The 72,089-nt window shown below is 37.3% G+C and overlaps 1 protein-coding gene and 1 long non-coding RNA gene across 2 annotated transcripts in view; one reads left to right on the top strand and one right to left on the bottom strand.

Annotated features, from left to right (window-relative positions):
- Positions 1–22,783: 22,783 nt before the first annotated feature.
- Positions 22,784–35,843, top strand: LOC121244550 (histone acetyltransferase HAC1-like). The gene is made up of 17 exons (XM_041142676.1): positions 22,784–23,089; positions 23,377–23,662; positions 24,721–24,838; positions 24,933–25,239; positions 25,312–25,830; positions 25,950–27,757; positions 29,754–30,050; positions 30,128–30,406; positions 31,094–31,222; positions 31,334–31,534; positions 31,654–31,796; positions 31,903–32,215; positions 32,413–32,552; positions 33,599–33,677; positions 33,762–34,154; positions 34,826–35,043; positions 35,145–35,843. The coding sequence occupies exons 2-17, from the start codon at positions 23,475–23,477 to the stop codon at positions 35,257–35,259; spliced, it is 5,247 nt and encodes a 1,748-aa protein (XP_040998610.1). The 5' UTR covers positions 22,784–23,089; positions 23,377–23,474; the 3' UTR covers positions 35,260–35,843.
- Positions 35,844–63,402: 27,559 nt separating this feature from the next.
- The window catches only part of LOC121247044, a 15,977-nt gene continuing 7,290 nt past the window's right edge, over positions 63,403–72,089 (bottom strand). The window contains exons 3-4 of the long non-coding RNA XR_005937209.1: positions 67,523–67,530; positions 63,403–63,413 (exon numbers count right to left, since the gene is read on the bottom strand). This is a non-coding gene — a long non-coding RNA (uncharacterized LOC121247044). The remainder of the gene's footprint in view (positions 63,414–67,522; positions 67,531–72,089) is intronic.

Raw genomic sequence — 72,089 nt, 5'->3', positions numbered from 1 at the left:
TTCTGTTGAACCCAGCCCCTCATTTTGTTGAACGGCGCCGTTTTGGGAGAGAACCCCTTAGGGTTCCATCTCTTCCCTTCTTGCGCCGCACAGCTTCTCCTGCATTCTTCTTCCTCCTCCTTTTCTTCTTCATTCTTCTACCAGTTTCCAACTTCTTCATGAACCAGCTACTGCCATTGCCACCTCCTCCTCCCATACTTCAGCTCGGTTTCGTTTGGCTAGTGATTTCCAAAAGCTCGCTGTCAAGCCGTCCTTCTTCGCGGCCACCTCCACCCATCGTGAGCAGCTCCGTGTAAACCAGTTGTGAATTTCGGGTGGTGCTGTCTTTGCCGCCGCATCACGTGTCCGCTCGAAATGCTTCTTCTTCTCCACGGCTTGTGCTGCCGATTTTCTCTTCCCTACCCATGCGACACACAGCTCCTCAAACCGCCATAGTTGGTCTATTTATAGTCCATGGGTTCCTCAGATTAATTTTTCGGAGATCCTCATCCTCTTTCTCTCTTTCAAGCCATTTTCATCTCTCGGTATTTTGAGTGTTGATCTGTAAATTTTTGTGTTGAATTCGTGAGCTTGAGGTTTTGTTGTGCTCTGTTTTGATCTAAAATTGTGAAATTTCAATCGATTTTGAGTGAATTGTTGGTTATTGCCGTGTGTTGAGTTTCTCAAGTTTTATTTTGTAGATTAATTTCTTTTGAGAGAGAACCCACTAGAAAAACCACTGTTTGATTCTTGAAAATTCATTGTTGCCGCCGTTGAGCTGTCACCTTGAGCAACACTTCCTTTCGCTTGATCTTTCAGAATTTCTTAACTTCGTGTGTATGTAATTTTTCATCGTAAATCAAGTGATTTAAATTGACATTATAACTGTTGTTCATTTGTAAATTATTAATTTGTTGGTTTTGTTGGAAATTGGACCTTGAGCCGTTGAAGTGTTGGGTTTATTAATTGGAGTTGTTGGATTTGGGCCTTGGGCCGGATTGGAGGACGGGATTACGCGTGTAGTTGGTTGTAAGCAGTATACTTGTAATTATTGTGAATTTGTAAATGAGATATTTAATATGCATTCTAATAAACTGTTGTAATGCATATTTATCGTCTTTAATAAATTATGTTGTGATGTCACGCTGTCTGTTTGGATATATGACTGAATGTGTGGGTGCGTGTGTATCCCGACCCCAAGCCGAGATGGGGTATTATCTCGGTGGAGCTCCTCTGGTCACTAGGGAGCGTAACAGACAAACGTGACGTCCCCTGAGTTGTTGCAGGGTGACGACGAGAACGGATGAGAAGGTAACGCTCTCGTACCGATTCCGTGACCTTTTGGCTGGCGAGGTTAGAGGATGCTTGGCCATGTATGCGCTGGGCGCAGAACTGGGCATCGCTCATTACAAAGTCTCATGCACGGACATTACCCGTGATGTGACGAAGAGAGCCAGGGTGTGTGGACGGTCCATAGGGGAGATCGTGGTGCATGCGTAATTCTGTAATAATTATGATTGGGACCAAAAATTGGATTTTCTGTGTGAGTATAAAAAGGGTATTTTTGGGAAAAAGAATGCGATTTCGTTTTTCTGCAATATTTGTCCGTATGGGGACGTGTGAAATTATAAATGTGTTTTAAATCTCTTGGATGTTGTTTTGGTTAATTACTTGCTGAGATGTCATAATCTCATTGTGGTGTTTTACCCTATGATTCCGTCTTATGGTGTCGTAAAGTTTGATGCAGAGCCCGAGTATGAACCTGAAGGACCGGCTCTACCAGAAGCTTAAGTTGCTGATATGTTGTTCAGCATTTTGGGATTTGTTTCCCTTATGTTATTTGTTTTCATTACATTATCTGTTGGAAGACTGTAAAATTCTTGTAAAGTTATTTTACTGCTTTTTGAACAATTCTAGTACTTAATAAAGAAAGACCTTTTATTTTCTCCGCTAGGAATATTATTTTGTACATTTTTTTGCATGTTGTACACACTTTGAGCACTGGTCGTTGGGGTGCGTGATCTGTGTGGTCATCATCCCGGTGTCACGAACTCCACAAAAATATCACGTGGGGGTCGAGGGCGCCACATCATTTAGGATTTGGGGTAACCAACTTGAGGTTTGGAGAAACCGTTTAGGATTTCAGTTTTCACCAAGGTTTTGGGGTTTCAATTGGATCTCAAGTATCTGGGGTTTCACTAAGGTTGAAACCCTCTTTGGTTTGGCTTGGAAATGAATGGTTGGATGAAATAGTGTTTGGCTTAAGTGGCGTAATCACAATGCTTGATTTTCCTTTCTTTCATTCACATTTCCATCTCATAGTTCCTCTTGGTGCTAAGTGTCATATACTATTCACCAAATGTGATTAAGATCTTGCCAAGTATCCAAATAAAATTTTTTTAGACTGATTTGGGCATTCCACACTGTGATCTGAAAACAACTAGATTGCACATGGCACTTACACAAGTCACTATTTACTCTAAAAATGGTGAAAATAACATCGCACCATAAAATCCTAAATCTTATGAAATTAAGAGTGTACTTAATTTTGCAAAATTCAACTCCTATATGTTTCTTGAAAAAATCAAAATACGTTTTCAAATAGTTGTTGTCTGGAAAACGAAAATCCTTTTATTGTGCCATAAAATTCTAAATATTTATTTTAGACTAATGGTGCAAATCGCTTCTCATTCTGACACTCCTAAGTACTTCAAATAAATAAAATTATTTTTCTTGCATCATAGTGAGTAGTACGACTGACTCTACTTACAGACTAAAACATACGCGATTGCTCAATTCGTGAGACATTTCTTGGGTTTTCACGATGTTCCTAAAATTTAAAGAAATTCATCCACTGAATCTATTACACTTTGCCTATGGGAGTGGATTCCTTCTCTCATATAAGCGCGACCCTCACATGTGGCGCCCACGACCCTCATGTAAGGAGACATGGGAATCAAGACACCGGGATGATGATAACAGGGTCACACATCTCAACGTTAGTACCAAGTGTGTGAACATGCAACAGTGTACAAACACAACGCAGCGGATAATTAATACAACTAAGTACCAGAATTGTTAATACAATTTAAACAATCAGTTAAAAGGTTTAAAAAAATATACAGTCATCCATAATAAATGTTTACAAGTCCCAACCAAAATACGAGTGATCCAATCACTCCTCGGGCGGAGCCGACTCCTCAGGCTCACCCTCGTCCTCATCTGCATCAAAATCTGCATTACCACAAAATGGTACCGCATGTAAGTATAACCTAAATAACCACGAGATAAAAATACATTAATGCTACTAACATGCATGCATATGATGAGATATGCATTAAATCCAAAAAATACTATTTTTCCAGAAAATAGATATTTTCCAACACACGTCAAAATCTCATTTTGGCCCAAAAACAATACTCTGTCATTTTCCCAGAAAATAACCCAATATTCCATTACCAATGCACCATGATCTCCCCTAGGGATCATCCGCACGTCCTGGCTTTGTAGCGATGCTCAGTTCCGCGCCCAGCGCATTCGTGGCCAAGCACCCACTACGCAACGAGCGATACCCAGTTCCGCGCCCAGCGCGTACGTGGCCAAGCATCCTCTAGCCCCCACCAGCAAAGGGGCCACGGAGTCGGCACGAGACCATCTCGTCTGATCCCATCGTCACCCAGCGACAATCCAGGGGACGTCACTCAGTATATTCCGCTCCCGAGTAACCAGAGAAGCTCCACCGAGATAATACCCCATCTCAGCTTGGGGTCGTGATACACACGCACCCAAAATCCTTTAACACATGAAAACCAAATTTTCATGAAACACATGAACATGATGCATGTACACGAAAACCCAATTTCCTTTACAAACATGATCATGCGTGCAATATGCTATGTACATGAACACCAAAACCAACAACCAACAATTCACAATACCAATCAATCACACAACTCCGTCCATAGTCCATCCGACCCCCGAACTCCTCGGACTCAGTCCGGCATGTCCAACCAGTTCACAATAATAAGTGTTAGTGTAAAAATACATTTAAATCACGAAAGTTCTTTGGAAAAATACATACAGCGCTATAATATGATCTTCGAAGGATCACGGAGGTGCAAGAAGTGGTGACTCAGCAACGTAACAGTGTAAAATACACTGTGGCCGTGGGTCTCAAAAATCCACTTTTGAGTGGGGACAAACTAAGACCCAAAATTGATAGGGTAGGGCCTAGAGAGGTCTGTGAAGCCAATGGTGGTGGTGGTTTGCCGTCGGTGGCGGCGCAAAGGGTAGTTTTAAGGCTAAAAAGTCGAAATCGGAGATGGGCTTGGTTGTGCTTCACCGGTGACGGATCGGAGCCGGGGTTGGGTCCATTGGGTTGCTAAGAGGTCCGAGATGAAGTGGTGAAGAGATGGTGGCCGGAGGTGGCGCGACAGCGGCGCGCGAAGGAAGAGAAGGCCGCGGTGTCAAGCCGTGCATGGAGGAGAACGCCGGCGATGGAGGAGCTGAGATTTACGGGGAAGGGTCGCCGGCCGGTGGGGAGGTGGACGGAGGGGGCGGTGTCGGTCACCGGCGGCTCACGGCGGTGGGCTGGGTGGAAGACGAAATCGGACACAGAGATAGAGAGAGAGAGAGTGTCGCGCGGGAGGGGAAAGTCTGGGGAGAAAAGAAAAAGAAAGAAAAGAAAAAGGAGAAAAAGAAAAATGATCCAACGAAAATGATTTTAAAACAGCAAATCGATTAAATTAAATTAAACATAATGATACAATGAAAATAAAATAATTAAATCTCACAATCAATTAATTTAAAAGAAGAACAATTTAAATGTACAACAGTAAATAAATATTAAGAAAACATAACAATTTAATTTTCACAATTTAAAGATCATAAAATAACCCATTTAAAATATCCGATAATTATAAAATAAGAGAATAATTTTTTGAATTATTAAAAATAATCTTTCAGTGAAAATACACTAAAATACGGGGTGTTACATCACAAGCTAAGCTTGAGTCCAAGCTCCTTAACTTACTAAACAAGCATGCTTGGACAGTTTAAGCTCCTCGCTCGGTTCGAATACAACATTAGTTAGATCAAAAAATAAAGGTGCTATTCATCTTTAAAATAATAATTGTTTATTCTAAATAGAAATTTTTTATCAAACACTCTCTTAGTTTCTATCCTAGTTTGGGTACGGATAATATTTCAAGATTTTCATAATACTTCATTATTATTCATTATTTCATTATTATTTTTAAGCTATTATTCACTACTGTTCAATATTCTATCATTATTTTTTCATTACTTTTTTACTATTATTCACAGAATACCTGAGAATACCTCACTACACAAACACAATCTAGTCCTGATTTGGTTTCACAAATCTTTCAACACATCCCATCATATCTCATCTCATCTCAACATCCAAACACCATTCAAATACAAATATTTTTCAATTTCAAATTTTCAAATTTTTAACTTTTTCATCTAATCATTACATAATTAGTACAAATTTCCCAAACTTCCAAACAAAATACAAAAAATAATTCAATTTTTTCAAATCTCAAAATAAAATAATATTAAAAAAACTATATTCTAACCCTCTTTTAACTTTATAATTTTTTTATTTAACTTTTTCTCTTTTATTTTTCAAAATCCCATAAGACATCTTAACTCAAATCACTTCACTACTATTCACAAATTATTTCACTACTATTTACAAATTTTTTATCTCATCTTATCTGTATAACCAAACGAGTTATTAGGTTTAGCAGTGTATGAAATTTTGTTTTAGAATTCTTCCTTGTAGTTGAGTTATGTCAATATTATAAGTCTTTTTGTTATACGCGTGCTGTGATTGATGAAAGGGATAACTCACTTCGAGGGTGAGAGCCTCCAAGAAAAGGAAAAAGAAATATTCTTTATATTGATTTTCGATGAAACGAAATACCTCACTCACGGGAAGCTATATGCTCCCAGACTTGTAACAAATTGTAACTGACTATAATAGTAAAGCTAAAGCTACCATGACTATCAGAAAGTAAAGTAACAGACCTCCAATCACAGGCTACGTCCCTTTAAAAGGGCTCACAAGAGACTATGGGCCAAGCCCTTACATACACTCAAATCATACTGGCCCACCCTTCTTATTATTCTAACCAATACTGCCCAAGGTCCACGAGCCCAAGGCCCATGAGCCCAGAGGAACCCTAAATTCTCTTTAGGATCCTTCTCGACATTTCATCTTCACTGCTGCCGCCTTCTCTGTCGCCCCCCCCCCCCCCCCTCACGCTGTCGTTGGTTCCCTGGCCACCGCCTCCAGCCGTCACTTGTTACAGTGCCCTCCCCTTAGAACACCTTGCCCGTAAGGTGGGGAAATGCCGCTTTCAGTTTGTAGAAGCTCTCAGGTAGCGTCTTCATCTCTTTGCCCCTACCATTTCACTAATAGTTCCACGATAGGTCGGTTGTTTACTAGTCGCATCTTTTGAGCTAACACCTCAACTGGTTCCAGTTGCAGGATCCCTTGTTGATTCACTGGTGGCAGTATGGTTGCGGTTGCGACTTGCTCTCCCACGCGTTTCTTCAATTGTGAGATATGAAATACTCGGTGTATTTGGGATGTCTCTGGTAGCTTCAATTTGTATGCGACTTCTCCAACTCTGGCTTCTACCTGAAAAGGGCCATAAAAATGAGGTGATAATTTCAAATCCTTGCGTTGAGACACAGAGACTTGTCGGTAAGGTTGTAATCATAAATAAACCCAATCTCCAATGGTAAAGCTCTGTTCTTTCCTCTTCAAATTAGCATATTTCACCATTCTTTCTTGGGCCTTGTTGATGTTGTGTCAGAGCAGTTGCATGATGAGTGACAGCAATGCCTTAGGGTCTCCTTTATACCCCTCCTTAATATGTCCACCAGCCACTCTAAGCTCAGTACTGACAGCAATGCTATAGAGACTTCTTCCTCTTCCATCTGTCTAGAAAGGGCATGTGCTACCATGTTCTCAGCCCCCTTTTTAAACTCCACCACAAAGTCATACCCCATCATCTTACTCATCCACTTCTGCTGCATTGGAGTGCCAATCTTCTAATCTAAAAGGTATTTCAAACTGTGGTGATCAGTTTTTGCCACAAAAGACCTGCCTAAAAGGTAGGGCCTCCACTTTTAAATAGCTGTGACCAGAGCATATAGCTCCTTCTCATAAGTGGACAATAAAAGAGCCCTGCCCTTTAATGCTTGACTGTAAAATGAGATTGGTTGACCCTACTACATGAGAATAGCCCCTATCCCCTTTCCCGAAGCATCACACTCGATTACAAAGGTCTTGGCAAAATCAAGAAGGGCCAACACTGGTGGGCTACTTACTGCCTGTTTAAGCTTTGAAAAAGCTTCATCTGCTGTCTCCCCCCATTTGAAATTATCTTTTTTCAATAGCGCTGTAAGTGGAGAAGCTAGGACCCCATAATCCTTATGAACCTTCGATAATACCCTGTCAACTCGAGAAAGCCCCTCAAAGACTTTATAGACTTGGGTTGAGGCCATTCCACCATGGCCTTTAATTTTTCAGGATCTGTCCTTACCCCTTTACCCAAAATTAGGTGACCCAAATATGCCACTTCAGAACATGCAAAACAACATTTCGACTCTTTAGCAAATAACTTATGTTTCTTTAGTGTTTCTAGGGTCACTTGTAGGTGTTGCAAATGCTCCTCCTCATCCTTACTATAGATTAGGATGTCATCGAAAAATACCAGCACAAACCTTTTTAGAAAGGGTCTAAAGACTTCATTCATCAGATTTTGAAAAGTAGATGGGGTATTAGTCAGCCCAAATGGCATTACTAAAAATTCCTAATGACCCTCATGGGTCTTAAATGCTGTTTTGTGCGCGTCATCAGGTTTAACTCTAATTTGATGATAACCGGACCTCAAATCCAAGTTAGAGAATACTTTATGTAAGAGCCCACAAGAAATTCACTAGTGGAATTTCTATTGATTTTAGGAACCTCGTGAAAACCCAATAAGTTTTTACAAATCGACCAATTGCTCAGGTTTTAATCTGTCAACATAATTAGTGTTATCACTCACTATGGTGCTAAAAATATGAGTTTAATTATTTGAGGTAGTTAGAAGTGTCGGAATGCGTTATGGTCTACGCCATTAGACTCAGTTGATTATTTAGGATTTTATGGCGCAATAACCAATTTTCATAATTTAGGACGAAACAGCTGTTCGAAATTGTGAAATTATTTTTAGGGGCATTTTGGGGTTGAATTTCAGTAAACGATCTTCACTATAGGTTAATATGAATATTTAGAATTTTTCAGTACTAAATTTTTATGCATTCTTTTTGAGTGAATAGTTACCTCGATAAGCACACCCAGTACAATATTTTTAAAATCACAGTGTGAAATGTCCAAATTAGATTAGAGAAGTTTTATTTAGACACTTGGCAAGATCTTAGCCACACATAGTGAATGGTATTAGACACTTGGCAAGACGAACCATTAGATAGATTTGTGAAGGAAATCAAGGTGTGAGATTATGCCACTTAAGCAAAACTTTATTTTATCTGTTCAACCAAATTGTGCTAGACCAAAGAAGGTTTCAATCCTAGAGAAACCCTAAATGGTTGGAATCCAATTGAAACCCCAAAAACTTGGTTGAAACCGAAACCCTAAACAGTTTCCAAACCCTAAAGTTGGCCTCCAAACCCTTTCTAACCTGATTTTTAGCATTGTGTTTAATCACTTGATTAAATCACTTTCACATGCTATTAATTAATCAAATCCTTATTATGACATCATTATACAACCTTTTAAACCTTAGAAATTTGATTGGGTCAAGAAAAATTGGTTTTAGGCTTGATAGCATCTCAAACCCTAACCAAACCCCCTTTAAACCCCAAATTGAAGCCAACTTGGTTGGGGCCCACCAAGGCCCACGAAATTGGCCACCTTCGTAAAGTTTCTTGAAGAAGTTTCCTCCCCCACATGGCAGACCATCCACTGCCATTTGCTTACACCCATTAGTGCCTTGATGTGAAGGAGAAATCCACTCCATCAACCTCCATCTCTCACAGCTGCTGCAGGCAATCTTTTGCCCTCATTACTCTCCACTTTATGTCACATAGCCAACTCCAATCAAGGGTCTCTCAAGCCCTTAACTTCCCCCTCCAGGAGTCTAAAGTCGTGAAAGACACACTTCTCTCCATTTTATCACTTCTTTCCCCCGTTCTTAGAGAGAAATCCAAAAGAGCTCTCTAGGGCAGATTTTTGGGTCTTTTTACATGGCCATTTTTGACCCATTGTAAGTATTTTATCATGATGACTCATTATAAAATTTTTCCTCTTTGAGTCTGGTTTCAGTGGATATCTTATTAGTCTCATTCCATGCTCATTTGATTGGTCAAAAGTACTTTTAACCGTAGAAAGGTCATTCTGGGCGAGAAACTGGAGAGTATGATATGTTTTGGAATTTTTGACCAAGCTAATGGACATATCTTGGTTCGAAAATTTTATGGAGTGTTGTTAGCATGTGTTTATGAATTTTCATTGAGGTTTTGTTGCATGAATAAAGCTTTTGATGATAGATTTCCTTAGCTTTAAAAACTTGAAAAGTGGAAGTGGAAAAGCAGTTTTTGTTTTGTGAAAGTTTGAATATTTCGTGATTTAATCTTATTCCAAAGGCTTTGATATTTTTATATGATGACCCTAAGCCTCTTATATACATGTTAGGATGTTATTTCAAAGATATTTAGTATTAGTTTTAAATATAAGATTTTCTATGCAAGAGGATTTCGGTTTGGCCTAAGATTTGATGTTTTTGGGTTAGATCTAGGTTTTGTTGAATTTTAGCCATGTGATTTTAAGTTTGATAGTTGGATCTTCTTTAGGATACATTTTTAAACTATGAGATGTTTTAATTTGAAGATCACATGTCTTTAAGCCATGGATCAAGAGATTAATCAAAGTTAGTAGAGAGAAAAGTTTCTGTTTTGGACTAAGTTTAAAACCAAAAACTACAAGTGTTGTTTTGTGATTTTTGATGACTTTTGTTTGATAATTTAAAACATGGTTGATCTTAGGATGATGTTATGAATGCGCTAGAACTAAGATTTTATTTTTTAGAATTCTTGGAGATATTTTTATTAATGTCAAAACTTGTGATTCAAAGGTTTACTTTTTGTTAAAAAGTTTGGGTCTTTTTACAAAAAAAAAAGTTTAGTGTTGATAATTAGCTCTTTCTTAATGGATATTTTAAGTGTATTTTTAAACTTAGGATATGAAGATCTTTGTTACAAAATTTTGGTTTAATCATGGGTTTTGAAAATGGAAGAAATTGCAACGAAAAATAAGGAAAAAAAAAATCCTATGGATGTTTCGGCCATAGTGAGTTTTTCATAGTTGTGAATGGTTTTAAATTCTTCTGATTTGATATTTGAGTTTAGGACAAAATTTACATGAGAAATATAAATTTTAGTAATTTTTAGAGTTAGGATGTGAAATCCTTAAGTTAGGGGAAAAATGGTCATTTTTCCCTACGTAGAGGGTAAAATGGTAATTTTACTCTAAGTTGTCTCTTTCACATTTCTAATTATTAGTAAATTAATTTCTAACTTTTAGAATACCCTCTTACTGTTCCTCGTGTTTCGCGCTTTATTCTCATAGAACGCGACTATCGAGGTAAGTTAACTCTTAACTTATTATCAGTTTACGGTGTATATGTGATGGGCAAGGGAACTACAGTTTATGTTCGTATGTTGTTATATATGCCATGTCATGCCATGTCGTCATATATTTATCTATTACATGAATTATTCTGTTACAAAAATCTTATCTGTTACACGATATATTCTGTCATATGTTACTATCTGTTGTAAGTATGTCACATTATGTACACTATCTGTTACATGTATATTATGTCACATAATATTCACTGTCACATGCTATACCATGTTACAAATATTGTCTGCTACATATTATGTCATGCTACGAAATATTGTATGTTACATGTATGCCATGTTATGAAATATTTTCTATTACATTTATGTCTCAAAGTATGTCATGTCTATCATCTTACATTCAAGTCACGTTATACTACGTTAAGACTTCTATCTTTTCGTATTCATGTCCTCTCATCTCAAATACAGTTTGTGTATCTCGAGAACGGTCTTGTTAAGTTATTCATGTTAATCACGACCCTAAGCGCTAGGATGGGGTAGTACCCTAATGGAACTTCTTTGTTTACGCTGGAGTGTCTAAATAGGTGTGAAATTCCCTAGGTTGACGAAGTATAGTCAACAAGTTACGAATGGGGCCTAACTAGCTGGTCACCGGAGCGCACCAGGCACTAACGCCCATGGAGCCACACTTTATTTTACGTGTGTTCACAGCAAGTGTGGTACAAACAATTCATGGGGTCGCAACAACTGTGAAGCATGAAGTATGGGGCCACAACAACTGTGGTACAAACAATTCATGGGGTCGCAACAACTGTGAAGCATGAAGTATGGGGCCACAACAACTGTGGAGCATACACTATGTGAAACACAACAATTATGACACGTAGAATATGTGGAGCCACAACAACTGTGGAGTACGTATTAATGCACTCACAGCTGGTATAGACACTTGTGTTGTGATGCAGTAATCGATAGGGACACACGGCTCAAGGGGACCCGTGTTGCACCCGTATGGTCACTTTATGATTAAGTCTACTGAATAAGATTCCAAGTTCATTTATTTCACATTCAAGTCATATTTCACGTTATGTTATGTTCAAGTTTACATTCATGTCAAGTTTCAAGTTTATGTCGCGTCAAGCTAAGTTTCAGTTTCAGTTCAAGTTATGTCAGCTCATGCCATGTTATGTTAAGTCACAATATGCATATTATTTCATGCCATGTTATGTCAAGTCACGTTATGCTTATTATTTAATGTCATGTTATGTCAGATTATGTTATATTTACTATTGACTTTGATTGTGTATTCATGCATTTATTGCCATGCATACATCATTAACCTGTGTGAAGGTTTTTTTGTTAACTTGCTGAGATTTGTAATCAAATCTCACTGTAGTAGTCCCAACTACCATTCCCCTTAATGGTAGATCTTGTTACAGGATCTGAAGGAGAACTGAGAATTGACTAACTGGAAACGGTCGACTAAGCGACGGTACGACGTAGATATAGTTGTCTTAGATTACTACTAGTATTTTGTGGAGTTCAATCTCCAGCACTCTTTTGTTCACAACCATTTTGGACTAGTGTTATGATCTCAGTTGTTTAGTATATTTTTATGTATGAAGTATGTTTTAAGTATTTGGAATATTATAAGTTTGGTGTATAGTATTGCTAAAAAAGAAAAAAATTATCTGTTGCGAATATTGCATAATGCTAGATGCATGTTAGGATTATTGCATCTTATATGTCATGAACGAGGGCAGGTAACCTTGTATTGCATGTCTCGATACTTTAGACGTTCGTCTGATCCCAAGCGGAATCTGTGGGCATCACACTTTAGACCCAATTAATTCATCCAATAGCTCCTCTACCACGGGTATAGGAAACTTATCTTTCACCATAACTTGGTTCAAGGCCCTATAGTCCACGCACATTCTCCATGTGCCATCAGCCTTTCTCACCAATAAAACAAGGCAAGAATAAGGACTTTGACTAGGGCGTATTACCCCAGAATTTAAAAGTTCCTTAATAATTCTTTTAATTTCATCTTTCTGAAAAAAGGTACCTGTATGGTCTCACTAACACAGGCTGAGTTCCCAACAGTAAATTGATGGAGTGATCCTGCTCTCTACACGGTGGCAACCCCTTGGGTTCCTTGAAAATATCCTCAAACTGGTTCAGTATTTGTTGCACACTTTTAGGCCACCTTTGCCCCTTTTTACACTCTTCTGGCTCATTAATTAACTGCAGTATGACCCATTTCTTCTCTAAGTAGCTAATCTCATTGCAGGAACTTTCTTCTAACAGCTGTGTGGATATCATTCCCTGCAACACAACATCTTTTTCACGGTGGCTAAACTGCATGGTAAGTTTCCTGAAATTCCAAGAGATAGTAGTGCCTAGAGTTTGTAGCCATTGTACCTCTAGCACCACATCACATCCTGCAAGTTCCAGCACGAAAAAATCCATAGAAAATGTATGTTCTTGAATTTTTACTTGGACTCCCTTACTTTTCCCTTCACTTACCAATTGCTCACCATTAGCCACATTCACCTTCACTGCCTCTTCCTTAAAGATCAGCACACAAACCTTTTTTGCTGTTGTAATATCTATGAAGTTGTGTGTGCTACCTGAGTCAATTAGAATAATTACCCACTGGCCAACTAACTTCCCTTTCACCCTCATAGTTTTTGGGTTGTTGGACCCAATTAGAGCGTGTAATAATATTTCAGGTTTTGTTTTTACTTCAGTAAATTCTATCAGTTCCTTCCCTTCTTCCACCAGATCTACTACATCACTCTTATCTTCATTTTTTTCCTCATTATCCTCCACTTCTTCTATAAGAAATAGTTTAGGATTTCTGCACTTGTGCCCCAAGTTCCACTTGGAGTCACAATAATAACATAACCTCGTTCTCTCATCTCCTTCATTTGGCCTGCATTGATCTTTTGTACAAGCACTATGGCCTTACTAAAATTCTGCCCCATTTGGTTTCCACCCCCTTATACTGTCCTGGTTCCGACACACCAGCAGAAGGGTTTCTGAATATTTTTCTACCAACTCTAACGAGTTCTTCCTGAATTTTTGCTAGACTAAAAGTTGATAATAGATCAAGTGGGTTAAACATCTTAACTGCCAACCTAATTTCATCTTTTAATCCACTTAAAAATCAGCTTAGTTTGTGTGGATCCGACAATCTATGCAGCCTATTTGACAAATTCTCAAACTCCACCTTGTATTCCTCCATTGTATCTGTTTGTCTCAACTTAGTTAGTGCTTCCATAGGGTCATCATACGTACTAGGGCCAAACTGCACAAGAAAATCCCTAACAAACCCTTCCCAATCACCTATGGTTCCTGACATTTCAATATCCTGAAACCAAATCATGGCCTTCCCTTCCATGTGAAAGGAGGCCAACCTGAGTTTCTGACTTGGTAATGTGTTGTAGAATGAGAAAAACTGATTGGTTTTATACAACCAACCTAGGGGATCATCCCCATGAAAGGATGGAAACTCTAACCTTACTGACCTTGGAATTAGTTCCCCATTGTTCTCCTGTCTGTTTTGCCCTCCAGGTAACGAACCTTCAGACTGATTGTTAGCATTCTTTTTCTGCAGTTCCAAGGTTAACGCTGCATGCTGCTGGACCACTGCATCAGACTGCCATTTCAGTGCCAACACCTCTGTTTAGTGTTTTGAATTGCAATTCTGTGGATTTCTTCAATCCATTCAAGCCATCCTACAACTGGTTCATTCTAGTACCTTCTGCGATGGAAAATGAAGCAACCAAGGATAACTTGGCTCTGATACCAACTGTTATACGCCTGCTGGGATTAATGAAAGGGATAACTCACTTTGAGGGTGAGAGCCTCCAAGGAAAGGAAAAATAAATATTCTTTGTATTGATTTTCGATGAAACGGAATACCTCACTCACGGGAAGCTATATGCTCCCAAACTTGTAAGAAATTGTAACTGACTACAATAGTAAAGCTAAAGCTACCATGACTATCAGGAAGTAAAGTAATAGACCTCCAATCACAGGCTACATCCCTTTAAAAGGGCTCACAAGAGACTATGGGCCAAGCCCTTACATACACTCAAACCATACTGGCCCAACCTTCTTATTATTCTAACCAATATTGCTCAAGGTCTACGAGCCCAAGGCCCATGAGCCCAGAACACATACGGAAACCCTAAATTCTCTTTAGGATCCTTCTCGACATTTCATCTTCACTGCCGCCCCCCTCTCTATTCCCCCCCCCCCCCCCACGCTGCCGTTGGTTCCCTGGCCACTGCCTCCAGCCATCACTTGTTACATTTTTGTAAATTTTCTTGTCCATCAATATTAGTTGGAAAACATATGCATATCACTTGTTGTTCCATGTCAACGTTTTTTTAAAAAAAGTAAATTAAAATCTTATTTTTATTTAAAGAATTGTAAAATTTAAAAAAAAAAAAAACGATTATCTCGTGGTAGTGGTTGCAGCCTCTGGCCAAAATAGGGCCACTCACATGGTGACCTAAGCATAGCAATTCAGTCATGGCTAGGGTGGCAGCCACAACCATAAATGACCTTTGAGGCATTTTCTCTTTTTTTATTAAATAAAAATTAATTATTTAAAAAAAAAGTATTTTAGTTTTTATAAAAAAAACTTTAATCTACTTTTAAAAGAAAAATTAAATTTGAGATGTAGCAACCCGTAATTCAATTAACGGAGACTCCTATCTCTAAAAAATGAATTGCATAAACTGCTAAACCCTAAGTCTATAGCACACGGGGTACTGTTAATTTCTTTCAAATAATTTGTGTAGATTTTGTCGATTCAAAACACAACTTGGCCAGTTTGAATAGTGAGATGAGATGAGATAATTTTATATGAAAATTGAAACTTGAATAAAATATTATTAGAATATTATTTTTATTTTGAGATTTGAAAAAATTGAATTGTTTATTATATTTTATGTAGAGATTTAAAAAAATTTATAATGATGAGATGAGATAAAATGAGATGAAATGAAACAATTTTTATATCCAAATGGACCTTAAATACAAATCTAAAGGCCAATGTATCCCCATGACCTTCCCCAGTTTGCAGCGTCACCTACATCATCTACATATTTTCAACAACTTTGTAAGTGGAAACATAAGTCCACATATGAGCAAATGATTTACTTGACCATTCTAAATGATTGCAGACCCTTTTCTTAAGAGTTCTCTCTGTAATTTTGTAAATTTATGCATTATTTGAAAACAATATTCTATAAAGGATTATTAAAAAAATTAGAGAAAAACTTAAAACCGGTCAGGTGTCCATTCTACTTTTACACCTGCCAGTAAAATTATAACACGTGGTGGACTTATTGAATTTACGATGGGTGCACATACATTCTCCCCTCTCTCTTTTCTCTTTTCCTTCTCTCTTCCCTCGAATCTCGAAGTTCTCCCTGGAATCCAAGAGATGGCATAAAACAATATTCTTACAAGTTTGAGCTCTGTCTCTCTCTATATCTCTCCTCAAGCTTGAGTCGTCTGAGATCTTTCTTTCTCGCCCCTCAGACCTCAATCACTCTCTCTCTCTCTCTCTCATCTCAAGCTCGTCATAGACTGTCTCCCCCTCAAGAGTTTGGTCTTCCATTTCTATTGCTCTAATTCCAAAACCCACTTGCAAAAATCCAATATTAATCAAGCTAGGAACTAACAACCTTTACTTTCTCAGCAATTTGCTGACATTTTCTAGAAAACCTGAAATCCAAATCAAAACCAATATGGAGAAAACTCAAAACTTGGAGCTCAAGTTCTAGAATGCCAAAGTGAAAATTTTCCTTTATAACGCAAAGGGATTCCTAAATAACTAGAAATCTTAGTTTGATTTTGTTGTCTATAAATTTATGTTTGGATGCTAAGAAAATGTATTTCTGTTTGGATGGTGAGAAAATATGCAATCTATTTCTGTTTGGTTGTTGAGAAATGTGGGATCTTGAGTTTGATTTTTGTTTTCTTATTTCTACCAGCACTTTGATTCGATAACTGCCACTCTAATTTATCAAGTTTTAATCTGCACCTATGTGAGGGAGAGATTGTATTCTAGAGGGAGAGAAAGAGAGTGACGCAGGGTGGGGGAGGGGGGAGAGAAAAAGGGGAAAGAGCTATAAAAGTAAATGTTCACTTGTTCGCGAGTGTAAATTATACTTTGCTGTAACTCTTACGTGGCAACTTGTGATTTGCTGGTGAAAAGTGAAGAGAAACACCCGACCGGCCTGGAGGCTCTCTCAAAAAACAAACAATAAGTACTATATATTTTACTAATCCTTTGCTTGTAGTATGGCAGTTCAACACATTTAAAAATGACATTTTCATTTTACACATGGAAAACAAGTAATAAGCACAATTGTAGTCCTGAACAAGTCCTTGGAAAACTACAGCGTTTTGTTTGATGTGAAAACACTTTCCTAAAGCGTGTTGAGCCATATACTTGGGAGTGAATAATTAGTTCAAAGGTATTTTACCTGTACTCAAAACTTTTTTTCCAAACATTTCTATACTTCAAGGATTATAATTTCTGCAATTAGTTAGACTTATAGGTTTTAAGTTAATTCGACTCTATAAATCTTATGCTAGGTTTCTATTAGGTTTAGATAGTGAGTTGAGATTAGATAAGTTGAAATAAAAATTAAAAAATAAATAAAATATTATTTTTTAATATTATTATTATTTTGAAATTTGAAAAAATTAAATTATTTATTATATTTTATGTAAAAATTATAATGATGAGATGAGATGAGATTGATTAAGAATGTTTCTCAATCCAAACTGAGCCTAGTCATTTTCTTCTAAACGTAGTGTTTTTGTTCATTTTGGAGTTGACTCGTTTAGACCAAGCTTGATATCAATTTGATTTTCCACTAGATTCATCTAGACTGGCATGCCAGGCATTTGGAAAGTGTGACCTACTTATTTCAAAAATTTTCATAATTTTCTTTTTAAATATCATCACTCAAAAATAAAATATTTTTTAATTTTTAATTTTTAACTTTTTCATCTAATCATTATAATTTTACCAAATTTTAAAATACAATACAACTTTTTCAAAATTTAAAATAAAAATTATATTAAAATATTATATTCAAACAATTTTTTAACTTTATAAAATTTTTATTCAATTTTTTTTCTCTTATTTCACATAACCTAATCAAATATTTTAATTCAAACAATTTTATTATTATTTACAAATTATTTTATTATTATTCACATACTTCTTGTCTCATCTTATTATCAAACTTAACCTTAGAAATCAGCTAGGAATACAAAAGGATACAACAAGTTTTATTTTTTATTTTTTTCGAATTTCATTTTCAGCCCTATTATTTCTTTCCCTCGTTCATTTCCACTTCGTCGTCCTCGCCATATGGTATGTTCCACTTTCCTGCGCCAAACACCCTCGTTTCATTACCATTTAATTTATTTGTGATAATGAAATATAGATTAGGAGGTGATTAGGGAGGGAAGAGAAAAGAAAAATAAGAATATAATAAAAAAGTAAGGAAAACTAGGAAAATAAAGTACAGGCGTGGAAGGCTTTGGCTGTCTCTCTCTTCGACATGATATGGGTCTGGGAAGTGAAATTAAAAAAAAAAAAAAAAAAAACAAAACATATGGTCTTGTTACAATTTGAAAAAATTGTAAAAACTATTTAGATAGTGAGATGAGATGAGATGATTTTAAAAAAAGATAAAAGTTAAATAAAATATTATTTTTTTATTTTTATTATTTTGTAATTTGAAAAAGTTGAATTTGTTTCTCTCTCAGTAGGCGAGGAAACTCGCGACCAGAATGTGCGAAGATTTAGTGATAAGGTTCTAGGCGGTTAGATTGGACAACTGGTCTAAATGATCAACTTAAAAGACCAACCTAAACGACATCATGAGCAATAACTAGAAAATACGAGAGGAGTCTTTCATCCCGGTCGGGAATCTTTCCACTCGATAGGCGAGAGAGGGCCGCGTGGTTTTTGTGACCTCCATGCCCGTTCATTTGTGATCTTTTCGCCAGTTATATTCAACACACACAACATCTATTCGGTGGGACCCTTCCAAGTTCTGCAATCAATTTATTAACGACAAAATCTTCACGAACTCCGTAATTCAAGCCGTATATCACTGAATCTTCCATTTTAGATAATTTCGATATTTTTGAGATAATCTCCTTTTATGTTAACATCTATTTTTAGAAACTATTTTACAGATTTTTAGGTTAAATTGTAGTCGCATTTATTTTGTTTTCGAATTTGAATTTTGAAATCTATTTAATCTCGTCTTGTGCGATGAATAGGAGGTCTTGGTTCTTAATCTTAATTTTAGTTTTAGTCTTGGTTCTTAATCTTAGTTTTAGTTTTAGTCTTGATCTGAGTTGAGAGTTCCAGAATTTATTCTTTAAGTGTTCTTTCGAGAAGGCGAAACTGGAGGGCAGAGGCGAGAGCCGCATGCCTCATCAATCGACTTCAATAAAAAACACCAGTTTTATTATTTTTCTTTTCAATTCCATTATGAACTAATTATATTTTCTAGAGTTTTGATGTAGCTTAGCATTGAACACACAGTTTATATTCTAACTTATTTTATTTTCAATATTTTCATGATTGAGAGTTTATTCTTTATTCTTAATGCTTACAATTTTCTAGCTAGCTATTATTCGATCTTTTGGATTGCAATGAGACCGATAGGTGATTTGTGATTAAAGAGCTCTAGGATTAAACATAATTAGTTGAGCGAAATCAAATATGCTTTATTGCGACTAGTGTGATTTAAAAAAAAAAATCTAAAGAACTTAATGAGTCTTCAATTAGTTAAATTCACATAGAGATATGAAGTTATTAATTGGAGATATTTTTGGTATTGTTTGAGAGAAAATATTGAATAGTTAAGGGATTTTTATCCTCAATTTGGAATAATTAAGATTTTATAACAAGAAAGAATAAATTGTATAGGATTTGTTAGGTGAAGTCAAATGCTCTAGATAAACCATTCTTCAAATCTTAATTTTAATGTTCTTTTCTTCAGTTTAATTTAGATAAACTATTCTTCAAATTTCGATTTTCTAAATAGTAATTAATTTAGTCAATTTCAATACTCAATAACATAATTATTTCATGTGGGTTCAATAACCTTTTCTTTAAAACATTTTATTATTTATTACAATTCTAAACACTTACAGATATATTTTTACGTAAACACACTGCTCACAAAAAAAGAAAAATACACCATGTAAATGGATATGGGTTTGATAAGATATTAATTATTCTTCATGGTTTTTTTTCTGACCTTATTCTTGGTGATACATTCATAAAGATTTTCTCGCGGTAGAACCTCTTCTTCTATACTAAACGTCGGAAGGGTCAATTCAAACTTTGAACATAGAGTTTTAGGTGCGTTTAGATAATGAGTTAAAGATTAGACGAGTTGAAATAAAAATTAAAAATTAAATAAAATATTATTTTTTAATATTATTATTATTTTAAAATTTAAAAAAGTTAAATTATTTATTATTTTTGTGTACAAATTTAAGAAAATTGTAATAATAAAATGAGATAAAACACTTCTTATATCCAAACCGGACCCTAGTGTAGACTGAGATCCATCTGTGGGATGAAATATGGCCCAACATCCGTACCAATATTGTAAGGATGGCGCTAGAGGGCTGCCCAATGTTTACTGTTGGGCGTATTGCTAATACAAATTTATAGTTCCTTTTTTTTTCTATCATTTTTTAGTAATTTTTTAAAATCTATTAAGAGAAAATTTAAAAAATATACAATTTTACTGATAATCACTTTTATAAGCACTAAGTAAAAAAATTAAAATATTCGAGCGTTAACTTTAAACAATAACATTGAAGATTCTAAGTAGCATTTTCTTATTATTAATGATTGAAAAAAAATTATATGACATGTGGAAGGAGGTCATATCAGACTACCACCAAGTTGGGCACTATATGCTATTTTAGGATTTGTTTGGATAATAAGATAAGATGAGATGATTTGTAAATAGTAATAAAATATTTAAATTAATATATTTTATAAAGTTTTAGAAAGAAGAGAGAAAAAAGTGAATAAAATTATTATTAAAATATAATATTTTAATATAATTTTTATTTTATGATTTGAAAAAGTTCAATTATTTTTTATATTTTATTTAGAAGTTTGAAAAAATTATAATGCTTAAATAATGACTAGATGAAAAAGTTAAACATCTGAAATTGAAAAAGTGTTTATATTTATAGTATTTGCATAATGAGATGAAATGTGATAACTTGGAAAGACTTTGCTATCCAAATCGGGCCTTATTGTTCCAATGCTAGGCGTCTGTCATGCATAAAAAGTTTTAGACCTCATTTGTTTTCACAACTCATCTCATCTAATCATTATAATTTTCTAATTTTTTACACAAAATAAAATAAACAATTCAACTTTTTCAAATCTCAAAATAAACATAATATTAAAAATATATATTTTAACAATTTTTTATTCAATTTTTTAACTTTAATATCAACTAATCTCATTCATTTGCGAAAACAAACAAGTTACTATTTTATTCAACATAATATGCAGCCATCATTGGTGATCTTCCAACGTCTGAGATGGCATCATAAAACTCACCTCAACTCATTTTAACTCATCTCATCCCATCATTACAACTTTTCTAAATTTTCACACAAATATATAATAAACAATTTAACTTTTATAAATCTCAAAATAACTTTCCCAAATTTCCACATAAAATATAATAAATAATTCAACTTTTATTCTACTATTCACAAACCATCTCAATCCATCTCAACTCATTTATGAATCAAAACCACTCCATCGTACCATGCCAGTCAAGTGCTCCTTACAAGGGTTCGATGCATGCCAATCAAGTGCTCTTTACCCTACCATGTTGTGGCTTGCAACATTCGACATTGCTAAGAATCGGCATCCAAACGATAAGCTTTTATTAGGGGTGGGCAGCGGAGTGGGGCCGTTCGCCCCTCATTTGGTCCCCCTAGCAAGGGTGAAGGGCAGTCAAGGCCTAATCCTGTCTCGCATTTCCTTTGTCTTTCACTTATATATTTTATTATATAAGTATATATATATATTTATATTATACATATTTATAAGTATTTATTATTTGTACTATATATAAATATAGTAATATGTATCAAGTAGAACTTTTACTTAATATTTTATATAAGTTGTAGCGTAGTAATGTGACTTTTTTATAGATTGTCAATACAATACAAGAGTTTCACATTACCTAAGTATGGAACTTGTATTGTGAAGAAAATCTGTATTGGAACCAACAACTCTTTTCAACTCCACACCTTTTTACACGTAAGACTCACAACTTTTTTCAATTTTCCATAAATACATTTAAACTTATCTTAATATTCAAATACATATAAACTCATCTTAGGTGGGCCCTATAGAATTCACTCCATTATCTTAATTCACTATTATTTATAAAGAACTCAATTTAGCTTAACATTCTAACAATCTTAAATATAACATACAAAAAATTACTATTAAGATGAAACCATGTTTAAGTATGTGAAATGCCATGTAAAAAAAGGGCATGTGAAATGCAAACTATTTTACAACTTTAACTATAGTATTGTGGAAATATTTTTCTCGCAGAACTTTTAAGCATTACATAGGAAATATAAAAATAAGAATTTTGCTATTTATTATTTTATATACTACACATCACATTTATTTTTATTTATTTTTATATTTCTATTAAATTAATTAAGTTTTTTTATTCATAATTCATACATCACATTGTTGTTAGGAAAAAAAAAAAAATTATGAGTAAATTGTTTTTTAAAATAATGATGAAAGATACTGCCGTATGGTGTCCCCGTCGTAAAGAGAAAAAGCCCAGATCAGAGGAGAACATAGGCGGATCGTGGATGGGTAGTACCGTAGTAGATTTGTGCCGACATCGATAGGTCATATCGTAAATTCAAATAGTTCAATCCGATATATATCCTCCTACGTTCTTCCCCAGTTTCAGGAAATCGTAACTTGAAAAAATTTTAAACTAATTTTAAATATAAAAATTAATCCCTAAATTGAAAAACCCAATTACCCCCTATGGACCAATAATTCAGAGTCCAGACTCTCTCTCTCCTCTCTCTTCCACACGGACTTTTCCTTTCCTTCGATTCAACCCCTTTCCATTGATCCCTCGGCTTCTCCGAGCCGTGCGCACGTGCTCAATTCCCTACTCAATTCGCCCTCTCTCGCTGACTTCCTTCGATTCGTCTCTCTTACGTTCATCTAATCGGTGAACAGTCTCCGATCGTCGCGATTTTACACCTCTGGAATCTCACCGAACGATTTCTCGCCTCCGATCGCCGCTGCTCCCCGGTCGTACGCTTGTCCCCAAAGGTTCGTATTAGGGTTTATCTCAGTTCGTCGATTCGATTCATTTCGATTCAGTCACCTCATCTAGGGTTTACTTACTAAATTTAAGAAAAAATTAATCAATTAATTAATTAATTAATTTCAGTCAATTTCTCAGTTACCTATTTGCCCGTGATAATACTTTAGAACTACGATTGGTCTCTTCCGCCTTTATTTCCACCCAATTGCTTTTTTTCTGTCTCAAATTCATGCTATCTCGGTTAGTTGATAATTTGGGATTCTGATCCTGATTATTATTATTATTTGGTTAGTTTGTGTGGTGTGTGACTGTGGAGGAACTAGCAGGAGGTGGAAAGGTGGGGAGTTGACTGAGTTATGTGGTGCTTGCTAGTTGGAGTAGGTAAATGAGATGAATGTGCAGGCTCATATGTCGGGGGCGGGGCAGGTGCCCAATCAGGCAGGGCTGCCTCAGCAGAATGGGAGTGCGCTCGCTCAGCAAATGCATAATCTGGGTGGCGGGGGTGGTGGCGGGCTGCGTGTTCTGTTTACTGCAGAGACCGAGATGAACAGAGCACGTGCATACATGCAAGACAAGATGTAAGACAGTCCACTTTTGTTGTTCTTTCTTTTCTGTTTTTCTTTCTTCTTTGTTTTGGTTCTGTAGTTTGTTTCCTATGTGCCTGTGAACCGTGTTTATGTTACTACAGAAGTTAAGAGGTATTCTGTATGTTAAAACTCGATATAATACATTTTGAGTGCTTTTAATGCAAATTGAAAAGTATTACTATTAGTTTTCGTACATTGTTGGTAGCTAAAATGTGTTTGGGAATCTGGGAAATTACCTGTTGCATTTTGTGCACTTGGTGATGGAAAACTGTTATGCATTTTATGTACAATGTTAATAGCTATAATGTGTATTTAGGAGAGTGAAGATATGGTAGCATCTGCTTGGGTATTTGTGTGCAGTAATTTCTATTATGGAATTTAATTTTTTTTTTCCAATTCTAAAGTTATATATGCACCAAACGGGTCATGACCACACTCTCCACCCCATTTTGGCTGGGGGCAGTGCCACTTGAGCTAAAAGCTCATTTGCTTCATTATAAAATAATTTAATATTAATGGAATACAAATGTTTTGCACGTGGAAGAAAACTGCGAAGATTGTAATTTTTTCCAATATGCAAGACATATTTGCATTTGATTCTCTATGTTGATTAGATGGATTACTTACCAAAAGAAATATCTAATACATGTCTATATGTCATCTGTTATTGGAGGAGCATGCAAATATGTGTCTAGACTTGTGTTTGAATGGATGAAATTTACTGGTGTGATTTACTAGCCTTTCGAGCAGGTGCAGTCACCTTATATAATGCAGTCACCTTTATATACTCGATGTTCTATGGTTTATTAAGCCTTTCTTCAGTTTTCTTTGAATTATTATTACATTTTATGTTGGGGGGGGGGGGGAATGGGGCTTGATTGTTTGCAAGATTCTTTGGGCTGCTATTGGACCATTGCTGAGATGTTATCATCTAATATGCTCTTGGCATGCTTGTGATATAGTATTTTTTTACCATCATCTGAGAACATGCTTTTGATATGATGCGTTTGTTGATTATTGCTGAGAATATTCTATTATCTTGTTTTCAGCTTTAATATCTTATCCCAGCGGCAGCAGCAGCCACCTCTAAATGAACAGGCAAAAAGGAAGTTCAAGGATATAGTGAAACGTCTAGAGGAGGGTTTGTTGAGATCAGCTCACACAAAGGTATTATTTTTTAATTTTTGCAGTGTTTGTTGGGGATATCTGTCTTACGAAACAGTATATTATTCTTTGTCTAAAGTTTCTAATCTTCTCATAGGAGGATTACATGAACATTGACACTCTGGAGAGTCGTTTGCATAATTTGATTAAACGCCCACATTTGAGTAATCAGAATCAACAATATTCTCAGCTTGTTAATTCTTCCTCTGCCATTGGTACAATGATACCAACACCTGGCATGCCACACAGTGGGAACTCAACCATGGTTGTTGCATCTTCTGTTGATACTTCCATGATTTCTTCTAGTGGATGTAATAGCTTAACACCTACAACTGTCAATACTGGAAGCCTGTTGCCACCTGGTGCTGGTGGCATACGTGGAAATTCATTTAATAGAGCTGATGGTAAGTGTTATAACTCTTGCTAAGGCTATTGGTTTTGATTCTTTGTATCAGTAACAGAGTCTATTCTTGCAGGTCCTTTGCCTAATGGATATCAACAGTCTCCTGCCAGTTTTTCCCTCGGTTCTGGTGGGAATATGTCACCAATGGGTGCCCAAACAATTACGAGCCAAATGATTCCTACTCCTGGATTTAATAGTAATAGTAACAGTAATAACTGCAACAACAACAACAATAATAATCACTCTTACATGAACTTGGAATCTTCTAATGGTGGTGGGTTTTCCACTGTTGAGTCAACGATGGTTTCACAACCACTGCAGCAAAAGCAGCATCTTGTTGGCCAAAATAGCCGTATATTGCGCAACCTTGGTAGTCAAATGGGCAGTGGTGGAATTAGGTCTAGCTTGCAGCAGAAAGCTTTTGGGTTTCCAAATGGGGGTTTAAATGGCGGTTTAGGGTTGATTGGGAGTAATTTACAACTTGTGAATGAACCTGGCACCTCTGAAGGCTATCTTTCTGCTACACCTTATGCTAATTCACCGAAACCTTTGCAGCAGCACTTTGACCAGCATCAGCGACCATTAATGCAGGGTAATCTTTCTCTCTATCTCTGGCTTCTTTTGCTGGTGTTATATAAAACATTATGTGGGAAGATTGATATTTATTTTGGCACAAATAAGCATTCTCACAGCAAAGTCTTTAATGATCAGGTGATGGATTTGGAATGAGCAATTCTGATTCTTTTGGTTCTGGACACTTCTACGGTGCTGCAACATCTGTCGGATCAATGATGAACACTAAGAACTTTAATTCAGTTAGCCTGCCGACCATGTCCAAAACCAACTCTCCTTTGGTAAGTAATCAGTCAGTGACAAACCAGGCTGCCTATACAAAGCCTCATTCAGTTGATCAATCTGAAAAGATGAATTTCCAAGCTCCTATAACTTCGAGAGACAATCTACTACATTCTCATCAACAGCAGCAATTACAGCAGCAGCCCCTTCAGTTTCAACAGCAACGCCAACAGAAGCAGCAAAGTCAGCAGCACCAGCATGTGTTGAACAATGATTTTGGCCAGTCTCAGCGGAGTTCCGATTTTGGTAGCCAGGTGAAGTGTGAGCCTGGAGTGGAGCAACACAATGAGGCTCTGCACTCTCAAGTTTCTGAACAGTTCCAATTGTCTAACATGCAGAACCAATTCCAGCAGAGCTCTGCTGAAGACCAATCCAGGGGTGCTCAACATCTCTCTCTTCCATCTGGCCAGCATGATATCTGCTCGTCACTGTCTCAAAATTGTCAAAAAATGCAACAATCACTGCATCCAAGCCATCCGGTTACGGATTCTCAAAGTGATTTTAGCTGCCTTTCTGTTGGAGCACAATCAGAATCAGTACTGCTGGGTCAATGGAATCCGCAATCACAAGACAGGAATCACATACCAAGGATCATGCCCCTTGAGCACCATGTCCAAGAGGATTTCCGTCAGAGAATATCCAGGCAAGATGAAGCTCAATGTAATAATTTATCATCAGAAGGATCCATTATTGGTCAAACTGCTACAGATAGAAGCACTGCTGAGCCCCCTAAATTAAGTGGTGCTGCAAGTAGATCTGGTACTCTAAACCTTGAACAGATGTACAGAAATCAACAGAGGTGGCTTTTGTTTTTGCAACATGCTAGTCGATGCTCATACCCCAAAGGAAAATGCCCAGCACATCACTGCATAGCTGCTCAGGAATTGTTGTCGCACATTAATAAATGCAGTCTGGCACTATGCCCAAATTCTCGCTGCCGTCATACCAAGGGCTTGCTTGAACATCATAAGACATGTAAGAACCCAAGTTGCCCTGTTTGTGTTCCTGTAAAAAAATATATACGTGCACAACTTTTAGCAAGATTGAAACCACATTCTCGAGCAGAGTCTGGTTCTTGTTTGCCGTCTTCGATTACTGCATCCTGTAAATCCTATGACACTGCAGACAGTTCAGCTAGATTGATATCAAAGACTCCCTCAGTTGTCGAAACTTCAGAAGATCTACAACCTTCTCTAAAACGCATGAAAATTGTGCAGTCATCCCAATCTGTTATTCCTGAGAGTGAAAGCTTGGCATATAGTGAACTCCATGGTTTGCAGGACGTTCACCTTCAAGATAATAAACACTATGACATTTGTATGCCTATTAAATCTGAGTTTCCCGAAGTGAAGAAGGAAGTTGCTGAAAGTTCTGGACAGGAAAGTCTTGTTCAGATGAGGGAAGGTGTCAGTGATAACTGCAACCATAAGCCTGATGGTGAACCTATTGCATATGTCGAGTCTTCTGCTTTGTCTAAGCAAGAAAATATTAAACTTGAGAAAGAGATTGATCCAGCTAAGCAAGAAAATTTGACGCAGCCTCCTGAACTTGTGTCTGGTACCAAGTCTGGTAAGCCAAAAATAAAGGGCGTGTCATTGACTGAACTTTTCACTCCAGAGCAGGTTAGGGAGCACATTACAGGTCTCAGGCAGTGGGTTGGCCAGGTAAGTTTATGGATTTTCTATGCAAGCATTTGATTAGGATCTGGTTTTTTTAAAATGAGTAAATTATTGGAGGGTACTCAATAAAAAGTAAATTATTGGAAGGTAATTACCATGCGTTCTTTTAAGGCACTGTTGTAAGCATTTGGATTTCTTTTCTTTCTTCCTTTGTTTTTTTTTTCTTTTTTTTTTTTTTTTTTTTTTTTTTTTTTTTTTTTTAAACTGAGGTTTGCTAGAATATTATCATTTAATAGGTGGCTTGTTTAGAGGAATATAGGGAGTCCACGTTTTGTTTTACATCAATAGCAACTACATTTCTAACTCTGTTACCTCAACTTTGTTTGATGTCATAATGTATCATGATGCTAGCATCTCTGGTTATCTTAAAATAATTTTGCATTATACCCTCTTTTTGGTAGACAGGGTTGGTGTTGCTCTCATGCACATAGGAATTTTTGGATTGGAACCCATATTGGTCTGTGCAAATAGTCATAAACTTGTATCTTGAATAACCTCTTGAGCATGACCTGTTGGGAACCCACTTTTAGACGGGAAAAAGTGTTATCATTTTTCTGTAGTTCCTATTAATTCTGGAGTCTCTATCATGTATATCCTCCCCTTGCTGTGCCACCTTGTTCTACAGCCTTGTTTTTCACTTATGTTTGCTCCTTTGTTATCTTTCCTTTTTTGTCCCCACCTTAAGTTGAAAATTTTGAACATGCTTACATCTTTTCCATACTTGTATCAAAGGACAAATATCCCACCAAATATCCTGCCATTTTGTTCCTTCCTTAAGTTGACAATTTTTCACATGCATCTATCTTTAGCGTACTTTTTATCAGAGGAAAAATATTCTGCTTTCATATGTAATTGTTTCTTTTATTTATTTATATATTTTTTGCAAACTTACATTTTCTAAATGTTTCCTTTTTTTAGTCCATTAGAGATTTTGTTATGTGTATCTTTATCCTTACTGTTATTCTTATTATTTATTTATTTTTTTTTATAGAAAATGTTCCCAAAAATCTCTGTTGCTATGCACCAGGTATAATTAATCCCCCAGTTCACAAAAACAAATAACCTTCCTCCTCTATTGTTTACTTTTTGATTAATAACACTTGTTTGTTGAAAAACTATACTAGAAGCCAGGGTGAGAATGTGGAAGGGGAGGGTGAGATGTAGGGAGTCTGCCTCCACCTCGTTTGGTTGAAGGGAATGAAAGAAAAAGAAGATGAATATGCAGTTTACTTTGTGCCCTGTTAAATGGTTTAAAATTGCGTACGGAACTTATGTTTTTCACAATATCCTTTAGAGGTCAGTTCTCACTCTTGCAATCTGCCCACCTCTTGGTGGATTGAGTTTGGTGGGCTGAAGGGACTTTGCCTCCCCTTCCTCCCACCCATTCCTCCTACCAAATGGAGGGATTTTTCTTTCAATCCATGCTTCAAGCATGGTGAGTACTATGTCTTGCTTCCATGTGATGCTGTGGAAGTGCATTTATGTTTCTGGACAATAATTGAAAGTTATGGAAAATGTCTATGTCAATGTTAACTGCTGTAGATACAGCAGTTTAGTGTTCCAAATTCTTGTTGAGGCATATGATTTCAATGGGTCCATTGCTGTTGGAATTGTACAGTTTTCTCTTTTCCTCTCGCAGAATATGGTATGAAATAACCCCAAGGGGTGGCACAGTAGTCTTGGAGTGACCTGTATAAACCTGACGTCCTAGGTTTGAAACTCCGCATTCACACTCTTGGGGCCATCGGACCAGGAGAATCTCCTCTTGAATTACCCAAGATGCACTTGTGAGAAACTCCTTGCCGAGGGCTTGTGTACATCCAGGATTAGTCGTCGGGAATTTGTCTGTGCCAATTAAAAAAAAAAAAGAATATTGTATGAAAACAATTGCTATCTGTATAGTCTTGGTATCTGTATAGTCAAGTCAACTAGATGTGATAAACCCAAAATAGATTATAATTCATTATTGTCCTATTTACAGAGTAAAGCAAAGGCAGAAAAGAATCAAGCAATGGAGCATTCAATGAGTGAGAACTCTTGTCAGCTGTGTGCAGTAGAGAAGCTCACATTTGAACCACCACCTACATATTGCACCCCTTGCGGTGCTCGCATTAAGCGAAATGCAATGTATTATACCATGGGTGCTGGCGATACACGGCATTATTTCTGTATTCCATGCTACAATGAAGCTCGTGGAGACACCATAGTTGCCGATGGTACTGCCATTCCAAAGGCAAGGCTAGAAAAGAAGAAAAATGACGAAGAGACTGAAGAATGGGTATGTTCTCTTTGGTTAAGTTTGTTTTGCATTTTATCGCCAACTGTTTGTATTAAGCCTTCAATGATCTTGTGCAGTGGGTTCAATGTGATAAGTGTGAAGCTTGGCAACATCAAATTTGTGCTTTATTTAATGGTCGAAGAAATGACGGGGGACAAGCTGAATACACTTGCCCGCATTGCTATATACAAGAGGTTGAAAGAGGAGAACGTATGCCCTTACCACAGAGTGCTGTTCTTGGGGCCAAAGATTTGCCAAGAACAATTCTTAGTGACCACATAGAGCAGCGGTTATTTAGGAGACTGAAGCAAGAAAGACAAGAGAGGGCGAGGCTCCAAGGGAAAAGTTATGATGAGGTGATTGCATATGTGATGCTCTTGTATAAATTCTTGTTCTAGGGAATATGATGAAATTAAAGAATATGGAGTTCTTCATGATATGAATCACAGTTTTCTTGCCAAAGAATGTCAATTGAAAGCTTCTAACCGATATTCACAATCTTAGATTGTATTAGGTTGTGCTTATTGATGGCTGATCCCAACTATTACATATTTTTTAACTTTTATAAAAGAATGGGCCATGGTTTAAGTTCATTGACACTATCAAGATGAAATATCTCAACATAATCATATATCATTGAATAGGACCTGAAGTTTGGAGGTGGAGAACTTGATTAGTTTATTGTTTTATTTTTATATAATCATTATTGTTTTTTTTGTTGTTTGTTGCCCGGGCGCCGGGGGGGGGGGGGGGGGAATTTGATCATTTCCTTGAAGCATGTGGTACAAGTGTAGCTGTTTATTAGGGTATTTTATTGGAGTTAATTTAATGCTTAATAACTTTATAAGGATTACTGTACAGATGCTTTTGGTAGTTAGTTTATTTCTTCATTGATTTGCTGTCTAAACTAGATTATAATGTCATCGATTTTGATTTAACAGTTCCCTTACTATTAAGAGGTAGAATCCCAGTAAGGATCCTGACACTGACTGCCAACATATCATATTTGTTATTAAATTATTTCCAAACATTGATATTGCTAGGTTCCTGGAGCAGAAGCACTTGTAATCAGAGTGGTTTCATCTGTTGACAAAAAGTTGGAAGTGAAGCAGCGATTTCTTGAAATTTTTCAAGAAGAGAATTATCCGACCGAGTTCCCCTACAAATCCAAGGTGTGGATATTCCTGAGTTTCATACATTCTCTAACACAGACGGGGTCTTTCATTGCTAGTAACATAAAATAGCTGCAGAGCCTATGTGCTAAGTCTTTTTTTTTGTTCCAGGTGATTTTACTGTTTCAGAAGATTGAAGGTGTAGAAGTTTGCTTATTTGGCATGTATGTTCAAGAGTTTGGATCTGAATGTCAATTCCCAAATCAGCGCCGTGTTTATCTCTCGTACCTGGACTCTGTGAAGTATTTCAGACCTGAGATTAAAGCGGTTTCTGGAGAGGCTCTTCGTACATTTGTTTACCATGAGATTCTGGTAGGTTCCAGACTTGCACTTCTTATCTCAATTGTACTTTCCCAAGTATACCTATATGTGATTTGATTAGTATGAAATCTTCAACTGGAGCTATTGATCTTCACCTCTGCTTCTTTCAGATTGGATACCTTGAATACTGCAAGATACGAGGTTTTACAAGCTGCTATATATGGGCTTGTCCTCCATTGAAGGGTGAAGATTATATTTTATACTGTCATCCAGAAATTCAGAAAACACCTAAATCTGATAAGCTCCGGGAATGGTGAGCCTTGTGCCTTTCATAAAGAATTTTGTGAATCATCTTAACAGCAGCTAGTATTCTATAGTCATTTTATTCTTTAATCCTTGCTTGGAATTTTCTGTGTCAGGTATCTATCGATGTTAAGAAAAGCTGGCAAGGAAAATATTGTGGTTGATCTCACTAATTTATACGACCATTTCTTTGTATCTACTGGTGAATGTAAGGCTAAGGTCACTGCAGCTAGATTGCCATATTTTGATGGTGATTACTGGCCTGGTGCGGCAGAGGACCTTATTTATCAGATGCGTCAAGAAGAAGATGGCAAAAAACAGAATAAGAAAGGAACAACGAAGAAGACCATAACAAAGAGGGCTCTAAAAGCATCTGGTCAGTCTGATCTTTCTGGTAACGCATCAAAGGATCTGCTACTCATGCATAAAGTAATTTTTCTTCTTATCTTCCAGCTTACTGTTTTTCTTGCTATTCCTTCTATTGTCGGAGTTGTGATAAATCAAATTCACAGATAATTCTTAAAAAAAAGAAAGAAGAAATAACTGTTTATATCAAATTCTCCTGTAGTTTTATGGCATCAAAATTACTGGTGCTTGTTCTTATGCGACTTTTTTCCCCTCCCCAGCTAGGTGAAACCATTTCCCCAATGAAGGAGGATTTTATCATGGTTCATTTGCAGCATTCGTGCACACACTGTTGTGTCCTAATGGTATCCGGAAACCGTTGGGTTTGCAACCAGTGCAAAAGTTTTCAGCTTTGTGAAAAGTAAGAATTCTGCAATCGTTACCTGCAGTATTGCTACAGAGTTGTTGATTTAAATATGTGCTATATTTGTATATTTTTTTTTTTGATACGTGTGCTATATTTGTATATTCATAAGCATTCTCTCACATGTTAAGCTGTAGTTTGGTCCACAAGTAGCAGGCTTTTAATACCAACATTTACAGATATGCCCATAATGCAAGATACTGATACCACTATCACAAACTACTTAATGCTTGGAATAAATTCGTTCACACAAGTTTGTCATTTATCCTATAACCGATGTGCTAGAGCACAAATATATGATTTTAGGTGTGGAAGTTCATTTAAGTGAAAATGAATATGGCTCGGAAATGTTATATCCTGCTTCTTTTTTCTTCTCCAAGGTTTCTCCTTTGCAATAATATTTATTTTTTGGGACGGTTCATTTTTTAATGTTAAGGATTTCCTTTCAGGTTAGAGTTTCCTTTTTCCGTTGTGTATCATGTATGTTCCCTTGTATGCTTTTAGGAAGTGAACTATTTATTTCATAGTTTTGAGCCTGAAAATGTGTATTTTCCCTTTTGCTGTATTTTGTATCTGTGTCATCTTTCTCTAAACTTCTAAACTGGCATTGCTCATTTCCAGTGTTGCTTTTCTTGTACTAGATTATATGTTGTTATAGTTCTTTGTAGTAGAAGATAAGAATTTAACGGTCTGGTCTATTTCATCTGATCAATGAACATGTTGCTTTGTTTAGTAATGAAAAAGTTCAATAATTATTTTGGAAAAAGCTGATAAGTTAATTTTACACCCGACTAGGGATTCCAAGACAAAAATGCTGGCTACTCCTGAAATTTCTGAAGTAATCTCTGATTTCTCTAACAATTGAAGTTCATAATTAGGATTTTTGTAATCAATGCTTTTTCCATGTATCTTATTTACTTGTTCTTTGTGTTTGATTATTTTTCTTTGTTGGGGGGGATTTTCTCTTGAAAAGTACTTCAGAACTTCCTGAGATTGATTTTCTATTGATTTCATGTGTTCTGAGTTTTTCATCTATCCTTCAGGTGTTATGAGGTAGAACAGAAACGTGAAGAAAGAGAAAGACATCCAATCAACCAGAGGGAAAAGCATGCCCTCTATCCGGTAAGTTCCTTGACTGGAAACTACGTGAGAGTGAGTGGTTTTTATCAACTTCTTTTTCAAGGGGCAACATTTTCAAATCTTCAGGTTGAAATTACTGATGTACCTGTTGATACAAAGGATAAAGATGAGATTCTTGAGAGTGAATTCTTCGACACCAGACAGGCATTTCTGAGTCTTTGTCAAGGAAATCATTATCAGTATGATACCCTACGACGGGCTAAACATTCCTCGATGATGGTCCTTTACCATCTTCATAATCCAACTGCTCCAGCCTTTGTGATAACATGCAATATATGTCATCTTGACATTGAAACTGGTCAGGGTTGGCGATGTGAAGTCTGCCCTGATTATGATATATGCAATTCTTGTTATCAAAAGGACGGGGGGATTGATCATCCTCATAAGTTGACAAACCATCCATCCATGGCTGATCGCGATGCTCAGAATAAAGAAGCCAGGCAACTACGAGTTGTACAGGTGCTGCATATATTTTCTCACTGGTCTTGCATGTAATCAAGGATTTTCTGTAAATTTAAAGATTTAAGTACTTGTTTTCATCAATCTTACAACTTCGTGTCCGTTACTGCATTTTTTTTATGATTACCTCTTCATAGGTAACTTTTATTGTCCATCACTGCATTTTTTCTGCATCACACTAACACGAGTGCCTCTCAAGTAGCCAGTTAAACTAATTGTTTCGTTTGGTTGGGAAAGCCCTGCAACCATGTCCGCCCTTCATGGTATTAGAAATGAGTAGTGTTTAGGTGTAATTAACATCAAGAAATGAGGAAAAACTGTGTTAAGAGCAGTAGGGAGAGAGAATGTGCAGTATCCATTCACATCAGATATAAGTTGCATTAATGATATTTTGTTGGTATGGCTGGCAGATATTAGTTTTTGTTTAAGCCATTGTATCTCACTATTTTGTTCTGTATTATTCAAATCTGCTTGTGACTAAGATTTACTGTAACAATTGCTAGAGCATGGATAGTTCTTAGTTAGTCTGGATTTATTTATTTGACCTGGAAATGTATGGTGATGGGGAAAGGGGCAGTTATTTCTTGAGGTATTATGGAGATCGTTGCTATTATTTTTTTACTAAATATATGAAAATTCTGTCTGAAATCATTGCTTGTTTCACATTGCAGCTTAGGAAGATGCTTGATCTTCTCGTGCATGCATCACAATGTCGTTCTGCACTGTGCCAGTACCCAAATTGTCGCAAGGTTAAGGGGCTTTTCCGCCATGGGATACAATGCAAAACCCGTGCATCTGGAGGTTGTGTTCTCTGTAAGAAAATGTGGTATCTCCTCCAACTTCATGCTCGAGCTTGCAAAGAATCTGAATGCCACGTGCCACGTTGCAGGTTTATGGATCAACCTTTTCCCTATTATCATTGGCTTGCCAACTTTCTATTCCTTTATGTTTGGCGATTGCTATAAATTTTTTTTTTTTAAATTTGTTCAGAGATCTTAAAGAACATTTGAGGAGGCTTCAGCAGCAGTCTGATTCACGGCGAAGAGCTGCTGTGATGGAGATGATGAGACAGAGAGCTGCAGAGGTTGCCAGCAATGCTGGATGATCTGTTGTACATACTATATATATAGTTTTGAAAGAAAGCCCTCAGTGGTAGAGGAGGGAGTCCATAGTTTTGTGCTGCTCAGTAAGACACTGCTGGGAACTTGGCCGTGATAGCAAAAGCGGCAGGTTTAGACGATTGGAAGGAGGTAAGCATGGAGTAGAACAGCAGATTGGTTCATATTCACATGAGACAGAATATTCTTTTCGTTTACACCAAAAAATCTTCTGAAGCAAGTGAACTCCATTGATCAGAACTACCCTCTTCAACAAACACTAACAGTTCAGCTTGGAGTATTAGTGTACTGATGCGTCTCACTCTGGGTCGTTTTGGTGATTCTTTGATTTTATGATGCTCTTGTATTCTGTAAGGACGTCATTCTTGGGGTGGCGATTGTACTATATAATTCTAATCTTTCTAGAAAACATTTCTTACGAAAGCATTGTCAGGGGCTTTTTGGTTTTAGTTCTCCTTTGTTCCCAAGATTTTGTTATCATATTACCTCTTTTTAGAAGATTTTCTTATAAAAAGATGGAAGAAAATAAATAAGTAGCGTCTCTGACATTGTAGAAATTCATTTTGATCTATTCTGTTGTCCTTGTAAACTATTGTGCAACAAATAGCTCTCTCAAGAAAATTAGAAGACCCTTTCTATAGTAATTAGTAATGTAATTACTCATGCTTTTTCCACAAGAATGTGAATACATGGAGAACACTCGTCTCTTTTCCCCAAAAAAAAAAAAAAAAAAAAACAATTCTCTTGTAGTATGCCATTCTTAATTATAAGTATTTTACATTTGTTTTGGTGTTTACTTGTTTGCTTGGATTTGCATTAAAGTAGTTGCAGACGTCCTGCAACAAGATAGGTGGAGCTTGGTATAGTGGGGGACACTTATGCCTAAGTTAGAATAAAGTATGAGAGAGTATTTCAACTTTCAGAGAGTTCAGAAGTTAGCTCAACATGTTCTTTGATCTCTATTTATATGAGTCAGGCATGTGATGAGGAGGCTTACCTTGCGGCTTAACCTTCTCTAATCCTCGCTAGATCGTGGATTGTTAGTGCTCTAAATCAACCATGATGCCGGAGAGGATTAATATTCTAGGCAAGTATCACGGGTGGATATCTGTAACACCCTACCTAAAATGCTTCTTAGGCTTTGTCCTTAGTAGCCTTTTTTTTTTTAAATGGAATAATAATTCTCATTAATAAACTTCAGTTACAATGATCATGCATCACATCATTCAATACATGAATGGCGCATTCAATTACAATTCAATACATGAATGGCGCATTCAATTACAGCCTTAATCCTAGTTAATTAGGAGTTGGGCTATTTGAGAATAAGAATAATTTTAGATACTTGAGTTGGCAAAAGGATTGTATACTTTGGATTTAGTAGAATTATTAAAAAATTCTAGTGTAATATTGACTTTGAAGAAAAATAAAATTTTTGGAGCTTGATTGGTTTAGTGATATTATTTTGGAAAACTTTTAGTGTTTTGTTAATTTTGAGGATAAGAAGCCAAGAGACCCATAAGGAAATGACACATGTCATATTGGAGGGTTGCCACATTAATGAACTAGGTAATTTGGATTAAATATTTGATGGATTTAGGAAGACTCTAGATTGGTTTATTAAGGGCTCAAGCTTTTTGGGTATAAAGACTTAGGAGAGGCATTGAGACCCTCGGCCTAACTTGGGAGACATAAGACTTTAAGCCATACTTGATGGACATAAATGATAAGACTTTAGGTCTTACTTGATGGACATAAGACTTTACGACCTACATGATGGACATAAGACTATAGGGCCCTAATTCACTAAGGTTGTGAAGGGCTAAGAATAGATGTTAGAAGTCCTAAGCCAACTTGGGAGATGTAAGGTTCTAAGCCCTTCTTAAAGGACACTAGAAATTAGGCCCAATTTAATGGACATAAGGACATTGGGCCTAACTTAGCAAAAGTGAAGGCATTTGGCCCAATCTAGGAAAGACCTAAGATTAGGACCCAACCTAGTAGGCATTTGAGTACATGGATAGGCCCCACAAACGTGGACATAAGGTCCATATAAGAACTCACTCCAAAGCCCACAATCAAGGCTTGCACAAATGGCCCAACAAAAGCCCAACCCAAGAAGCCCAAAGCCTTGTCTTTTATTTCATTCTTCCAATTGGAACCCACATACACCATATCATTGGTTTTCCTCAAGCCCAAGATGTGCCACACACCCCTAGGGTTCCCTACCCAACCATGGTTAAGCTTCTAACTTGAGTGAACAAGCACTACTCATCTCACACATGAATAGTAACCCACACCATGATTTTTGTATAGTTTTCTTTAAATTATTTTTCTTCACTCAAATCTCGCTCATTCTCTCTCTTATCGTCATTTCTGATGTGGAAATTGAAGGGTCCCTTTGTGCATGGGTGCCATATGGCATCTTGCTCCTTCCCTTGGCCGAAATCCACCCCTTCTTCTTCCCTCGTTATTACTTCTCTTGGAAATGTCAAGAGACACTTCTTGCATGGATGACAAATGGCAATTTCCTTGCCCTAGCTGAAACCCTAAAGCCTTATTCCACCTTTTAAGGTCTAGGTTCATGGCCGAAATCCTAGATGTCCCTCATAATGATTAGATCCTTCTAGAATCCCTAGGGGCTGGCTCATGCATGGATGCCATATGGCAAGTGGTGTGTGAGTCCCTTGTCATGCCTGAATCCTTTTCCCTCCGTTCCTTCTTCCTCTTCTTGGTCCAAATACAATGAACCTAGTTGAGGGATATGGCATGGTTGCCGAGTGGCATGTAGCTTCTTCAAAAATTGTAAAATCCCTTGGCCTTCTTCCCTTCTTGAAGACTCAAGCTACTTCTTGCATGTGTGCCAAGTGGCACTTCTCCCCCTATGGCCAAAATGGCCTTTCTTTTCCTTTTTACAAGCTTCTTTTAGAAACATGTGCTTGCCAAGTAGGAAGTTGCTTCTCAACCAAAATTCCCTTCCCAAAGCTCTAATGATTGAAGCTTTGGGAAACTTGTGACACCCCAAATTTTCGCCAAGATTTCATTTGTAATTCTTGTGGACATTATTTATCATTTAGTTATTTATTTGGGTTATTGGCTAAGTGTTGGAAGAATTTTTTAGGTCACTTTCTATTTTTGTTAGATTAGATCCTGGAGTTCTAAGTTAAAAAGCCCAAAAGAGAAAAATAGAAGAAAATACCCATATGAATTCGGCCCATTAAGTACCTTGGCTTTGAAAGGCTCAAGTTTACCCTCTAGGCAAGGAGATGGCACCACTTGGCTTCAAGAAGAAGTTTTTCGTCATTTAAGGAAAAGCACTTCTCATTTGGAACTTTGGGAAAAGGTAAGGATAACACTTGTCAAGTATGCATTGGATTTCTAGAAGAAAAAGTGGAAGAAGCAAGGGAGGATTTGGTTTCTAAGAGTTGGCCAAGTGTCATGCATGCAAATGAAAGGTGAAGAGTTTTGTTTTGGGAAATGGTAAAATCATGCTTGGGAAGAGAAAGACCAACACGCCTATAAGGATTCTAGAATAATCTTGTGAAGTCACACTTGAGGTGGAAGGCAAGGGCAAAAGGGGATTTGTGCATTTTGCCACCCATAATGACCAATCACATAATATCCAAGACATTGGTAGAAGGAAGATCTTCTTGGGAAGAGATGAGCTCTTCGGCCAACCCGCCCATATGCCTACACCATGCCACTTGGCATGAATTTGAAGTACCAAGATAGATTGCATAGGGAAGTAGAACCCAGGGAAGAAGCACCTAGGTTAGCACATTAGTGCCACTTGGCAAACATGCTTGAAGGTTTCTAGAAGAAGCTAAGGAAATGGAGGAGGATCTAGGGTTAGGCACACACCTAGGGCACATGCCCATTTCACCTACTCACACGCCACATGTCTCACAAGCACACCTCACATCTAGATACACTGAACTTAGATGTAAAAATGGATGAGAAAAATAAGGGGACATGGTTTTGGGAATCCCAATGGACTACACAAGCACCAACAAGATTTTTGTTAGTTCCAAGGAGTTGTGCACGCCACTCACCCTCCTAAGCACCTCCACCTCACGCCGCTTGTTCTTAATGAAGAGTTCTAAGAAGATTTTGTATAGGGAAGACAAATGTGAGATTTTCTAAAGGATTTACATTGGAACACTAAGAGACTTTCGGATCCTTAAGCCCACATGCCCACCCAAGTTATTTTCTGACATTTTGCTAATTGTCATTCATGCAAAAGTAGAGGAAAAGGTTCTAGAAGGGAGTGGAAGAGACAATGCACAAAAATTACCTGTGTACCCCTAGGGTTTCGGCTACCACATTGCCACATGTCATGTTTTGAGTTCTTGTGAAGCATGAGGAAGTGAGAGAGTCACCTAGGGAACATGCATAGAAAGAACAAGCTTCTTGCTTAGGGAAGAGTAAGGGGCATGCATGAGAAAAGGTAAAGACACATGGGAAAAGAAAGAGGCATGGGGAAACGGAAGGACGATGGGGAACACACACCCACATCCTACATGCCTTTTGCCAGTTGGCAAGCATGCACAATTCTACAACGTTCAAGCCCAAGGTTAGGATTTATCAAATGACAATTTTGCCCTAGAGATTCATTGAATCTGGACCATATGGGGGAGCATTCCCAAGGAGCCTCTTAGGATTTCGAATTTTGTCAAGATACCATGCCATATGTCACTCATGTAGAGGATCTTTTGGATTTTCCAAAGAGAGACAATGGAGGGGCTTTGACACATGGCGCCCATGTAATGATATTCTAAGATTTCCCAAGAATGTGAAGAGGATTTCGAATTTTTAAGGAGCCACACCACTTGGCGAGATTATTCTTTTCAAGAATACTTTTGTGTTCCCTATAGCGTAGTAAAGGCGCCACTTGTCCCACATGGATCAGAAAAGGCGCCACTTGTCCCACATGCATCAGAAAAAGTGCCACTTGTCCCAACATGCATCAGAAAAGGCTCCACTTGTCCTACATGCATCAGAAAAGGCGCACTTGTCCAACATGCATCAACTTCACCATTTGTCCAACATGCAGACCCTCCATATACCACTTCCACAACATGCAATAGCCAAAAATCTAAGGCCATCCACTTGGCAATAAAGCTGAAGTAAGAAGAAAGAGAGGTTGGACTATTTCTAGTATAAAAACACCCCCTTCATCTTCTGATTGGGGGCTTTACATGAAATTCTCACCCTATTCTCTTCTTTTCCTCTCCATTCATGTACACACCCAAAGCTCTAGCTACACCAAATTCGAATCAAGAGCCTAACACACTACAATGGTGAAAACCAAGAGTTGTTGGTTAGAACAGTGCAAACTGAGCCTCCTCTTCAAGATTTTTGACATACTCTTTGTAAGCAAGGAAAAGTTAGTAAGTATACACTCAACTTTGACATACTCTTTGTAAGCAAGGAAAAGTTAGTAAGTATACACTCAACTTACTCTTGGTTAATACTTGTATATATTTGTTTAAATCCTTTCGTTGTTATGGTTGTTTTGTTTGCTATTTCTTGTTGTTTGTTTGAATATGTTTATGTGATATTGGATATGAATATTACGTGAATGGTATGATTCGATTTAAGATGAAAATGACAAAAATGTCCTTAGCATGTTTCGGCTCTAGGGAAGAACAATGTTGTTAATTTGTGATACTTGATGATTCGGCTATACCATGTCTTGGAAGTTTCGGATCTTACTTAAATACCATGATTTTATGTTTTGTTTCATTATGCTTTGTTTACTAAGCAATATGTTTGAAGTTTGAAGCATGTTTAAGTGATGATTCTTCTTGTTTTTGCACTTACATGTTTTGGCCAAGGCACTTTTTCATAGTTCCAAGTATGTGATTTGATAGTCCATGTGATCTATGTTATCATGCCATGAATTGAACATATTATACTTGGTTATTCCATGCACGACATTTCCTAGGTCATATGTCTAGTGTAAGTACGTATTTCTTAAGTCTCATATCACATGCAGTTGGGGAAAAGTGTTTTCAAAAAGTGTTTTCGAAGAAAAGAGTTTATAAGTTTTATCATGACCCCAAGTGCTAGGGCGGGATAATGTCATAGTGGAACTCCTCTGTCTACTCTGAAGTGCTTAAGAATAGAATGGTAACCCTTGGGTTGACAAAGAACCGTCGACTAGCCTTGAATTGATTCTTTTCAAAGAATGTTGGAGCGAGAAAGTGCCTAACGCTAGTGGGTGCATAAGGCATGTAACCCGACGAAGTAAGGTCGAGTTAATATGAAATCTCTGTTTATGACGTATTCATCACGGTGCACAGACCATTGATGGTGCGGTAACTAACAGGGACACGCGGTTGTATGGGGAATCATGTTGTGTCCACCCTTTGAACAAGAATAAGAGCTCATATGTTGTGGATCACTTGATGAAAATCTCGTGATATGATAAGGATTACTCGATGAAAATCTTGTGATATGTTCTGATAAGGCAAGTTCTGATTAAGATCAACATGAAAAAGAAAGTCAAAGAAGTTTTCTGAAAATGTTAAAGTGTGGCACCCCCAGCTCCAGCCCCCGCTTGGGATTGGGCGGTGACTGAGATTTCGGAACATGCAACACAAGGCTACATACCCCTTGTACATGACAGATAAGATGCAATGCACCTATGTTTACTAGCAGTATGTAATAAATCGCAGCGGAATAAGTCATTTAAATGTTGTACTAGAATAAACTAATATCCCAACTTCTTCATTCATAGCTTTCTTAGCAATGGAGTATGAGATTCCTTGTTTACACTTTAACATAACAAGTATTGTCTAAAAAGGCCTTAAAAAGGAAATCGTTAAAACATCTTTCTAAGCTAGGCTATCTCCAAGTAGGTCATGATTGGATCTATTCTCTCGTCTAGGTTGAGCTCATCCTTTGCCTTCATCATTATCCTGACTCGCTACTTCTAGTCCTGCTAAAGGTTCTACTATTCCGGGTTGGGAATGGTAGTGAAAACCACCACAGTGAGATTTTGAGAAATCTTAGCAAGTAAACATGCAACATACAGTTGTTAACACAAGCATACAAGAGGTATATCATGTAATGCGTGCATGGACATGTAATTGACTTATGCACTTGACCATTTTCAAAATACTTGTAATAGAGACTTAGACTTTTCATGAAAACTTCTTAACTTTTCTTATTCACGTGATCTTGTTCAGAACGTGCCTTATCAGAACATATCACAAGATTTACATCGAGTGATCCTTATCATAGTACGAGATTTTTATCAAGTGATCCTTATCTTATTAGCTTTTATTCTTGTTCAGAGGGTGGACACAACACGGTTCCCCTCCTTGCACCGCGTGTTCCTGCTAGTTACCGCACTATCAACGGTCCATACACTGTGATGAATACATCATAAACAAAGAATCATATTAACTCGACCTTACTTCATCGGGTTACATTCCTTATGCACCCACTAGGGTTAGGTGCTTCCTCGCTCTGGCATTCTTTAAAAAGAATCCATTTAAGGCTCGTCGACTATTCTTCGTCGACCCAGGGGTTATCACTCTATTTTTAAGCACTCCAGAGTGGACATAGGAGTTCTAGTAGGACATTCCCCCGCCCTAGCACTTGGGGTCGTGATAAAACTTTTTCTTTGAAAACACTTTTTTGAAAACACTTCTTTGAAAACACTTCTTCCCCAAATGCATGTGACATGAGACTTAAACATGCTTACTAATATTTGACATATGACATATGAAATGCCGTGCATGAAACAACCAAGCATAACATATTCATTTCATAGCATGATATCATAAACCATGATAGATATCAAAACATATACATGGAATCATGAAAACTTGCTTGGGCCGAAACTCATAGGTACAAAAACATGAAGATTTATCACATAAATATGTTCCAAACTTCAAGTATATAATATAGAAATCAAGACATAGTGAAACAAAAACAAAAAATCATAGGTTTGTGACTAAGTCTGAAACTTCCAAAGCATATTCAAACTGGAACCTCATGTTGCATAAACCATCAACCTCAAACAAGTGAAAAACGAAACTCATGGGCATGTTTCATGGCATTTTCATCATAAATCCCAGACATATAGTTTCTTCCTTAAAGTTACTTAAGATCATATTGTCATATTCCAACAAACAACCAAGAGATATCAAGCAAAGCAACCAAAATCATAGAAGGATTTACACAATCATATACGAATATTAACCAAGAGTAAGTTGAGTGTATACTTACAAAAATCCATGAAGTGAAACAAATAGCAAACTGTAAATCGAAATATAACTCATTACAATAAGGGTTCCAAAACCCTAATCCGTATTCTTGAGTGTGTGAGGATTTCTAGGGTTATCACTAAGGCTTAAGAAGTCCCAAACCAATCAGCTTCTAGGCTTTTGAATCAAGAAACCCTTCAACTTCCTTGTATCTTCGACTAATCTCGAGTAAGTGTGAAAATACATGAGTATGGCCGAATGTGTAAAGGATTTGTTCCTCGTTGTAAATGCCAAAATCCCTCTCTTGAAACAAGCCTCCCTTGTTTGGTATGAAGGAAAGTGTGAGAAAGTGGAGGAAATCTCTAAGTGGTCGTGTAAGAGAGAGTGTGGAGAAAATAAGAGCATGTAAAATCCGAGAATGGTAAAAGAGAAAAGCCCCTTGGGCGTGTGACTCCTCTCCCTTTATATAGAGTTCTCCAACAAAATCTTATTAGTTGCTAGTGACCCATTGCATGAAGGACAAGTGGCATCTTTTCTGATGCATGTGGGAAAAGTGGTGCCTGGAAAAGTGGCGCTTTCTCTGATGTATGTGGGACAAGTGACGCTTTCTCTAATGCATGTGGGACAAGTGGCGCAAGTGGCGCCTTCTCTAATGCATGTGGGACAAGTGGTGCCTTCTCTAATACATGTGGGACAAGTGGTGCCTTCTCTAATGCATGTGGGACAAGTGGCACCTTTTGCTAGGCTATAAGGAACGCAAAAGTATTCTTGAAAAGAATAATCTTGCCAAGTGGCATGGCTCATTGGGAATTTGAAATCCTCTTCACTTTCCTAGGAAATCTAAGAATATCCTTGCATGGACGCCATATGTCAAAACCCATCCTTTGCCCTTCCTTGGGAAATCCAAAAGATCCTTTGCGTGAGTGACATGTGGCATGGCATCTTTTCAAATTCGAAATCCTAAGAGGCTCCTTAGGTATGCTCCCTCATAAGGTCCAGATTCAATGAATCTCTAAGACAAAATTGACATTTGATCAATCCTAACCCTAGGCTTGAACCTGGTAGACTTGTGCATGCTTTTGAAGTGGCAAAAGGCACGTAGGATGTGGGTGCATGTTCCCCATGTGTCCTTCTCTTCCCCCACGCGCTTCTTCCTTTTCCCATGTGTCTTTTCCTTTTCCCATGCATATCCCTTACTCTTCCTTAAGCAAAAAGCTTCTTCTTCCTATGCATGTTCCCTAGGTGGCTCTTCCACTTTCTTATGCTTCTCAAGAGCTCAAAACATGACATGTGGCAATGTGGTGGCTGAAACGCTAGGGGTACAAGGGTAGTTTTCGTGCATTTTCTCTTCCACTTCCTTTTAGAACCTTTTCCCGTACTAATGCATGAATGACAAATGGCAAAATGTCAGAAAATAACTTGGGTGGGCATGCATAACTCCTTGGAACTCACAAAATCTTGTTGGTACTTGTGTAGTCCATTGGGGTTCCTGAAACCATGTCCCCTCATTTTTCTCATCCCTTTTTACATATAGGTTCAATGTATCTAGATGTGAGGTGTACATGTGAGACATGTGGCGTGTGAGGAGTGTGTCGTGGCCGAACCTTACATCCTCCTCCATGTCTCCTTAGCTTCTTCTAGAAACCTTCAAGGATGTTTACGAAGTGGCACCAACATGCTAACCTAGGTGCTTCTTCCCTAGGTTCCACTTCCCTATGCAAGATTTTGCCCTTTCCCAAGACAGAACTCTTTACCTTTCATTTGCATGCATGACACTTGGCCAACTCTTCTAGAAAGCCAAATCCTCCCTTGCTTCTTCCACTCTTTCTTCTAGAAATCCAATGCATGCTTGACAAGTGTCATCCTTGTCTAGAGAGTAAACTTGAGCCTTTCAAAGCCAAAGTCCTTAATGGGTCAAATTCCTATGGGCCTTTTCTTCTATTTTTCTCTTGTGGGATTTTTAACTTAGAACTCCAAGATCCAATCCAGCAAAAATAGAAAGTGGCCTAATGAATTCTTTCAAGACTTAGCCGATAACCCAAATAAATAAATAAATAAATAGATAAATAATATCCAAAAGAATTACGAATGCAATCTTTGCAAAAATCTGGGGCATCACATAAAGTCTCTGTTACAAGTCTTTTGAAAATGGTTAAGTGCATAAGTCAAGTTCTGGTCAAGTCATATGTCAAGTACATGTCTATGCACTCATTTCATGATATACCTCTTGTATGCTTGTGTTAACTATTGTATGTTGCTTGTTTACTTGTTGAGATTTCTTGAAATCTGACCGTGGTAGTTTTCACTATACAAACATTCCCGACTTGGAATGGTAGAACCTTTAGCAGGACCAGGAGTAGCAAGTCAGGATAATGATGAAGGCAAAGGATGAGCTCAACTTGGAGGAAAGAATGGATCTAGTCATGACCTACTTGGAGATAGCCGAGATTAGAAAGATGCTTTAATGATTCTTTTGTTAACACCTTTTTAGAATACTTGTTATGTTAAATGTAAGCAAAGAGCTTGATACTCCATTGCTAAGAAGTGTGATTTAAAGCTATGAATGAAGAAGTTGGGATATTAGTTTATTCTGCTACAACATTTAAATGACTTATTCCGCTGCGATTTATTGCATACTGCTAGTATACATAGATGCATTGCATCTTATCTGTCATGTACAAGAGGTATGTAGCCCTGTGTTGCATGTCCTAGAATTTCAGTCACCGTCCAATCCCAAGCGGGGGCTGGGGGACCACAAAACTTTAGGGTCTCTCTTTCCAATTGGTGTCTCCTTCATAATTTTAAACCCTAATTTGGTTTTTAAAACCCTAAGCCCTTTAAATGGCCGAAAATCACTAGTTCTTTGTGCCTTCTTGTGGGCTTGGGTGCCTATCTCTTTAGCAAATAGGTAGGGCCTTTGTCACTTACTAGTTTTCCATCTTACAATCCATAGGGCTAAATTCTTATTGGACTAAGGTCAAAAGTAATGAAAGTAACAGGCGAGGACTTGGCTAAGTCCAGGTTATCACATGGTGTCCAATCACATTGTTATTTGGATTAATGGTTATAAGTGACTAATATGACTTTAAAAATGATATTCTTACATGGTTACTTTGTCACTCTGTTACTTGATTACATGGTTCATGTTTTGAAAAGAATATGTACAAGAATGAAATGAGTTTTTGGTCAAGTTCATTTCCATGCATTCATACTCATGGTTTGCCTTTACATGCTTATATTATCTTCTTGTATATTATTGGTTTAACTTGTTGAGATTGCTCGAAATCTTACTGTGATTGTTTCCACTACCATTCCCCTCGGAATGGTAGAAGTTGTGATAGGACCCAAAGACACTGCTCAGAATGGATGAGTTGCCTGACCTAATTGACGACAAGTTCACCATAGGGGCTTGATATCATATAGCTAATTCTAATATAAAAGCTACCTTGCATTTTCTTAAGGAGACCCAGGATATCCTAATAGAAGATTATACACCGAAATGGGCACCCGAGCTTGTGGAAGCTCTAACTCTAGAGAACCGGTTGGACTACGTGAATGACTACATAATCAAGGCTTGCAAATTTATAGTGGAAGCTCAAGAGGTCACTCAAAGTTTTGACCTACAACTATTCGGACCTCATGTCTCACAAGAGGATGGTTCATTTTGATGAATTTTGTGAACTTGGTAACAAGTGTTGTGGTTTAAACCCTTTAGCTTGTATTAGGAGATATTTTGAACAAATACTTTTGGGATTAATAGTTTTCTTTATTTGTACCATACTTTAATTACTCAATCTTTACTTAGATTTGAACTTTTTCCGCTATGATTATTGCATATTGTTAGAAACATACTAGGTGAATTGCGTGATAATCAAATTTCATAAAAACTGCTTAACATGAGGCAACAAAGAGTATTTAAAGCAAAACATAATCAAACCCTAGCCAAAATAAATCCCCATCTTCCAAAAATGCCCCGGGATGAACAGTGTTGCGGCTACAGTAACGCTACTGTAACCTTTTGAAACCCTAGTTCAATAAAATAATAACTTTCCCAACATGCCCTTGCATAGGCTGCCCTTAAGTACTTCCACAATAAACCAATTATTCTAAACTAATAAAATAAGTCATTTAAATGAATTAAACAAGTTGAAAGCCTTCAAGTGCCCAAAGCCTTTAAGTTATGTTGTTGCCTTCTTCCATAGCTTATCAAATGAATCAAAACTGGATCTTCATCCTTCAAGCCCATCTTGAATGTTGGGCTCTTGCTAAACGCATCCCAAGTAGATTGCATCAATTGTTGCATTGCCTCCTTGATCTTCTTAGCTCTTGACCTTGTAATTGGCTTGTCTGGAACTTGCAAAGGATTTTTAAGACTAGGTCCACGTTGGTGCCCATCATTCCCCCTCTCCTCAAAAGGATTCGACCTCGAATCTCCAAATGATATGAACCCGCGGAAATGAAATCCCTTAAACCCACAGTCAATTTGAAAACTCCCCAAGAAAGTCAAAATCAAGTCAATGGATGGAGAACCTAGACCCGTTGATAACTCGTTTCAAGAACCTAGATTATATTAAAATCTAGACCCGTTGAAGAACCCGTCACAAGAACCCAGATTACAAAGGAGAAATGCCACAAAGGTTGTGATTTACCTTTGATAAGTTCAAAAGTTCTATCAAGAACAAGAGGAGTAAAACTCAACTCACAATGAATAATTTTATCAAATTTCATAAAACTGCTTAACATGAGGCAACAAAGAGTATTTAAAGCAAAACCTAATCAAACCCTAGCCAAAATAAATCCCCATCTTCCAAAAATGCCCCGGGATGAATAGTGCCACGACTACTGTAACGCTACAGTAACCTCTTGAAACCCTAGTTCAATAAAATAATAACTTTCCCAACATGTCCTTGCATAGGTCCCCCTTAAGTCCTTCCCACAATAAACCGATTATTCTAAACTAATAAAATAAGTCATTTAAATGAATTAAACAAGTTGAAAGCCTTCAAGTGCCCAAAGCCTTTAAGTCATGTTGTTGCCTTCTTCTATAGCTTATCAAATGAATCAAAACTGGATCTTCATCCTTCAAGCCCATCTTGAATGTTAGGCTCTTGCTAAACTCATCCCAAGTGGATTGCATCAATCGTTGCATTGCCTCATTGATCTTCTTAGCTCTTGACCTTGTAATTGGCCCATCCCGACTCTTCAATCTCCATCCAATCCCAAGCGACGTCTGGGAGCATCACAGACGGTGGTATTAGAGCAATTACGTCTTTGGGTAAACCCACAGTTGTCTTAGGGGGTATGGTACCATCTCAGTTTGTAGGCTTGAATCCTCGTAGCTTATAGGCTGAAGGCACACGCGCTTATAGACAAAAGATCAGAACTAAGGTTATCCTGTTTTATGAATAGGACTGATGCACATTAGCTTTGTACATTTCAAGAAAAGTGGAACTCATGGCACGTGGGAGATGTGATGAGAATTCTACAAGAACTAGAAGGAGGTCAAGTCATCAGCCAAATGACACAAGTGGTGTGGCAACATATGGCCAAAGGGAAAAATAATAGACAAGAGCCACCAAGAGGAGAAGGTCGCGATTGTCCATTTGAGAAATTTCTCATATATCGATACCCGAATTTCATGGGCATGGGAGGAGCATTAAGAGCCAACAAGTGGCTCATCGACCTAAAAAGAACCTCTGATATAAGTGGATGCATGGAGGAACTGAAGTCTAGTATGTCGGACACCTGCTTCAAGGAGAGGCTGGTATTGGTGGGACACCAAGAGGCAATTACTAACACGAGAGCTTAGGAATATAGTTTCTCTTACATGGGAAAGATTTAAGGAAGAGTTTGATAATCGATTCTTCCATGAGTCTACCAAGCAATAGAAGGCCTAAGAGTTTACTAATCTGGTACAAGGAAATCAAACTATGGAGCAGTATGCAGCTCGCTTCTGGAATTAGGAAGGTTTGCCCCACACTTGATAGCAATCGAGAAGATGCAAGCCTAAAAGTTTCAAGGAGGCTTACAACCAAGAATTCATATCCATGTTGTATGTTTGAGAATGGAGAATTGGTAAACATTGCTTCGAAAGTTGAGGCAGAGCATAGAAGTTTGACCACTCAGATCAATGCAGAACTAAAGCAAGCCATGCCTTACTCATCTGGAGGAAGCATAAAGAAAAAGAGGGTTCCCTATTTTAAGTGCGGCGAATGTCGTTTGACCACGGGAGCCTGTTTTAAGTGCAGCTAGACAGGTCACTTGATTCTTGATTGTCCCCGCAACATGCCTAGTGGGGGAACAACACCCAATGTGAACCCTAAGACCCTAGTGAAAGCTAGAGTCTATGCCATAAGAGCATTGGCAATGGCCTAGCCATTGCCAAGTCTAAAATTTAGCTAAGATGTTAGATTTTAGCTATGACATGGATTTATAGCTAGACTAGTCCACATTGGACTAGCTATCTTAAAGTCCAAATAATAATAAAATATTATATATTTTAATAATATATAATTTTTTTAATATTTTACAAATACATTGAATTTTTCTCATACCAGATTCAAACCAAAAGTACCCAAAAATACTCAACTTGATCTACTGATACAAGCTTTTTCCCACTAAACTTTAGTCTTTAAAGTTGTTTCTGAGAGTTAAACATGTTTGCCTCCGAGGCCAGATTCCAGCACAAAAATCTCAAATCCCAAATCTCAACTCAGATTCCAACACAAAAATACCCAAATCACAAACCAAAATACCAAAATCTCAAAGCAAAATACCGAAATCATTGAATAGATCGCATGATCACAGACCACAGAAAAATACCCAAATCACAAACCAAAATACCGAAATCTCAAAGCAAAATACGGAAATCATTGAACACTTCACATGATCACAGACCACAGACAAATACCCAAATCACAAACCAAAAGTCAGAAATCTCAAATCAGTTTCACGGAAATACCTCAATTGTGATTTTCAAGTTCAGTTTGTAGAGGAAATGTGCAACCTTTTGGACAAGGATTCACGGGCACGGCAACCTTGCGATAGAGTTCGGACGCGCAAACCCTAACACAGAAAAATCACTTGATGAAATGAGAGAAAATAGAAAGAGAAGGGGGACAAGAAATCTAAGCAGAGAAGAGGGAGGGAGGAGCGAGGAAGAGAAATTACCTTTTGGGCTGGAAGACGACGGCAGGACGACGGAGAGAAGGCATCTTGCTGTTGAAGAAGACGCAGGCCTGTTTGGTGCGCGCGGGTGAAGAAGACGAAAGGCTACGGAGATGTCTGTTTCGAGATGAAGAAAGGAGATGTGTGCTTCGGGATGAAGAAATGAAAACGAGGGAAATATACGAAGAAAGAGAAAATAACGTGGGAAGATAGATGAAATAATAAAATACTAGTTTAAACCATGAACAGTAACTCACTATGTTTGGAGAGTCCACTAATTTTACTGTAGCTGAAGTCTTTAACATAGGACTTTTAGCTAGTCCAATGTAGATGATTTTTTTTTTACATATAGCTAAATTATACACTTGCATTGGCATTTGGCTAGGCCATTGACAATGCTCTAACTCTAGGAGAGTTAGATTTGGAAGCTGCTGAGACAGTAGAAGCTTGAGTAATTACTGGTATCTCTTTTACCTTACCCTGGTTGAATAGAGAGCTTTGATTAAGTTCTTTAGATAATCTTAGTTATCTTGATATGTAAGTGTGACGCCCCAACCTTCGCTTAGGATGGAAAAGAGACTTAGAGTGTCGGGACATGTAACACAATGTTACATACCCCTGTACACGACAGTTAATATGCAATGTATCTTGTAAGTGCAACTAGCAGTATGCAATAATCGCAGCGGAATAAAGGTGATTAATTATAACTCATGCCAGAATGAACTAAAAACATCCCAATAGCATTAATAACCATCATAAGTTCAAACTTAAGGATAATATTTCCTTAATACAAAATACTTAATCCAAGTTCCATGGTTGGATCAACTATTTCATACTTTTTGAAGTATGAATAGTCAATGCTTATGAGCATGAAAATTAATTTTCGTCTTCCTTCAAGCTCCGGTTCCTCTTCAACCATTTCCATCCAGTGATCCATCATGTTTATCCTCTACCGGTCCTGTCATAACTTCTATCATTTCGGGAGGAATGATAGTGGTCCCACAAGAGGTGAGATTTACTCAAAATCTCATAAGTTAAACCCAACATGGTTCCCCATATGCACCATGAGCACCTACTGGTGACCGTAGCACAACTCATGTTGGCACTATGTCATTGTCTGCAGACATCATTTTCAATGCATTGGTAATATAACATAACATCATAACATAAACACCCACCAGCATTAGATGTCATAACATATGATTTCGCTCCGGCATTCTTTAAAAAGAACTCATTCGAAGCCCGTTGACTGTTCTTCGCCAACCCAGGGGTTACCACTCCATTCTTACTCACTTCAGAGTGGACATAGGAGTTTCACTAGGATAATTCCCCATCTTAGCTTTTGGGATCATGAAAAAATTCATTTTCATGTTATGCTTGAAAAATGTGCTTCATGACGTGTGCATATTTAGTAAGCTTTTCAAGTAAAAATGAAATTTATAGGTGCATTATGTTAAGATGGTAGAAATATCACTTGTCATGTAAATATACACTCAATGTATCATATAACACGATATTTTATGCTCAAAGTGATAATTGAAACATGAATGAGGCATTTATCAATAATTCATAAATAATCTATCACGGTGTAAGTTTAGAGGCCAACTTACAAACTTCTGGAGTAAATGAAAAATAATGTCGTAGCTGAGTAAATCAAGTGTGTACTAAGTTAGGATTAATACTTCTATGGGTGAAGTCCAAAATCAAAGGCTTCAAAAATGGATATTTACAAAAATACCCTTAACGTCCTAAATTTTCACTAATTGCAAACGAACTCCAAATTTGATAAAAAATTATGGACTTCATACTTTTGGCATTCCCTTAGATTTACAAAAATCAAAGTCGAACTTGCCCAAATGGTCCCAACCCATGGCATGCACTCTAGCTGATGTCTAAGTGTATTTTCAACTATTGGTCCCTATGGTTGCATGCATATGAGATTTTCTTTAATCACATATGATCACTAACATCTTGATGACATGGTAAAGACTAATTCTTGGATAATAGAGTTCATCTTAACAGTTAATCATGGCTAAGATATCCTTAATCTCTACTTCATTCAAAACTGATTCATACTTGATGATCAAAAACAAAACAAGATAGATTCAAAACCTACCAGGGCATGCTTCTAATCACAATTTAAACCTTCCGTAATTATGCTAAGACAATAATAAATCATATCAAGTCATGCTTAAGACATGCCATATCTAAATTTTCACTTAGAATTATTTAATTATCCAAACCATCCCTTAATTGACCCATTTTTCATTTAACTATGAAAACCTTCCCAAAACTTGCCCAAATTTTGTACCAACACATGGAAACAAAACTTGACATGATAACTAAGATCAAAAGCAAGAAAAATTACAAATTTTGTGGCCTTCCAAGCACTCTAGACAAGAACACTAAAGAACTCAGCAAGAACTCACTCGGTTTCACTCTTTTGATCTCTAAGAGGGGGAAGCGCTCTTCAAGGCTCAAGAGGAAGCTTGGAGCTGAGGTGTGGAGGAAATAAGAGGGTGAAGGGGCCTTCTATATGAATCTGAATTTTCTAGATTTTCTAGATAGCCAAGGGGAAGGGGACACTGGCTTTGGTCAAGGGGATTGATGGAAGATGGTATATGAATATGAATTTTCTAGATTTGCACTTCATCACTTGTGTCATCTTGTGCAGGTCAAAACAGTGCCCTAAACTACTATGATTTCACTCCTATGGTTACTACATTACTCCTATGGAGGCTGGTCAAGTCGTGGGGCAGAGGAGAGGGGAGAAAAATCATCAAAACCACCTAAGGGGGCTGACGGGTTCAACTGGTTCTCCTTTGGCAGATTTTGATCATTGTCTTGACTAATCCCTTTGAACCATCATCATGGCTAATTTGTGCAAGAGCAAGGTCACTTCTTGAAGACTTTTCCTAGTGGTGGAGAGTTGGCTGCCAAGTGATGATGAAGATGCAGCCAGAAATAAGGTGATGAGATGGAGGTGTCCTACTGAAATTTCTAGACTGCCATCTATAGTTTGTGTCCTTTTGAGCAAGGGCAATCATGGCCTAAAACCACCATGATTTCTTCCTTACTATGGCTACAATGGTCCTATAGTGGTGGCCAGGTCGTGGGGTGATAAGTGTTATTTTCCCTTCAATACTATTGATTTTATTTTATTTCTATATATTTTTATTTATTGTTCTTGGATTTGAAGGAATGAGAAAATTTAGTGCAAAAGGAGAGCATTTTGGTACAAAAGAAGAGACTACGAATCCAGATTGATGAGAGACAACGAGATTTGAAGAGAGCCAATGAGATTTGGGCGAGTTGGCTTGTCCCGTGGGTAGCAAATAGATTTCTCTCACCCAAAGGCAATAAGGCTTAACTCTTGGTAGGCGAGGAGATTCGTGACCAAAGGGAGAAGACCTGGGCGTGAAGACCAGAGGGTGCGAAGACTTGGCGCCAATAGATTTTACCTTTTGGGAGAGAAGACTTGGCAACAAAGTTTTGGGTGGTTAGATTGAGCGACTAGTCTAACCGACCAACTTAAAAGTCTACCTAAACGACATCATGGACAACAACTAGAAAAGGCGAGAAGAGTCTTTCATCTAGGTCGGGAGTCTTTCCACTTAGTAGGTGAGGAGAGGGCCGTGTGGTCTTTGTGACCTCTACGCCCGTTTATTTGTGACCTCCATGCTAGTTATATTCAGTGCACACGGTGTCTACCCAGTGGGATAATTCCTCCGATCGGGATCAATCTGTTGCTGACCACCAAATCTGAGTTTCGCAATCAATCTGTTGGCGACCAAATCCTTTCGAGCTCCACAAATCAAGCCGCATATCACTGAATCTTCCATTTTAGATAATCCCGTAAATTTTATGTGAAGTTTGTACTAAGTTTGAAGATTAAGGCTAACCTTACCATCAACCCTAATGTAATTAATAACCCAAAATTATAAGCCTAATCTAGAATGTTTAAGGGTCGATCTAGTGGTTAATTAAGCAGGGTGATACAGTAAGGTTAAGTTGCTGCGATATTCAACATGTGCCTTGTTCAATTGAGGAGCATCACAGTACTTTATATTCTCTACTTTTGTACGATTGTGTGGTTTGACAACATAACCTTTACCTCAAAGGGTTCTGGTGACTATTCTGAATGTGAACGTAATTGGTTATACACAAGTAGTCAAGGATTGCCCATTAGAGGTTGCAGGACTTATGTTGAAAGCAAACTTAATCGTATTTTGTTTAATGGAACTCAATGTAATCCTAGGGATGGATTGGCCGTTTAGGCACTATACTATGATTGATTGTCAGAAGAGGGAAGTAATATTCGAACCACCCATCGCTGATAAGGTTTGCTGCATAGAAGAACCTATCAAGGTATTCCCATTGGTGGTTATGGCTTGTTAGGTTAGAGAAGTATTCTGGGAGGTGAGATCACTTACTTACTGTTTGGGGTAGAAAGAGCGAAGGAATCTAAAGGAGTGCAAGGAATACACGTAATAGAATAATTTTCTAAGGTGTTTGCTGATGATTTACTTGGATTGTCCCCAGAGAGAGAAATAGAGTTTATCACAGAACTAGAGCTATCAACCGCCCATGTACATAGAGCACCCTATAGGATGGCCCCGAAAGAACTAAAGGAGTTAAAAGCCCAGATTGGGGGAGTTGTTAGAAAAATGGTTTATTCGATCTAGTTCTTCCCAATGGGGTGTGCCTATATTATTTGTAAAGAAGAAGGATGGATCCATGAGGATGTGTATCGATCATCGAGAGTTGAATAAGGTAACCATCAAGAATAAGTATCCGTTACCTTGAATTGATGATCTCTAAGATCAATTGTAGGGATCTTCAATATTCTCTAAGGTAGATTTGAGGTCAGCATACCATTAGCTCAAGATTAAGAAGCAAGATGTTTCTAAGATTGCCTTTAGGATATGATATGAACATTATGAGTTCTTAATAATGTCATTTGGATTGACAAATGCTTTGGCAACATTTATGGATTTAATGAATCGGATCTTTAGGCCTTATTTGGATAGTTTTGTGGTGGTCTTCATTGATGACGTTTTGATCTATTCTTGAAGTGATGAGGAGCATAGGATACACTTGGGTTTGGTACTAGAAAGATTACAAGAACACTAGCTCTACGGAAAACTCAGTAAATGTGAATTTTGGCTTCGAGAGTTGAAGTTTCTAGGGCACTTGATTTCTAGCAAGGGTGTTGCAGTGAATCTTGCTAAGATAGAGGCAATAACGGAATGGCAGTAACCGACCAGTGTACATGAGATACGTAGTTTCCTTTGTTTAGCCCGATATTCTCGGATAATTGTGGAAAGTTTCTTCAAACTCTCATGACCCCTATTGATCTGACTAAGAAGAATGCTAAGTTCATTTGGAGCGAAGATTGTGAGAAGAGTTTCCAGGAGTTGAAGAAAAGACTGACTACCCCTCCAATATTAGCATTACCCGAACCCTATAAACCTTATGTGGTTTATAGTGACACATCCAAGATGGGTCTTGGATGTGTGTTGATGCAAGAAGGCCAAGTAGTTGTATATGCCTCGCGGAAACTAAAGGATCATGAGCAGAACCATCCTACTAATGGCCTGGAATTGGTTGCAATGGTGCTCGCACTGAAGAGTCGGAGACATTACTTGTATGGGCAGAAGTGTGAAATTTTCACTGATCACAAAAGCCTCAAGTATCTTCTTAGCCAAAAGAACTTGAATATGAATCAAAGAAGATAGATCAAAATGATCAATGATTACCAGTGTGAAATAAAATATCAACCCGGAAAAGCCAATGTAGTAGCAGATGCCCTTAGTTGTAAGGCCTAGATAGAAATAAAACCCTTGTTAGCAAGCATGAGGAGTCTGCTGATTGGAAGCTGATGGGAACCAAAGTGGGCCTAGACTTAAAGATCCTTTCCAAGTTTCAGATAGGCCAATTACAATATCAAGAGCTAAGAAGATTAAGGAAGCAAGGCAAGGAATGGTTCAATCCACTTAGGACGAGTCTAGCAAGAGCCGAATATTCAATATGGGCTTGAGAGAAGGAAATCAAGTGATCATCCACGTGATACAAGCTACGGAAGAGTGCAACATAAATTAGGGCCTATTATTATGATTATGTGATTGAAGGCCATGAACTTGTTTATTTCATGAAAGTGGCTTATTTTATTAGTTATAAGAATTAGTTTAGAATAATTGGGCTTGAGGATGCTTGGCACACATATGTCTTATTTCATATGAACAATGGTTTTTGGGAAGGCCTTGTATTTTTGCCAAGGGCTTATTCGGAAAGTTACTTTTTAGGAACTAGGGTTTAAAGAGGTACTGTAGCTGCGATACTATTCACTCAGGGGAATTTTTGGAAGATGGGGGTTTATTTTGGCTAGGGTTTGATTAGGTTTTCCTTTAAATACTCATTGTTGCCTCATTTTATTTAGTTTATGAAATTTGATGAATTTATTCATTGTGAGTTGAGTTTTACTCCTCTTGTTCTTGATTGAACTTTTAGACTTATCAAAAGTAAATCACAACCTTTGTGGCATTCTTTTTTGTAATCTAGGTTCTCGAGATAGGTTCTTCAAAGGGTCTAGATTTTAATATAATCTAGGTTCTTGAAACGAGTTCTCATTGGATCTAGATTCTCCATCCATTGACTTGATTTTGGCTTTCTACGGGAGTTTTCAAATTGATTGTAGGTTCAAGGGATTTCATTCCCGCGGGTTCATATCATTTGGTATTCAAAGCAAGGTTTCCAATCAGGTCTGAGTCTATCTTTTAATTCTTGCGTCTTTAATTTTGATTCTAGGGCTTCATTGTTCTAAGGTTGAAAAAAAAAACAAAAAAAAAAAAAAAAAAAAAAAACAAAAAGTAGGCTGCCGAAATTCTTAGGGTTTTTAGTTTGGCTGAAATTTGTATCACCTAGGGTTTCAAAATTCTAGGGTTTCTTGCATCTCTAAGTTTGTCAATTGCTTGGAGTGCTATTCCATTGTTTCTCTTCTGCTTCATTGTCAATTCTTGTATCCTTAAATTCAATTGCTTGATTTTCACAATTGAATGTTGCTGTTTGTGATTGAATTAGAGAAAATAGGAGAAAAGAAAAGAAAGAAAAAGAAAAGAAAAGAAAAGAAAAGAAAAGAAAGGAAAGGAAAAGAAAAGAAAAGAAAGGAAAAGAAAATTAAAAAAAAAATGAAAGAAAAGAAAAGGTAGCATATTCAAAGGTTGCTACATAGTTACAACAAAGAGAAAGAAATACATTTATTGATTGAGTTTTATCATCAAAAAGGCTAAATACATCTTTGTAGTTGGTATCTTGTTTTATAATTACTCTTTCCCTCGTATAAATTCCTTGAGTCTTGTGTCATTTTATTCATTCCTTATTTCTTGGATTTATATTACTGGTTGGAATAATACAAGGTTGTATTGTCTTGATTTAGTTCAACTAGTTCTTAAAGAACTTGAGTGGGAAAACTATTGAGGTAAAAGACAAGAGAGTGTGAGACTGTTATTGGGAAAAAACCAATTAAGAGTAAAACACGAGTGAAGTACCATTATTTTGTGTGAGGTTTTCCACTAACATTCTTTTCTGCATCACTTTACAATGTCTCACCGGAGTGGTTCTTCACTGAAGGGGTTGGTAGATAACTCATCCTTTGTGTTGCAATCCATGCAACAGTAGTTTGAGCGGTTGAACTTGGTGTTGGGTGAAGTGAGGGATATGATAGATCATCAAGATGCAGTAATCAGAAATCTACAAGGCAAGAGAGATAGGAGGCCAAGTGAGTCTAGTGTTAAAAATGGGTATGAGAAAGAAGAGTATGGTGATTCTCTTGTTACTAGGCGTGCACTCAATACACAAATTAAGATGGATGATATAGAGCAGCAGAGTGAGAACATTTTTCATACTAGATGCCACATCAACGATAAGGTATGTAATATGATCATTAATTTGATGAGTTATATTAATTTGGCTAGCACAACTTTAGTTGAGAAATTGAATTTACCTACCTTGAAACACCCTAGACCATACATGTTGCAGTGGTTGAGTGATTGTGGGGAGGTGAGGATAAATAAGCAAGTGCTAGTTTCTTTTTCAATTGGAAAATATCAGGATATGGTCCTTTGTGATGTAGTGCTTATGCATGCTGGCCATATTTTGTTGGGCAAACCATGGCAGTATGATAGGAAGGTGATCCATGATGGGTTAAGAAACATGTACAGTTTTGAAAAGGATGGAAAAACAATCAAACTTGCTCCTTTAACTCCAACATAGGTCCATGGGGACCAATTGAAACTGAAAAGTGAGGTTGCTAAAAAAAAAAAGAGTGAAAATAGTAGTGATAAAAAAAGAAAGAGTGACAGTGAGAGTGATCAAAACAGAAAAAGTGAAGAAGAGATTGAGCTAAAAAGCAAGAATGAAAGTGAGATTAAGCTAAAAGGCAAGAGTGAAGGTGAGATTGAGAAAAAAGGAAATAGTGAGGTCGAAAAGGAGAGAGAGAAAAAAATGAGAGAGAAGAAAGATGAGGATGAGGCTGAGACCTCAAGGAAAAGAAAGAATGAGTTGAAAAATAATTATGAGGTTGAGAGTCCAAAAAAAGATGAAGAAAAAGAGAGTGACAGAAAAAAAAAAGGTGAAGAGAAAAAAGAGAGTGAAAGGAAAAAAGAGAGTGAAAAAGAAAAAGAGAGTGTAAAGAAAGGAGAGAGTGAAGAAAGTGAGAGAAAAACAAAGAGAAAATTGAGTTTTTATGCTAAGACGATTCTTAATACTAACAAACTTGATGTATCTTTGCCTAGTGTTGTTGTCTCTTTGTTGCAGGGATATGAGGTCGTGTTTCCTAGGGGTGTGTTTAGTGGATTGCCACCTATTAGGGAGATAGAGCACTGCATTGATTTTGTGCTTGGTGCGACAATTACTACCCGACCTTTCATTGAAAAACATTTAACGCACTTGAAGGGACTAGGTAAGTTGAATAGAGTGCATGCCAAGTGGGTGCAATTTATTGAAACCTTTCCACATATATTCAAATACACACAAGGTATGGAAAATTTTGTGGTTGATGCTTTAGCACGAAGGTATGTCCTTGTCATCATTTTAGATGCAAAGTTATTGAGACTTGAATATGATAAGAAATTATATGTTAATGATGATGGCTTGGCTAGTGTATATGGAGTACGTGAGAATGCCTCATTCGATAAGTTCCATCAACTAGATTGGTACTTGTTTAGAGAGAATAGACTTTGTGTGCCTACTAGTTTTGTGTGTAAGTTGCTTGTGTGTGATAGACATGGTGGTTTGTTGGGTAGCTTTGGTGTAAAGAAGACTTTTGATGTGTTGCATGAACGTTTGTGGGAGTATCATTTGCCATTCATTAACGTGTTGCATGAACATTTGTGGAAGTATCATTTGTCATTCATTAACATGTTGCAAGAACTTTTGTGGGAGTATTGTTTGTCATTCATTGAGTTTGCATATAATTGGAGTGATCATTTTGGTGTAACTAAAACTTTAGGTGTATTTCACGAATATTTGTGAGAGTATCATTTGCCATTCATTGAATTGTTACATGGCCGTTTGCAGGAGTATCATTTGCCCTTATTAGAGTGTGCATATAATAAAATCCTGCACACTACTATTTCTTATTCTCTGTTTGACATTGTTTATGGTTTTAATCTACTTATTCCTTTAGATTTGATGTATTTGCTTGTTGATGATAGGAATAGCTTGAATCAACATTTTCAAATTGTTGAGAAAATTAAAGAAAATGCATATAAAGTGGATCTTCTAGGTAAGTATCATGTTTCTGCAATTTTCAATGTTAGTAACCTTCTTCCTTTTGATCCAGGTGGAGATTCGAGGTCAAATCCTTTTGAGGAGAGGGGCGGAATGATGGGAACCAAAGTGGGCCTAGACTTAAAATTCGGAAAGTTACTTTACTAAAACTCTTTTGTTTTATCATTCTCAATTCATTGTTATGTTTTCTTCTCTGAATAATCATAGAATTTATTCTGTTTACGGATTTAGTCGTGCTTTTTCTATTTAATGGATTAGGTCTTTGATTATGTTTGGATCAACTATTTTTCCATATTAATTTAATTCCTTACTGCAATATCGCTTCCTGAGTATATTGTCGTCATTGGATTTTCTCAATAGTGATAATAATTTATATATTTTAAAAGTGGTGAATGATTTTTTGAGGGGTTACATTTGGTTTAATCTTGGTTTATAAATCTATATCTTCCGATTGAGAATTTTGGGAATTGAGTTCCCAATTGAGTTATTCAATGAATTAAGAATAATTAAAATGCCAGATTTGTGCAAGGGATTCCCGACGCTTTACTGTTTGTCAAATTTGAGTACTTTTTCTGTTAGTTACTTTGCCTCACTTTAATTTGCATTTAAAATTAATATTTGTTCTCCATTAGTCATTTAATATTTATCTTCAGTTTCTTTGTTCCTTCTATTATTCTTTTAATTTGTCTCTCTGTGGAATCGAAACCCCAAAACTGTGCTACAACTACCGCGTTATTCTTTGGGTGTAATCAGGTCCTATTTAATTAGTTGTGGCCCAAGAAATTATGCTAAAAGCCCCAACCCAGTTACTTAACATCCAAGCTTGCGTGTAAGTTCCATGCACATTTCTTCCCTCTCTTTCGTCCTCTAGGGTTTCCAACTACCTATATATATACACGCAAGTATACCCATGTACAGTCCCTCATTTATGTAGAAAAACCAAGCAACTGCTAGGGTTGCTATCGACTTTTCCCAGCCTCACGTCGCAGCCAAAGTCCACACTCCTGGAGCAAATTAACCATTGTTGCGAACCACCTTCCACCTGGTCGTTGCCATTAGTTTCATATGAATATTTTAGATTTTATGGTGCAATAAAACCATTTTTGATTTCTGAAATAATGCTGGTTCGAAAGTGTGTTTTGATTATTTTTATGTACTTCATAGTCAAATTTCGATCAATGATTTGCAGCTTGAGGTTAGTATGAATATTTAAGATTTTATGGTGCAAAGTTATGCCAAGGTTTCGGCATAACACTCATACTCACCTTGGAGTTTTCTCTCCATATAAGATGATTTTGCAAAACCTTAAACACAACACTCACACTCACCTTTGAGATTAGGGTTTTTCTCCTAATCTTGTCTAATGATTCTTAACATGCCTTTTCAGATTGTTGCTATTGTATTCATTGGATTTTTGTAAACCTACTCTTGATAACACTTATATTGTGAACTCATGTTTGATTATTCTTGTTTGAACCTAGTTTCTCTTGTGTCGTACGTACTCGATTTTCATTGGGAAGATATGATGCCATGTTGTTGGGATTTTTGGTTGAATCTTATCTTCTAATATGCTATGTTTTGGTTTTGCTTTCTACATGTAAACGTGCTTTGTTTGCTAATAAGATCAACCGAATGTGTAGATGAATGAAGGCATGTGTTGTGATGATGAAAAGTTATGTTTTGAGGACCTATATGAATAGAGCAAGGCTAGAATTAGGGTTTTCAAATCTGTTTTATGCTTCGTTGATCATGAATCGGCTATGTTTATGCCTATTCATCATGTGTTTGCATGTTCTGATGATTTCAAGCCTTATCACGAGATGCATGTTGCTACTTAGTGTTATATGTCTCGATTTTCGCATGTTTCATGAGTATGAGAGAGTGTAGTATCATAAGTCCATGTCTCATGCATTTGGGTATGTGTTTTTGAAATAAGAGTCAAGGCATGTTTTATCACGATCCCAAATGTTAGGACAGGAAAATGCCCTAGTGGAACTCCCTGTCCACTCTGGAGTGCTTAAAGTTGAGTGGAGACCTTTGGGTCGATGAAGTAAAGTCGATGGGCCTTGAATGGTTCCTTATGGAAAGGATGCTAGAGCGAGGTTGCACCTAAAGCTAGTGGGTGCCATACAGTGAAGGCAAAATAAGCGAACTGCCGTAATGAATATGTTTAAGAATATGGCGTAGTTACCTCGATCAAAGTGGATCGTTGGATGATGCAGTAACTAGCGAGAAACACACGGTGCTTAAGGTAGCTATGATGTGTGCAACCATGTGTTATAAGAGTTTGAGCTCTATGATGTGATTTGATATGATATGATACAAAATGACATGAAATGATATGATACGATCAAGATATGGCATGCATATGTTATGACAAGAACAAGAACCCAAACTCAAACAATATGAACTAGTTAAGAGATTAAAAGATGAAAATATGTTTTAAGGTCTATGTGATATCTGTCGTATGTTGCTTGTTTACTTACTGAGATTTCTTAAAATCTCACTGTGGTAGTTTCCACTACCATTCCCCACCCAGAATGGTAGAAGTTGTTACAGGTACCCCAGATACTATAGAACCATGAACCTAGAGGGCACAATGATAAAGGACAAGTTCACTGTGAAGGCTCGTCATGACTTTACTACCGACGTTTTGAAGTACAAGGCCCTGCTTCTCTGAAAAATATTAGCTAGTCTTAGCGAGGTCGAGTTCAATACGATGCTTACCGTCCAATAAAGAACTCAAAATTTTGGTGGAATATGGACCAAGTATCAAGTTTCCTTAAGCGAGCTAGTGAGACCACTGTTGAGGCAAAGGAGATTGCAAGGGACTTAGGACTTCTGGTACCCGAGCCCCAGAAGTCACGTGGAATCTTTCTGTGTTTAACTCAAGATGGATTGATAGTAATGGGGAGATTGAGAACCTAAGAATGTTTTGTGGTAAAAGATATGTGTTAAAATGGTCCCTTGTTTTCGAAAACTTTTGAAAATAATATCTATTTTGGGAGCACTTTAATGAAGTTCGAACTTTTGGGATGCTTACACTTCGGTACCATGATTATTACATTACCACCAATCCTATGTAGTTAAAAGAATTTGTCCTTTGCGAATTATACTGCATACTGCTAGATTTTTTAGGTGCATTGCATCTTATCTGCCATGTATGAGAGGTATGTAACCCTCATGCCTCATTTTTGTTTTCCTTTTTTATTTTTCACCCCATGGCAGCTCCTGCACCCACTTAGCACTTTGCAACACCTGAAATAAAGAAAATCATGAGGGAGGGCACTGATCACATTAGCATAAGGATGACACAAAGTTGAAAGTTGCACTCATCACAACCGCTGCCCACTCCACCAACACAAGGCTCTCCTCTAGCCAAGGCAGCTGCCCCATCCCCTCTTGAAGCCTATAAAAGCCCCCTCGACTCCCTCATTTCTGCACACCACTTCTCAAACTCTCTCTTGAGTTTTTGAGAGCTCTTCTCCTCCTAGTGTGCAAGAGAGTTGAAGCCGAGTAGGTGTGAGAGTGATCTTGAAGTGAGTGAGTTTGACAACTTTTAAGGCCATGATTTTTGTATGTATTCTTGCTTAATCTCTTGATAAGTATTAGAACTAAATGTTAGGTTTTAATTTACACCATAGGAATGAATTCTGATTGAAATGAATAAGGTTTAGCATGCTAAGTTCAAAATCGGGTTAGATTTGAAGTTTTGATGGAATTAATTATGTTGGACTGAAGTTTTAGCCATGGCATGAGTTGGTATGATTTTATGTGATTTATTAATGTCTTATAATAAACCTTGAAGGTTTAAATTTGAGGTTGAAAGCATGCCATGATAGGTTTTAATTCTATGTTGTGTTGATCACCCAAGCATGCACGATTTTGATTAATTTATGCTTAACTTATGAAGTTTTGAATTATTTTACTTAGGCTTGAAATATGAGCATTTAGAAAACCTTATGATTACGATAAGAAGGGAAATACATGATTTAATTCTAGTTTTTGAAACTTCTCTTGATGAAAAAGACTAAGAGATATCAGGCATGCTTAAGGACTAGTTTAATAGAGATTAAGGTCTTTAGCTATGATTAAGTGTTGGGATGAACTTGTTCCCAAGATTAAGCTTTTAACATGTCATTAGGGATTATAATATTAATTTCTGTTAAAGAAATTGAATATGCATGCATTCATAAGGGTCAATAGTTGAAATTACACTTAGGCATCTTTTAGAGTGCATGCCACATGTTGAGTGTATTTGGACAAGTTCCACTTTGATTTTTGGAATTGTAAGGGCATAGATGGCTTTAGAATATGGACAATATGTGGTTTATGAAGTTTGGTTAAATTTGAAACTTATTTTTAAATAGTAAAAATTAGAGCCTTAGTGGCAATTTTTGAAAGTTTAGGGGTATTTTGTAAATGCCCATTTTTGAAACATTTTGATTATGAAAATCTTCCTTAGTAGTCCAAATCCTAACTTAGTACAACTTTGATTACAACCGCTACGATGTTTTCAAACTCAGGCTGACCTCTAACTTACACTTTGATAAGTTATTTATGATTTATTGATAAATGCAACATTCATGTTATAATTGTCATTTGGAGCATGAAACATCATGTTATATGATACATTGAGTACATGACTACTTGCCTACTTGACATATGACATTTTGTCCATTTTTAGCATATTGCATATAAATACCATTTTCACATGAAAACTTGCCACATATACACATGTCATGAAATACATTTTTGCTAGGATGAGGAATTATCTTAGTGGAACTCCTTTGTTAACTTTGGAGTGAATAAAAATGGAGTGGTAACCCTTGGGTTGATAAAGAACCGTCAACGGGTTTCGAATGAATTCTTTTTAAAGAATGTCGAAGAGAAGTCGTATATGACACCTAATGCTGGTAGGTGCATATGTCATGATGATATATTATAAAGATGAAATGTTATGATATCAATGCATTGGGTTTTGAGTCTGCAAACAATGTAGTTTCAACATGAGTTGTACTATGGTCACTGGCAGGTACTCACAATGCAAATGGGGAGCTGTGACGATACCAAATGTTATGTTCTGTTAATGACGTCTCTAATAAATAATAAATGTTATCTTTTTGAAAAGAAGAAGTGCAAAATATTCTCTGTAAGAAAATATGCCTTAAAGTTTTCTGAAAGATGTTGAGGAATCTGGATGAGGGACAAATACAAGTTTTCTACATATCTAGCATGCATCACATGTTTATCATTGATCATGCATATCTTATCTCTGTGCAAGTGGGTTGCATAATTTACTGAGATTTCATGGAATCTCACTCTGGTAATTCCACTACCATTCCCCTAAAATGGTAGAAGTTGTGTCAGGACTGGCTTATGACAAACAAGATGGTAATGAACTCCAACCTTTGGCTTCAGATGGTTGAGAATGAGCTCGACCCTGACTGGAAGTTGAATTTGATATTGATGTTCATAGCGATGGCTTTGTACACCTTAGAGCGGATGAGAGAAATGATTTGACTTGCTTTGATGCAGTGTTTGTAACAAGGAGAATCCATCTCCCACTTTTTGTTTGAACTTATGCCTTACTATGTGGACCTCTTTAAGTAAGGCAGTATCTATCCCTGGTTAATTCAATCTATTGGGATGTTTAGTTCATTCTGGAATGAAAGTTTTATAAGTCACCCTTTTTTCGCTGCGACTATTGCATACTGCTAGTTGCATACTAGGAATTATTACATATTATCTATCATGAATGGGGGTATGTAACTATGTGTTACATGTCCTGACGCTCCAAGTTTTGTTCCATCCCAAACGGAGGTTGGGGATGTCACACCTATAGAATTAAAATCCTAATAGGAATCTTTCCTTAGAGTCTTTAATTTCTAAAACCTCAACTCTTCTGAGTAGTCCAAAACTGTTACCTTCTTCCATTAGAGACTTCTGTTTCTATTCCATGATCTGGCCAGCTGGGCCATTTTGCCTTTATTCTGCAGTTGATGTTGTCATGCTTACCTACTCCAACATGTCCCTTCCTCCAAGCCTAAATATCTCAAATTTAAGCCTAAAGAAAGACTAAAACTTCAATCATATTATCTAGTACAATTCCTAAGGACATGTGGGTTTAACCCAGACACATATTGCTCTGATACCATCCTGTGACACCCCCAAATTCCACTAGGGATTGGACAACACAAGGTAACTTGCCCCCATTCATGATAGATAAAGATGTAATTCACCTAGCATGCAACTAACAATATGCAATATTCGCAACAGATAATTTTTTTCATTGAGCAATACTAGCTACCACAATTGATATATCCCAAAACATAAACATGCTTCATAAAATTCATGTGATAACTAGTATCCAAAAGGTTATAGTACTTGTCCAATAGATCTGTAACATTATGAGTATTGAAGACAGCGCTCCATAACTATAATTTGGAAATAAAAATTATAGTACTAATTCACGGAGCCGTTCATGCAGCTCAACTATGATATCCAAACTGATGTCCAGAAAATGGGGGATAGGCTCCATCAACTCTTTGTCTGTACTCCACATTCTATTTGACCTTGTCCAATCTCCCATGCGTGGGTTCCCCAGATTCTGACATACCATCTACCATTTCAGAGGGAATGGTAGTTGGGACTACCAAGTAAGATTTGATTACAAATCTCAGCAAGTTAAAAAATAACTTAAATTGATAGTTTAAATATGCATGCTGACAGTAAAAGCATTAATGCAAAATGTGAGCATGAGTAAGCTTGACTTGACATGATAGACAACATGACATGTGCTGACATAACTTGAACTGACATAAAATGAACTTAACTTATGTGAACTTGAAACTGAATGTGTCATAAAATGACTTGAACTGAACATAAAATAACATGAACTGAAACTGACCTTGAACTTGTACTGAATGTGAATTGGAATTGAACATGAGGCTAATACTGAACATGAAATGGAAATGCCAGCTCATGTAACTAAAATTATGCATTCTAGTAAAGAAATGAGAGTACTCAGGTAGCTCCCACGTCTTCACCATGAGTATCCTTTTTGTATTACGACAGATTCTACTTCTTCACTGTAGTACCCGACAACACGTATGCCTTGACGCAGTAACAAGCAGATCATATACTCCTTGACTGTAGTACAAATTAACGGATAACATGAACTTGAACTGAACGTGAAATACCATGACATGAAATTGAAACTTGAAATTGACTTTGACTGACATGAAGATATTGTTTTGGAGACACTCTGTACTCAAGACATGATGTGACATGAAATGAAAGGATATATGACCTAACGTAACATAGCGTGACATGTATGTAAGATGAATGCCATGGTGATGGGAACCAAGGTGGGCCTACTATTAAAGATCCTTTGCAAGGTTTAGATGGCCCAATTACAAGATCAAGGGAAAAGAAGATCAAGGAAGCAATGCAAGGATTGGTGCAATCCACTTGCGATGAAGCTAGCAAGAGCCCAACACTCAAGATGGGCTTGAAAGAAGGAGAACCAGTTTTGATCCACTTGATTCAAGCTGTGGAAGACATGGCTTAGAGATAGGGCCTATTGTTATTGGAGGCTTGCAATTTGGTTAAAGGATTTATTTTATTACTTTAGAATAAGTGGGCTTGAAGATGCTTGGCCCACATGTCTTATTTCTTATGAACAAGGGTCTTCGGGAAGGCCTTGTATTTTTGGCCAAGGGCTTATTTGGAAAGTTATTTATAGGAACTAGGGTTTCAAGAGGTTACTGTAGCATTACTGTAGTAGTGACATTGTTCATCCAGGGGCATTTTGGGTAAAAGGGGCTTTATTTTTGTTAGGGTTTTAATTAGGTTTGGTTTAAATACTCTTTATAGCGTCATTTGAAGTTTTTAGACAATATTGAATTTTATTTGTGAGTTGAGTTTATTTCTCTTGTTCTTGATTGAACTTTTGAATTTATCAAAGGTAAATGACAACCTTTGTGGCGTTCCTCCTTGTAATCTGGGTTCTTGAGACGAGTTCTTCAACGAGTCTAGATTTTAATATAATCTAGGTTCTTGAAATGAGTTCTCATCGGGTCTAGATTCTCCATCCATTGACTTGATTTTGGCTTTCTTAGGGAGTTTTCAAATTGATTGTGGGTTCAAGGGATTACATTCCTACGGGGTCATATCATTTGGTATTCAGAGCAAGGTTTCCAATCAGGTCTGATTCTATCTTTTATTTCTTGCATATTTAATTCTAGGTCTTTATTGTTCTAGGATTGATTACAAAAAAAAAAAAAAAAAAAATAGAGGTGGCTGCCAAATTTCTTCACTATTGTTAGGGTTGCTAATTTTCATTGTTCTAGGGTTTGTGTTGGCTAAAATCTCTTATTCTAGGGGCTGCCATATATCACTTGTCCTAGGGTTTTTGAGTTATTGTTAGGGTTTTCTCAATTGCTTATTATTGATTGTGATCAAATCAGTTGGTGAAAAGACAAGAAAAGGAAAAGAAAAAGAAATTGTCAAAAAAAAAAAAAATTCGAAATTTTTTCTTCAACCTTATATCATCAAAGGGGCTGCATACATTATTATTCTAGTTGGTATCTAGTCTTATAGTTACTGTTTCATTCGTATAATTTCCTTGGTTCACGTGTCGTTTTTTAATCCCTTTTGTGTTTTTCTTGTTCTTGTTTCTTGGACCTAATTACTAGTTGGGATAAAACAAGGTTGGATTGTCTTGGTTGAGTTCAATTAGTTCTTAAAGAACTTGAGTGGGAAAACTCTTGAGGTAAAAGGCAAGAGAGTGTGAGATTATTATCGAATAAAAAGCCAATTCAGAGTGAAACATGAGTGGAGTGCCATTATTTGAGTGTAAACATGTAAGGGAGTGTGTGAGGTTTTCTTTTTGAGTGCCATTATTTGAGTGTAAACACGTAAGGGAGTGTATGAGGTTTTCTTTTTTACCATTAACATTCTTTTGTGCGGCACCTTATAATGTCTCACCGGAATAGCTCATCACCAAGGGGAGAGCAGATAACTCATCCTTTGTGTTGCAAGCCATGCAACAACAGTTTGAGCGGTTGAACTTTCTGTTGGGTGAAGTGAGGGAGAGATAGGAGGCGACGTGAGCATAGAGTTGAAAATGAGTATGAGAATGAAAGAGATAGTGAGGATGAGGAAGACTTAGCATTTGAAGTTGGGTCGGGTAGAAATAGAAGAGTTAAGTGTGAAAGAGGACTTGAGGGGAATCTAAGGGTTCATGATGGTGTAGGTAGAGACCTTGGTAGCATCAAAATGAAAATACCATCTTTCCAAGGTAGAACTGACCCTGAGGTTTATCTAGAGTGAGAGAAAAAAATAGAGTTGGTGTTTGATTGCCATAATTACTCTGAGGAGAAGAAAGTGAAGTTGGTGGTAATTGAGTTCACTGATTATGCTATTATTTGGTGGGATCAATTAGTGGCCAATAGGAGGAGGAATTATGAGAGGCCTGTAGAGACATGGGGAGAGTTGAAAGCTTTCATGAGGCTGAGATTTGTACCTAGCCATTACTATAGAGACCTTTACCAGAAATTACAAAATCTTACATAGGGGTCTAAGAGTGTGGAGGATTACCATAAGGAGATGGAGGTGGCGATGATTCGGGCTAATGTAGAGGAGGACCGGGAGGCCACCATGGCTAGATTTTTGAGTGGTTTGAATAGGAACTTAGCCAATGTAATTGAATTGCAGTATTATGTGGAGATAGAGGACATGGTGCACATGGCTATGAAGGTGGAGAGAGGCAATTAAAGAGAAAAGGGGATAGGAATGATCCAGCTAGCTGAAGCAAAGAGAAAGACCGAACCACCTAAAGGAAAAGATTAGGGAACTAGCAACAAACCCAAGGTAGAATCCCCAACCTTCATGGAATATAGATATTAAATGTTTTAAATGTTTGGGTTTAGGGCACATCGCTTCTCAATGTCCAAACATGAGGGTGATGATTATGCATGACAATGGGGAGGTGATGAGTAAGAGTGAGGATGATAGTGATGAGGTGCCCGAGTTGGTTGATGCTAGTGATGATGATGGAGTGGTATACCCCATGACAGGTAAGTCTCTTGTTGCCAGGCGTGCAATCAATGCACACATTAAGGTGGATGATGCAGAGCAACAAAGAGAGAACATTCTCCATACTAGATACCATGTCAATAATAAGGTATGTAGTATGATCATTGATGGGGGGAGTTGTACTAATGTGGCTAGCACTACTTTGGTTGAGAAATTGAATTTACCAACCTTAAAACACTCTAGACCATACAAATTGCAGTGGTTGAATGATTGTGGGGAGGTTAGGGTGGATAGACAAGTGTTAGTTACTTTTTCTATTGGGAAGTATCAAGATGAGGTGCTTTGTGATGTTGTGCCTATGCATGTTGACCATATTTTGTTGGGGAGGCCATGGCAGTATGATAGGAGGGTGACACATGATGGGTTCAAGAACATGTACAACTTTGAAAAGGAGGGCAAAACAATCAAGCTTGCTCCTTTTACTCCAAGCCAGGTCTATGAGGACCAACTGAAACTGAAAAGTGAGGTTGCTAAAAAAAGAAAGGGTGAAAATGAGAGTGATCAAAAGAGAAAGGGTGAAAATGAGAGTGATCAAAAGAGAAAGAGTGAAAATGAGAGTGAAAAAGTGATTGAGCAAAAAAGAAAGAGTGAGAGTGAAAATGAGCATAAAAGAAAGAGTGAAAAAGAAAGTAGAGAGGTGGCTGAGAGTAAAGAAAAAAGAGTGGAGCCATGAGAGAAAAAAGAAAGAGAGTCTTCAGGGAGAAAAGGAAAGGCAAAAGTGAGTTTCTATGCAAGAGAGAGTGAGGTTAAGAGGGCTTTCTTCGTAGATCGCCCTATGATTTTTCTTGTTTATAATGAGTCTTATCTTACTCTTGATGAAACTAACCAGTCTCTTCCTAGTTTGGTTGTTTCTTTGTTGCAGGAGTTTGGAGATGTATTCACGGAGGAGATGCCAAATGAGTTGCCACCCATTCGAGGCATTGAGCACCAGATTGATTTTGTGACTGGGGCTGCTATTCCAAACCGATCAGCGTATAGGAGTAATCCAGAGGAGACAAAGGAGCTTCAGAGGGAAGTTGAAGATTTGATGAGTAAGGGGTACGTGTGGGAGAGCACGAGCCCTTATGCAGTACCAGTGCTACTAGGGTCAAAGAAGGATGAGACGTGGAGGATGTGCGTTTATTGCAGGGCGGTCAACAATATCACGATAAAGTATTGCCTCCTATTCCTAGATTGGATGATATGCTTGATGAATTGCATGACTTATGTATTTTCAGTAAAATTAATCTTAAAAGTGGGTATCATCAAATTAGAATGAAATAGGGTGATGAATGGAAAACTGCTTTTAAGACTAAGTATGGGCTTTATGAATGGTTGGTTATACCATTTGGACTTACAAATGTGCCCAGTACTTTCATGAGATTAATGAACCATGTCCTACGTGCATTCATAGGCAAGTTTTTGATTGTGTACTTTGATGATATCCTAGTGTACATCAAGGACTTAAATGAACATATTGAGCATTTGAGATATGTGTTTGATGTGTTGAGATGTGAAAAGTTGTATGCTAATTTCAAGAAATGTGCCTTTTGCATGGAAAA

This window comes from Juglans microcarpa x Juglans regia, chromosome 1S, assembly GCF_004785595.1.
Source record: "Juglans microcarpa x Juglans regia isolate MS1-56 chromosome 1S, Jm3101_v1.0, whole genome shotgun sequence".
NCBI lineage: Eukaryota > Viridiplantae > Streptophyta > Magnoliopsida > Fagales > Juglandaceae > Juglans > Juglans microcarpa x Juglans regia.
This window is presented reverse-complemented; position numbering and strand designations above follow the sequence as displayed.

What these genes read in the sequence shown, in the direction of transcription:
- LOC121244550 (XM_041142676.1), top strand. Translation starts at nt 23,475, where the DNA reads ATGAATGTGCAGGCTCATATGTCGGGGGCGGGGCAGGTGCCCAATCAG. An exon ending in AAAAGCATGCCCTCTATCCG is followed by an intron (nt 33,678 to 33,761) that starts GTAAGTTCCTTG and finishes TCAAATCTTCAG; the next exon opens with GTTGAAATTACTGATGTACC. An exon ending in GGCAACTACGAGTTGTACAG is followed by an intron (nt 34,155 to 34,825) that starts GTGCTGCATATA and finishes TTCACATTGCAG; the next exon opens with CTTAGGAAGATGCTTGATCT.